The sequence below is a fragment of the Schistocerca americana genome, chromosome 10 (assembly GCF_021461395.2).
Source record: "Schistocerca americana isolate TAMUIC-IGC-003095 chromosome 10, iqSchAmer2.1, whole genome shotgun sequence".
NCBI lineage: Eukaryota > Metazoa > Arthropoda > Insecta > Orthoptera > Acrididae > Schistocerca > Schistocerca americana.
In genome coordinates, this window is record NC_060128.1 from 91522959 (window position 1) to 91595047 (window position 72089).

General features: G+C 41.3%; 1 protein-coding gene across 5 annotated transcripts; it reads left to right on the plus strand.

Moving 5' to 3' along the window:
• Window positions 1-4667: 4667 nt before the first annotated feature.
• LOC124552586 (1,5-anhydro-D-fructose reductase-like) lies at window positions 4668-56226 on the plus strand. 5 transcript variants are annotated; one of them, XM_047126907.1, is made up of 8 exons: window positions 4668-4792; window positions 9338-9512; window positions 13166-13333; window positions 31594-31794; window positions 38021-38277; window positions 48861-49020; window positions 50078-50175; window positions 56004-56226. In XM_047126907.1, exons 1-8 carry the CDS (start codon window positions 4716-4718, stop codon window positions 56044-56046), a joined length of 1179 nt encoding a protein of 392 aa, XP_046982863.1. In that variant the 5' UTR covers window positions 4668-4715; the 3' UTR covers window positions 56047-56226. The 5 variants fall into 5 exon arrangements, with proteins under 5 accessions (XP_046982863.1, XP_046982864.1, XP_046982867.1 ...); XM_047126908.1 differs by lacking the exon at window positions 4668-4792 and adding an exon at window positions 4926-5039; XM_047126911.1 differs by lacking the exon at window positions 4668-4792 and adding an exon at window positions 5186-5201.
• Window positions 56227-72089: the final 15863 nt, after the last annotated feature.

Below are 72089 nucleotides of genomic sequence, written 5' to 3' on the forward strand. Positions count from 1 at the left end.
TGGTGTTGGCCCACCCTTAGACTTGATGACAGCTTCCACTCTCGCAGGCATACAGTGAATCAGGTGCTGGAAGGTTGCTTGGATCATGGCAGCTCATTCTTCACGGAGTGCTGCACTGAGGAGAGGTATCGATGTCGCTCGGTGAGGCCTAGCACAAAGTCCAAACCATTCCGAATTGCTCTTCGATAGTGGGAAATCCCGAATTGCTCTTCAACAGTGGGAAATCCCGAATTGCTCTTCAACAGTGGGAAGCAAGAAAGTGCTTAAAACATCAACGCAGGCCTGTGTTGTGATAGTGCCATGCAAAACAACAAGGGGTGCAAGCCCCCTCGATGAAGAACACGACCACACCTTAACACTACAGCCTACCAGTTATTCTGTTGGCACTACACATGCTGGCAGATAACGTTCACCAGGCATTCGCCATACCCACACCCTGCCATCGGATCGCCACATTGTGTATCCTGATTCGTCACTCCACACAAGGCTTTTCCACTGTTCAATCGTCCAATGTTTACCCTCCTTACATCAAGCGAGGCGTCGTTTGGCATTTACCGGCGTGATGTGTGACTTATGAGCAGCCGCTCGATCATCAAATCCAAGTTTTCTCACCTCCCATCTAACTGTCATAGTACTTGCAGTGGATCCTGATGCAGTTTGGAATTCCTGTATGACGGTGCAGATAGATGTCTGCCTATTACACATTACGACCCGCTTCAACTGTCGGCGGTCTCTGTCAATCAACAGACGAGGTCGGCCTGTACAATTTTGTGTTGTACGTGTCTCTTCACGTTTCTACTTCACTATCACACAAACAGTGGACCTAGGAATGTTTAGGAATGTGGAAATTTCATGTACAGACGTATGGCACAAGTGATACCCAATAACCTGTGTTCCACAGAGCGCCCCATTCTGCTCTCTCGCGATGTCTAATGACTACCGAGGTCGCTGATATGGAGTACCTGGCAGTAGCTGGCAGCATAATGCACCTAATATGAAAAACATATTTTTTGAAGAGGTCCGGATACTTTTTATCACATAGTGTACATACCAGACATTTTCAAGCAAAGCAGGTGTCCACCTTTTGTTTATGAATATTTCAATATGAATACTGCCAGTCCCATGTCAAAAATAACTTCTTTGCCAGCTGTCTGTTCACATTGTGGAATCGTAAACTTTTCGAATGTAGCTAAATGCCGTTTAGTTGATGAAATATGATGTGTCGGCCAGAGTATGAAATACAAGAATCTGCACTATCAAAATTGACATGAAGACGACAAGTTAGTGGCTATAAATATATTTGGTTTGCAGCTCACTTTTAAACTGGAATTATTGTTGTTAGCTGTCGCTTTTACTTCTTGTGTGGCCATGCGCTTTCGGCAATTTGCGATAGTATGCCCAGCTTTCTTGCAAGACAGACACGTACGACTTCCTTTCTTCTTTGACTTACTCCCCTCTGTTGTATATTTCTTCTATTTTTTATGTTGTTCATCCGATTTTGATTTTGCATAGAAAGCACCAGCTGCCTGTGAAGTTAGCAAATTCTCAATCGAACGGAAATTCTCAATAAGAGGCTTTGTCGTCTGCTCAGCTTCAGGAACACGATACCAGGTCGACCTGAAAAACTGATATTCGGGTCCTAATGTTTTGAAAATACGATGGTGGAGCAGCGAAAGGGGCAAAGTTGCATTTGTATTAATTTTGTTCAGTTGACTACACAATCATGGAAAATGTTCGCAAGTAGCGACGTGTGTTTTGTTATAGACGTGATGTCGTCTTTTGGCGTTTCAAAGAAGCAATCGAATAACGTATACAGGGTGGTTCATTGATCGTGACCGGGCCAAATATCTCACGAAATAAGCTTCAAACGAAAAAATTACAAAGAACGAAACTTGTCTAGCTTGAGGGGAGAAACGAGATGTCGCTATGGTTGTCCCACTAGATGGCGCTGCCATAGGTCAAACGGATATCAACTGCGTTTTTTTTTTTTTTTTTAATAGGAACCCCCCATTTTTCATTATATTCGTGTAGTACGTAAAGAAATATGAATGTTTTAGTTGGACCACTTTTTTCGCATTGATGCATGCCTGTATTCGTCATGGCATACTATCCGCAAGTTCATCAAGGCACTGTCGGTCCAGATTGTCCCACTCCTCAACGGCGATTCGGCATTGATCCTTCAGAGTGGTTGGTGGGTCACGTCATCCATAAACAGCCCTTTCCAATCTATCCCAGGCGTGTTCGATAGGGTTCATGTCTGGAGAACATGCTGGCCACTCTAGTCGAACGATGTCGTTATCCTGAAGGAAGTCATTCACAAGATGTGCACAATGGGGGCGCGAATTGTCGTCCACAAAGACAAATGTCTTGCCAATATGTTGCCTATATGGTCGCACTATCGGTCGGAGGATGGCATTCACGTATCGTACAGCCGTTACGGCGCCTCCCATGACCACCAGCGCCATATGCTGGCCCCACATAATGCCACCTCAAAACAGCAGGGAACCTCCACCTTGCTGCACTCGCTGGACAGTGTATCTAAGGCGTACAGACTGACCGGGTTGCATCCAAACACGTGTCCAACGATTGTCTAGTTGAAGGCATATGTGACACTCATTGGTGAAGAGAACGTGATGCCAATTCTGAGTGGTCCATTCGGTATGTTGTTGGGCCCATCTGTAACGCACTGCATGGTGTCATGGTCGCAAAGATGGTCCCCGCCATTGATGTCTGGAGTGAAGTTGCGCATCATGCAGCCTATTCCGCTCATTTGAGTCGGGACGTCTCGTGGCGGCATGAAAAGCATTATTCAATATGGTGGCGTTGCTGACAGGGTTCTTCTGAGCACAATCTGTAGATAGCGGTCCCACTGCAATAGTAGTCCTTGGGCGGCCTGAGCAAGGCATATAATCGACAGTTCCTATCTAACTGTATCTCCTCCATGTCCGAACAACATCGCTTTGGTTCACTCTGACATGCCTGAACACTTCCCTTGTTGAGAGCCCTTCCTGGGGCAAAGTAACAATGCGAACGCGATAGAACCGCGGTATTGACCGTCTAGGCATGTTTGAACTACAGGCAACACAAGCTGTGTATCTCTTTCCTGGTGGAATGACTGGAACTGATCGGTTGCCGGACTAATAGGCGCTGCTCAAGCATGGTTGTTTACATATCTGGGTGGGTGTAGTAACATCTCTCAACAGTCAAAGGGACTGTGTTTGTGATACAATATCCACAGTCAACTTTTATCTTCAGGAGTTCTTGGAACCGGGATGATGCAAAACTTTTTTTGATGTGTGTAATTTTGTAGCAAGAACACAAAACTTTTAGTAACAATGATTTTTTTCCCTTTAATATCTAAAAGATTACTCACAGTAACAACAAAAGTCTTCATAGAATAAAAGCACGGAGATTAAAAGATACTCTTAGGAGCAAAGATATTCACACAACATGAAACCAAGCACCACCGTAGGAGAGAGGAAACACACAGTTCTATTTACTTTAACAGTCGAAAGTTCTGGAAACTATAGGGAGTGAAGGGGGAATATTTCACAAACCTCAAGTTCCGCATTTTCTCAACCGAAATTGACTGAGAAGGAAAATGTTTTGTATTACTTATTGAGCGCCCCTCGTAGTACCATGGCCTACGTGACAACCGATACCCTACGTATATTTTTTATATTAAATTAGTTGTATATTACCGTATGTAAATTATTTTTCACACAACTACTTAATAAAATCATGAGTTCTCCGATTGTAGGCCTTCAGATATAAGGGCTACCTAAAATAAAGCAGCTATTAAAACGCTAAACAGACAAGAGCGAAGCGTTCTACAAGTAAGTAAACTTTTCAACACTTCTGGGGAAATGGTTTTGTTTTCAGTGAGAGGCTCAGACACATTTGTTTGGCCGGAGAGTTGTAACCTGTCTTGATGGTAAGGTAACAAACCCTCGACTGATGAACAACATTTAAACCCAACGACATGTCGTACAGTGCGAAGACCATGGTGAATTTTGAAGTTTGAGCATTTGGAAGACTACAGAGGACGATTGATGACTAATATCTCGTAAAAATCAAGGAGCCGGGATTGTGCTCTAGTTACAATATGTTCGTCTCTCTCTATGTAGCCCAACTGAGTCCATACGAAGGGTAAGATAGAAAATTACAATGGACAACTCGCTCAAGAGGCGTACAATCAATCACATTGTCAACTGCAACCGTTAATATGCAAACGAGAAACTTTAATAAGTTTTACAAAGTAAGTTCCATCGACTATGCGTTTTAGGTGACATGCGGAGTAAGATTTACGCATGTGAACTGCCAAATTCGAAAGGTTTTCCGACGCGCCTCGGAACTTTGAAATCGAACTTTGACTGTAGAAGATGAAATGACCACAGCAGTCTGAAGATCTGATGAAAATTCCGTATACTGTTTAAATCCGCTGAACACTGCAATGCATTATCAATCTGCACAGCCCCCTACGTTGAATAACTTTTCGTTGCCAAGTCATCGTTTTAAATAGTAAATTTCGAATGTGACACAGTCATTTTGTTTTTCGTGTGGATATTTCACTGCTTGTTAATTATCTAAGGTGTATTACATGAATCTTCAGTGTAGGCAATGTTACAACATATTTCGCAATTGCGGTCGACTACTTCACAGTTGAAGTATGGTACAGTAGGCGATTGTCTTTACAGTGGAAGTAACCTATAGAGATGGTGGTCTTGCATTTGAAGAACTCAGTTGCTAAGCTCGTTCATATTACTGGCTGGACTACTTGCGGAGTGCGAAGGTGTGATAATCTTTAACATTTTCTACTGTAAACTCACTTCAGTAATTGTAAGAGAGCAGCAAAATTTCGTTGCCCCGTCTTGAATCAGATTCGTTACGTTGGCAGCTAATTGCTGCCCAACACCGCGAATAAACAAAAGAGTGACTGACATAATAATTTGAAAGTGTTTGACGGTGCAGTGGTAATCAGCGCTTCTGAAAAGTGGGAAGGAGGAGGTGCTGTGCTTTCGTAGAAGTGAAAATATTTGGTGCGTTTCCTTTAGAGTGCGTTTTGGTTTACCTGCAGCGACTAGTTTTCTCAAATTGCTATTTTTTCCCCCAATTCGAAACGAATTTTGCAGTGTGATATTTAGTCTAGTTTGTACTACTTCGAGAGTAGGCCAGATAATTCGAATGTGGCCTACGTAAATGTAAGCAAATTTCAGACAGCCTGAATGAATTCTTTGCCAAGTGTGCATCATCCGCACCCGGGCGAGGAGTCACGTGAAACCGTTTTCTCTCTCTCTCTCTCTCTCTCTCTCTCTCTCTCTCTCTTCTTTTCCTCCCTTCTACTTTTTCTTCTGCTGCTGGAGAATACGTTCTGTTTGGCACAAGACTGTTCTGATGTTATGTAATTGCTGATAAGCAGTTTGAAACGAAATCAGAAAAAAATCATCGTCACATATTTATTATCTTTACCAAGATTTCAGCAGTTCTACAAAAGGGTAATATCCCTTCGAAATAATAGGGTCTACAATTTTTAATTTAACTTCACGCAGTTTGTCACTTTTTTGTACATCAGTTTAAAATGATTTTGTTGGACAGTGAGTGCGGCGGCTAGTTTTCATAGGCAGAAAGTAAATTTTCTGTGGGTAGTAAAGGTAATATTAATACTGAGAAAGAATTTTTTGCGAGAAGTAGTAGTATAGTATGAATAATGGTCGTTCTCAAAAAATCTATACATACTGGACACTCACATGAGTGGGATCCAAAGCTTCCGTTTATGGATCACCTAGAATTTGTAAAGTGCATTGATAATCAGAGTCTAATGTCGTTTCCCCTATAATCAGTAGACATGTTTGTGACAGAATATAATCCTTCATATCAACAAATAATTTTCGGATTAGTCTTAATTTCTACATCCATAGCCAGCTTGTGTAATATATTTTAATGCATTTCATAAATATTACAAGCCTGGAGACAGGAACCAGGTTAAATCTGAATGTGTACCCAAAGAACTCTGCCAAGCTATATATTAAAGTAGTTTACATCAAGATGATTGTTGAAGTGTTTTTACTGTGTTATTTAGACAACTGTCATTTTTGTCACCTGTAAAAATTACCCAAACATATAGACAATGATAAATAAAATGAAGACAGAAAAGTAATATGTGTAACCAAACAAAAGTGATGTAGCCTACATATGGGTTGTAGGTTGTATACTCATTAATGTATTAGATCCACAGTTATAAAAAAGGGTTTCCCAGTAGGCCTTCAACAGTCCAACTTTAATTTATTCCATCATTCTCAAAATTAATGTGGAAGCTGGTATGATAGCCTTTAAAATGATATTGAGAGTTGCTTGGGCCAACTCAACCTACTGGTACCTGATGTTGGTTTTGTACTGTAGTGTCACGATAATCTGACATGTAACATCATATGTACCCAAAAAGGATAAGGATAGAACACTGGCACTAACTTTCTTGTGTAATAAATATTACATTTTGCAATGTAGGTTTTGACAGATTGGTCTGTAGCATAGACCAAGGCCTTGATTAGGCTGGAAGCTGACCGTTCGTTTGGGAGTTGGCGAAACCAGTGACACTGACTACAAAATGTTAGATGTGATGTCATGCTGATTAGTAGTGTAGCCTGATGTCTAGGTTAGATTAAAAGATGGCAGTTTGGTTGATGAAACAGTATCGAAGACTTCTGTCAATCCACTTTTTTACCGTGTCCTTTCACATGCAAAACTGGTGCCTCATCTGTAATAGCTTCACTTTTGATGGAACATAAAGTTTCTTCTTTTCCTCAATTATTGTTTCCCACCGGAGAAACAACTTTTGTGAATAAACAGTATTCCTGTTCTGTGGCAAAGGGGTGAGGCCTGAAGTATACACTGAGCTGTCACATAGATTTTCATATGCTACCCAAGATTAGAGGTGTGTACATTCAAATAGCCACCCAACTGTCTAATTATGGAAGCAAGGTAAAAAATTAACCCTATGTATGTGATGGTGTTCAGGTTTTCATGGATTTGTTTGGTTACATAGTGAGTACTTAGGATATCAAGAGTACATCTGCTGCTGTGTTGTCCCACGTCAAAAAGACTATTTGGTGCTGGTGGTGGCGGTGGTCTTCAGTCCAAAGACTGATTTGGTGTAGCTCCATTGTAGTCTATGCTGAGGAAGAAACTTCACCTATGCATAACCACTGCTACAAACTACACTTCAAAACTACTGTTCTGTTTGTGTCTGTGCTTTTTGTTAATCACATTTCACTTCTATACAACTCCTGCCAAATACTTGATAACACTGAAATTTATATTTGATGCTAACAGATATCTAGTTTTCATAAATACTTTGGGATAATGGAAGCATCCAATTCCTCACTTCTGCTTTGACCAGTGACGTCGTCAATATGGCGGAAACTACCATTCACAACAACTCCCATACCGCTCCTATGACGTCATCATGTAAACATGACAACAAACACGAAAATAGATCGAAAAACCACCAAACAGATATTCCTCCAATAATATAATGAAACTAACGGGACAAGCGGGGGAAATTGGGGGTTTTTGGGTCGGGACAAACTAAATATAAACACACGCCACTACACTAAACGACAAAAAACACTAAAATAAGAAGACATCACAACCTTCCCAAATTCCAATACACACACAATCCACTGGAATCGATCACTTCCTTTTACCTATATAGGTTAACAGAAACAAGCGATACCACACTATAAATCTCAAAACTTTCACCACCAACACAGTTAACCCTAACACAAAAACACCTAGAAAATCAAAACTGTAATCTAACACTTCCCTTGACCTGTTATCCTTAAGACATCTTCACATATAGCTCTCCCTGGTCCGAGATGCTGGAACTTTAGTAAGCCTCATTTCTTCACAACACATTGAACTTTTCACGACTTCAGCCAACAGGCCAAATAGCTGAAGAAATTTTGTTAGAGACAACACACTGTCCCCCTTCTTTGCCGACACCCGAAAACTATTGACCTTGTCAGTCATATCCACACCTACCAAAGACATAAACAAAGCAATTTACCAAAATTCACATGTGACGAACAGGAAAAAAACTACAATAATGTCGACATAACAAAACTAAACTCGTTAACTCACTGAACAATATTCCGCTGAAAGCACAGTCACCACCGATACCACATACGCGCAATGCTACCGCGCAAATGAGCCCCATAAGCCACATAACATGCTACCCATAAACACACCACCTGAGAGAACCACCGACCACAAAAATATGCCACTTATAAACACACCACACACGTAAACAAAAAACATCACACTAACACACCACCAGAGAGCACCACTGATCACATCAAAACGACACCTACAAACACGCCACTCTCACAAACTAAACTCCGTACCATCATGACGTCACGCACCACAACAGCCTTACGTCACGAGTCAAAGCTGATTGGTGGAATCAGACCCTTCCATTGACCCAATACTTTGCTATTTCAGTCTGAATTCTGTATCTACTATTTTAGTGACAAATTTTCTAATTGTAGTTCCCTCACATCACCCGATTTAAAATGACTACATTTCATTACTGATCGTTTACATTTTTTTATGTTCATCTTATAACCAACAAGGCACTATCTATTCTGTCCGACTGCTCTTACAAGTCCTTTGCCATCTCTGGCAGAATTAAAATGTCCAAGACAAATCATAAAATTTCTCCCTGGATATTAATTTCCTTAAGATTTTTCTTCTAGAATAAGTGATTACTGCAGGTTGTTAGCAGTGGTAAACACCAACTTCTCTGCAGAGTTGGTAAAGGATGCTAAACATATGTTCATCAAATTATTTCAGTCACCAAAGTTTGAAAAATTGCCATGGCTATTTTTTCCCAAACTTGGAGCATGAAAATGGTGAACAGTGTAGTCTTGCAATTTCAACTGTGTGTTGGTAACAAAAAGTTGTGCATATAATCCAGGTATCCACCATAGGTGACCATTAGTTTGTTTTAATCTGTTCTAAAGTTGGGTGAAAATATCATACAGCTTGCATGAAATTATGCAACCTGCCTATCACTTGTAAAACCACAACTTTTTTTTCCCTAAGACTCAAATTTTTCATAGGTTGATTTCATGTTTCAGTGAACATTTGTGCAAAATTTCATTCAAACTGGAGGTAGGGATGATTCCTAAAATGTATCCACTTGATGGTCAATGACTCTAGTGTTAAATCTGTGCAGTAACTCAAGTTACTCCCGCAGTAAACATGATAAGATTGTCAAGCATCTGCATCCTGTGGATTAGTAGATGAGTGGATTATGTAACATACTGTTATCTTGCAGTGGGCTAAATTCAGCAGCTGCTCACAAGTTCCAGCAGTGCAGTTGCTGGTGGGGTAGATGTTCCAGCGTTGCTTGGAGTAGCACATTTGTCACAAAAAAGATGGCGCCAAAGCTGGAAGATGTGACATTCTTCAATGGGCATAAAATGCCTATTGTTGGCCTAGGAACATGGCAGGTGAGATGACTGAAGTTTATTCTGAAACTTATTGCTGCAAGAGACAAATTGCAGAAAAATATAAGCTATTTTTAAAAAAGCCAAAATTTGTCAGTTTTATTTGTTTATTTTCCATAGAAAATTACAAGATTTATTTTCAGTTGTGAATGTATGATAGAAATTGTAGGAAACAATTGCGAAACTACAGTGTATCTCACTTACATATAAATAAATGGTACAGCTGAGTAGATAATCTACTCCTCATGTCTGTAATGCTATAAAAACAAGGATAATTCCATTTTTATAAGTAAACAAAGTTATGTGAAATGGGTCCAGTGTGTAATAATTATTTTAGTTTTTACATTTAATTTTGGATGTAACTGTTCTTGGTTATTTTTCAGGTAAGTGATAGTAAGATTAAATTTCTAGTGTATTGATGCAGTTGTGCAGTTGATATGATGCCGTTTTCCATAGTTGTTGACTGAATGCAACTGTAGTGAAATTGCCAGTGGAGAAGAAGCTAAAAGTTATAATGATGCCTTGCAGAATATTGAGATACTCATTTACATGCAGTAGTTTTGTGTGTGTGTGTGTGTGTGTGTGTGTGTGTGTGTGTGTGTGTGTAGTCTCTTGCCGTCTTTTGGTGTTACCTTTAGCAAACATTACCCTAATTTCTTCACTTTGATACTGAAATAATGAGTGAAACAGCTACTAGCTACTACAGGGTGTGGTGTAAACAGTGACCCATTATATTCAAGCACAGCCTCATTGTAGATTTATTCAGTCACATGTGAAATTTATCAAAAATTCATTGCAGTTTGAGAATAAAAATAGTGTCTGCAGTCTTTTGTTATAAATACAACTTGACTACCAGCAACATGTTTGGTAGGAAGTTCAAAGAACCACTTTCAGACAGTTTGTAGACCGTTCCACTCTTTAATAGCATGTGGGAAAAATGTACTCTTAATTTTCTTCAAGTGAGCTCCGATTTCTCTTATTTTATCATGATGTCCATTTCTCTATATGTAGGGGAGAGACAACGAAATATTATGTCTTTTGGAGGAGGCTGTTGGTGACTGAAATTTCGTGGAAAGAACTCGGTGCAACAATAAGTGGCTTTGTTTAAATGCCTAACACTCCAACTCGCTTAACATATCATGACTCCCTCCTTCTGCTTTGCAATACTACAAAATAAGCTGCCCTGTTTAAAGTTTTTCAGTGGTCCCCAAACCTATCTGGCTAGGCTCCCATGCCACGTAACACTCCAGGAGAGGATTAACCATGCTAGTGTAGGCTGTCTTTTTATGGTATTGTGAATGTATAGTGTTTGAAAGGATATTTACAAACTTTGTTTGGTCACATCTTCCTATTGAGCCAGTTTACATAGTGTTGTTTGTGAAGGCACCAATGTTGGCCCTGCTTGACGTTTAAATTTGTACTGCTACCCATTTGTATCCTCCCATCCAGCAGTTGTGCTGAAGTCCAGATATGGGAATGTGTCCTCTAACATATCTTCTCTTCCTGCCACCCTTCTGAATTCAGCATACTTAACTAATCCACTGTTCTTCTTTTCAACCATTGTTGCTTGCTTGTGTTGAAATTGTTAATTCCTCTCCATATTTTTCTACATATATGTTTTTCCTCTTTAGCCACATTACTTTTACTATGTTTCATTCCCTTCACACAGGACAATACTCAATACGTAAGTACATTCCTTGATTACTCACTCAAAGCTGGTTCTTGAAACTTTGCCGTTAGGCTTCCATGGCATAATTTACTTCTGTCTTTAGGTGCCCACCCGGTCAGATTTCTACCAACTCAGCTATCAGAGTACGACCTGTGACCCACCCTCACAGCATTACTTCCACAGTACCTTATCTACCTTCCAAACTTCACAATAGTTCTGCACGTGTTGAAGAACTAAAACACATGGAACAAACAATTCCAGGGTTAAATTTCACTATGGGCCATGCATCTGCTGCTCTTGTTCGTGGTATAGTTTAAATGTTGGCAATACCTGTGCATGTGCGATTGGTGGCAGCCAATTGGAGACACGTTTGTAGAGCAAATGACAAACTGTTAGCCAGAAGATACAAATAACTGTTGTTATTTCTGCACATGTGTTTTTGGCTGGATATTGACATTTGTGATGTAAACAAACATTAGGTTATGTAATTTTGCTTGTGGTGAAGGACACACATGAATTACTGGCATTATGTAGGCAGCCCTTTCATCAGTTCTTAATATTGCATTTCTAGGCTTACACAAATGTGGCAAGAATAAATAAAAACTACTTATTTATTCCTAAAAACTAACTACCACAACAAAATAAAATGAATTTAAATTCCAGAATTAAGAGAAGCCCTTGCTTCTGTTGGAGTCTTTTAAACAGGGCAAAGCTACTCAGAGGTTTGACATAGCAATATCTAAAGGCTCAAATAAACAAACACTGGAGGAGAGACGTTCCTACAAGATATTGTTAGGACAATGTTCATATAGGCAAAATATGTACACATGAAAAGGGGGAGGGGACTCGAGACAAAGATGGACTCACTTGGTGGTGAAGCGTTGAGAAAAAGAAAAACTCATTTCTGAGTGTGCTTGGCAGTAGAGAGATAACAGAAAGGTCAGGTAAGAAATGGTAATATGAGTTGTCTGGTACTTCCGGCACTCACTAGACTTCACTGCATTGATAAACATTTCACTGCACTTGGTAATCGAGGGGCTGATACTGGGGGAACGGACCTGTGTCTGTCAGATTTTGAAAGAACTGCAAGTAAATCCTCAAGGAAACGAAGCTCGAAGGGGTATGGGAGGCATGGTATAATCCCTCTCATCCACCAGACTGACAGGAAACACGGAAACTGAATACAGGCATGAAACTCTGCTGTTAATGCAAACTCCAGTAAGGCATGGCTGCTATGACATGAGCCTCTTGGTTATGTTTGAGGGGCTGTTTCTCCCAGAAAATGTGGCGGTCGAAGACCTGCCTGCAGTGGAAGTGACCAGCATAGGCGTTGGAGAACATGGTGATACATTGCCCATAAGAAGTTTCATTAATTTTGGCCTGTGCCGCACATAATCTGCTGCTGTTAGTGGAGGCAAATTAAGGGAGTCAGCACAGTGATATACAGATTCAGTCATTATGATGTCTTTGTCTTATATCAATGTATATTTTGATTCCTTTCATATACCTAAAGATTATCATTCTTGACAGGATCTGTAGAATGGATTGATGGATGGATTGATGGATGGATGGATTGATGGATGGATGGATTGATGGATGGATGGATTGATGGATGGATGGATTGATGGATGGATGGATGGATGGATTGATGGATGGATGGATGGATGGATTGATGGATGGATGGATTGATGGATTGATGGATGGATGGATGGATGGATGGATGGATGGATGGATGGATGGATTGATGGATGGATTGATGGATGGATGGATGGATGGATGGATGATTGACTGAAGGAATGGATGAATAAATAAAAATGGGACTTAATGTATGTCAAATTATATATTGTACTAATGAAATTTTAGAGTCATATTTGTTGAACTTTTGTAGGTATATAATCTGGTGTGCATGCGTGCATACGTACTAGTTGTATTTTTAATATTTAAAAACTGGAACTACTTTTCATTGTAATCATTATGCTTTTTACAGTCTTCCAAGGGTGAAGTTGGGCAAGCTGTTGACGTCGCCTTGGAAACCGGCTACAGGCACATCGATACAGCTTACGTATATGGAAATGAAGCAGAAATAGGACAAGCTTTAAAGAAATGGTTTGACTCGGGGAAACTGAAACGTGAAGACCTTTTTATTGTAACTAAGGTGAGTAAGTCAGCATTGCAGTTTCGTGTACTTGGTCAACTTGTGAGATGTGCTCTTTTTAACAGTTGGTGCATAGTGTGCTATTTTCTCTCGATGCCTTGGTGCCCCCACATGACCTACAGTTGCAACAACATGTTCAAACTCCTTCTATCATCCACAATAAATTTGCCAAATATTTTACTGGCATTGACGACACCATTATGTGTGCTACCGTTTCACTTGCTTTGTCTCTATTGGAGGTTACTAGCTTATGATCACTTGGTAATTCATCCAGTGGCTGATGCATTTCACTGATCAGATCAGCAATGTGCATATTCCGTGATCCCGTCACTGAGAAGAGACAGTGGATTGACCCCTGCATACCAGTGTTTACATACTGAAACCATGCATGTGTACCTTTCTAGTATGAAAGTTGATGTCAATTTTCAAGACACATCAACCCTTACCATCAACATAAACTGAAGTTCTTTGAACTGTATAGACATCAAACAAGTAATGACTTGTAGACAGAGGTGCACATAAGAAGCTTGAGCTGCAAAACTCTGACCAAACAGGCTTCGGTAGGTACAATGGTACTGACTGTGGTCAGCACACTGATCTCCCGGCCAGTGTCAGTTTTTGTGACCAGAGCTGCTGTTTCGCAGTTGAGTAACTCCTCAATTTGCCTCACAAGGGCTGAGTGCACTCCACATGACAACAGTTCTTGGCAGACCCAGACGACGGTCACCCATCCGAGTGCTAGCCGAGCCTGACAGTGTTCAATTTCAGTGATATGATGGGAACCTATGTGACCACTGTGGCAAGACCATGGGCTTGAGCTATAGTAGTAATCTGAAATGTAGAGAAGGTGGGAAATGTATAGTGTTCTACAACAGAATACTCGAGGTGAGCACTAGAGGTCAGCAGCTACCAATAATACTGACAGTTCTGCTATCACAACACTGGTTATCTAGGCAGTTGACATAAAAAAACTTTGGTTTTGCATGGTAGTCACTCATCAACAAAATTAATGTAAATGTGGTCTTCTCACTGCCTTGTGAACCAAGACACATTTTACTGTTGCTAAAAACATTGTTATACTTTATATATTTGTATAATATATAGACTTTCACGGCTGTGCATATGAAGATGGAATACAAAGTACACGACTAATAAGCTGTTACGTTTAACACTGCAGCTAATGCATTTCCTTTATGGAGACTTGCCAGTGTGCCCGGCGATGGCACGCATTGTGCGGTCTTGCCTCAACAGATCCTGGTGTTGTCATAACTAGCTGAAGTCTCACAGTTCAGCAGCAGTGCCTAGTTGGGGGGGACCTCTCGATGAGGTCAGAGAAGCTGAGCCGTGCATTTGACAGATAACTAGTATGGAGATTCCACTGGTTGAATGTACAACACCGAAGGGACGCTGCCACTAGTTGAGCTGGAAACACGTGAAGTGCCACGTCTTGTTTAGGCAAATGACATTTCACACTCCTTGTGTGGTACAAGGTACCTAGATAAAAATTTAAATTGGAATAAACATGTTGGCTACCTGTTAAACAAATTATGTGGCTTTGCATTTGCTATGCAAATATTAGCTGGTGCAACAGACGTGCATACAAGGAAAATTGCACACCGCAGCTACTTTCAATCAGTTGTAAGGTATGGTATCTTTTTAGGGAAAGTCAAGCAATATATTGCGCATACTAAAGTTACAGGAAAGAATAATAAGGAACATGTGTACTGCCCATCCAAGGACATCATGTCGCCCACTGTTTGAAAAACAACAGTTATTAACAGTTCCCTCCTTATACATCTATGATACTATCATCTTTCTACACAGCAATTTAGAGTTATTCAAGAAAAACTGTTTCAATCACATTTATAACACGAGAAACAAAGACAATTTTATGCTTCCCACTCATCGCTTAAACCTGTATGTGCAGTCTCTCAGTATACGGCAATGAAAATTCTTAACAAGCCAAAAGGAAAGAATGTTCTGAGTATGAACCGAGAGACACTGAAAAGAAAGCTATATGATATACTTGTCAAACACTGCTACTACACTGCTGAGGAGCTCATGAAGGATGTACAGAACATTTGAGCAGGATAAATTAACATATAGTCTTGTGTGTAAATGTAGCTGTCCTTCACAAAAGGGAGGAAAGAAAAATAAAAGTTATATTAATGTTAAAATTCCTTGTACCAATTAGGTCTAAGTTTTGTTATCCATTTTTTTGACGTTTCCTGTACACTAATCATATGATTAGAAATTGTATGTTATGAGACAAATAAAACACTATTCACTATGTGCAGGCATTAAACGGAAGGTGTGGAATATGAGAAAATGGCAAAGTGTGATGACAAACAGCTTCACCAGCTGTAGACTGATGGGGCATTTTAAGTTTCGGTGTCGCGGCTTGGTGGTGGCTTGACTATCAAGAAACAGCCACATTGTCCAAGAATGAAAACAAAAGACTAGATGATTTTTTGACAAATAAAGTATATTGTAATCTTGAATGTCATGTTGAGCCTTCAAGGCACATGTAGTATTAAAAGTTGTCTTCTACTCTAATTCACGAGTCACTCTAATGATCTGTACACCCATTCAAGGAAACATACATTTGTAAAAGGAAAGTAGAAAGTAGTGGATGTGCTTTTTTGTGATATGAGTAGAAGTTATCTTCTTTTGTTCCAATAACAGCTGCAGAATGTGAATAAATCAAGCTTTTCCTTGGCTGCACATGGGATTTCAGAGGCACTGATAAGTGGGACCTCTACTTCAAGAGGTTCAACTATGGCGACCAGATTAAAAAAAAAGTAAAAGGTTAATACGTCAGATGACAGATCTTGTGAAGTATTCTGCCTCAGTTTTAGCTACAAGGAGAGAGCCAGCAGCTACATAAAACCCTAAACCAACAAGAAAAATCACTTCACTCTCATACTCTGGTCAAGTGCGCTGCAACAATAGTAGACTCCTGTCGGGTAGTCAGCTGTGGAAACAATGTGTTGAGCTGCACTGTGTAGTGTAATAAGATGCTAGCTAGTTGGCAAATATTTATGAATTTAGTTTAAAAAATTTTATTCCAAGGCTCCAGCCAACTCTTTGCAAGTTTTCTCCCAGTGTAACTTCTGCTGTGCATATGTGATCCAGGCTGTTTATCTTTGAAAACTGAGGCTGCTGACATGAGATGACTTCAACCGTCTGCTGAATATTGCCGGTGAGTTAATGCCATTGGTTTAGCAATAGCGAATGTGGAGGTGGGGTGACATCCGTGGTCATTGGAGGGTCCTGAAGAGCAGAACACAATCGCTTCTCTCTCTCTCTCTCTCTCTCTCTCTCTCTCTCTCTCTCTCTCTCTGTCTGTCTGTGTGTGTGTGTGTGTGTGTGTGTGTCTCATAATCCATACTTAACCCAGAGCACATGCCTCTTTAAGTTTCCAGACTCAAGAGCAGATGATCTAGTGCTATCCACCTTTGTCAGTGCTCACCAGGACTGGCCACTAGCTGCATAGACAGGAACTGCCATCTTGCCCACTTCTTATTCCTATAGTTAGGCCCAAATCCATGGCAGGCATCCTGTAACTTCTGCTCCCTAGACCGAGCCCTCATGCTCATCATCATTGAGAAAATAGATCCCGAGCTCAGTGAATTATTTCTCCATTTTGTTTCAAACAGCCATTCCTTCAGCCCCTCCCCTTTTCCTTCTTAACACAGTCATCCACTGATGCCAGAATCTACATCTACATTTATACTCCGCAAGCTACCCAGCGGTGTGTGGCGGAGGGCACGTTATGTGCCACTGTCATTGCCTCCCTTTCCTGTTCCACTGTAAGGTGTTGCGCCAGCACTATTGCAACAGCCAGTTGTGGATTTATGTCAGGGCTGTCCTGTATATCATTTGGCTGGTTGCAAAGTCCTAGGTCCCAAAGGCATGTTAAAGGAGAAGAAAACTCTAAATAAGAATGAATTGAAGTTGGCACTTGATCCCTTGCCGGCCACAACAAAAAGAAAAGACAAGCAAAACATGTTTGTGATTCCTTAGCTGCTGGTGTGTTTGTTGGCAGAAGAGTCCACATGTGTATTGCTTGCTCTTAGAGCCCAGCGAGCGCAGTACGTCAAATTGTCAGATGCACTGACAGCTGATGTCCTAGGGGCGCGTTAGTGTCACCCACTTCGGAGATCGTGGTGGGGGCTGTTTGTGTGTGAAGGTGCACTCCAGCTGTGGTAGTATAAACGAGAAAAGTTATCCTAACCAAATTTTAATACCATTGGAACTTTTGTGCACAGGGCCTGTAGACTAAAAGAGTCTTTCCTCAATACATTTAGATTGAATCATATAGACTTATCAACCTTTTGACATCATGCTCTTTTATGATCTTAGGATGTATATGGTCAGATTCTAACTGTCATGTAGACTACGTGATCAAAAGTATCTAGACACCCCCAAAAACATAAGTTTTTCATATTAGGTACATTGTGCTGCCACCTACTGCCAGGTACTCCAAATCAGCAATCTCAGTAGTCATTAGACGTTGTGAAAGAGCAGAATGGAGCTCTCTATGGAACTCACGTACTACGAACATGGTTAGATCATTGGATGTCACTTGTGTCATGTCTGTACGTGAGATTTCCACACTCCTAAACATCCCTAAGTCCATTGTTTCTGATGTGATAGTGAAGTAGAAACATGAAGGAACATGTACAGCACAAAAGTGTACAGGTGGACCTCGTCTGTTGACTGACAGAGACTGCAGATAGTTGAAGTGGATCGTAATGTGTAATAGGCAGACATCTATGCAGACCATCACACAGGAATTCCAAAGTGCATCAGGATCCACTGCAAGTACTATGACAGTTAGGTGGGAGGTGAGAAAACTTGGATTTCATGGTCGAGCGGCTGCTCATAAGCAATAGATCATGCTGGGAAATGCCAAACGACGCCTCACTTGGTGTAAGGGGTGTAAACATTGGACAATTGAACAGTGGAAAAATGTTCTGTGGACTGACGAACCATTGTACACAATGTGGTGATCCGATGGTAGGGTGTGGGCATGGTGAATGCCCGGTGAATGTCATCTGCCATCATGTGTAGTGCCAACAGTAAAATTCGGAGGCGGCGGTGTTATGGTACGGTCGTGTTCTTCATCGAGGGGGATTGCACCCCTTGTTGTTTTGCATGGCACCTTCACAGCACAGGCTTACATGGATGTTTTAAGCACGTTCTTGCTTCCCACTGTTGAAGAACAATCCGGGGATGTCTTTCAACATGATTGAGCACCTGCTCATAATGCACAGCCTGTGGCAGAGTGGTTACATGACAATAACATCCCTGTAATGGACTGGCTTGCACAGAGTCCTGACCTGAATCCTATAGAACACCTTTAGGATGTTTTGGAATGCCAACTTCGTGCCAGGCTTCACTGACAGACATCAATACCTCTCCTCAGTGCAGCACTCCGTGAAAAATGGGCTGCCATTTGCCAAGAAACCTTCCAGCACCTGTTTGAACGTATGCTTGCTAGAGTGGAAACTGTCATCAAGGCTAAGTGTGAGCCAACCCCATATTGAATTCCAGCATTACCGATGGAGGGCACCACGAACTTTCACATCATTTTCAGCGAGGTGTCCGGATACTTTTGATCACGTAGTCATATAACAACATGTTGTCAAAAGCTTGATGAGCGTATATGACTTGATTCAAATACATTGAAGCGAACTATTCAACACCTGAAATTTACATTGCAGTAAAAAAATACATAGTGTATTTGTGGCTAATTGCTAAATTCCTTTGTCTTTTGAAACAATTATTGTATTGCTATAGTCTGTGACTTTTCCAAAGCCTCTTATCATGTGGATCATGAAATTCTACTTTGCGGACTAAAATGTTATGGATGGGATCTTACCTTTGTAATAGAAAACAGTGTCTCATTAACAGACTGTATCTCATCTCAGGCATGAAAATAACCTCACAATGGGGGGACATAATATATGGAGTGTCAAAAGTATGGGTACTGTGTCTACTCCTGTTTGCAACCTGTGTCAATGATCGTCCAGCAACTTTAAAGGGTGGCTAAAAAAATGTAATGTTGGTTGATATCACACGCAGACCAACCAGGGGTTCAAACTGCGCCTTACCAGACAGAGCTCAGCTGACAGCTGAAGATTTCTATAAGTGGATCAAAGCTTACAATTTGTCTCAGTCATATTACGTAATTTCAGATCAGCACTAAAAACTTGTTAGTACTGGGAGCAGACATTAATGGTCATATGGTAAATGAAACATGCTATATAAAATTTCTCAGTGCCCAGCTAGATAACAACATCAAATGAAGTCAACACACAAATAAACTAATTGAGGTAAAGTGTCTTACTTGTTGGTTTAGGGTTTTATGCAACTGCTGGCTTGCCTTTGTGTTTGAAGGTGAGTCAGAACACTTGATGAGATCTGTCTCCTGACGTAAAATCTGATGTATTTATCTTTTTTCTTTTAATCTGGTTGCTGTAGTTGATTCTCTTGAAATAGCGGTCCTGCTAATCATTGCGTCTGAAATACCATGTGTAGGCAAGGAAAGGCTTGATTCTTCATGCTCTGCAGCTGCTATTCCAGCAAAAGAAGATAACTTCTACTCATATCACAAAAAAAGCACGTCCACTACTTTCCTTTTCATACATATATTTTGTACAGATCAATAGAGTAACTTGTGGATTAGAGTAGAACACAACTTTTCATATGACCTATGCCTCAAAGGCTCAAAATAATGTTCAAGGTTGCAATATACGAGGGTTGGAGCTTAAATAGTGGCAACTATTTATTCGCAACTGTTACAAAAAAGTTATATGTTTGCCCCTGTTACTGTCCTTGAAAGTAGTCACCGGCGGTGTGTATAACCTGTTGCCAGCAATGTGGAAGACGTAGTATACCGTTGGCTGAGCCTGTTCTGTTGATGATGCGAATGGAGCAGTCTGTCTGTCGAATCTGTGGAACAGTTCAGAAGCGAATGCCACAAAGTGGTTCCTTCATCTTTGGAATCAAATCAAAGTCGCAAGGATTTAAGTCTGGGGAGTATGGTGGATGGTACAGTACTTCCCAGTCCCATCGTCTGAACAGAGCAGCCACAGGTTTTGCTGTATGCACCCGTGCATTGTAGTGCAAAATGATGGTTGGGTTGCACAGAAAGTGTTGTCACCTCTTTCACAAAGCTGGTCGCAGGTGATGCTCCAAAAATGAATAGTAATACTGTGCATTGAATGTCTGCAGTGGAGGAATGTAATGCGTTACGATAACACCACCACAGTCTTATACAAGAATCACCATAACTTCAGACCGCTCCATTCGCACGATCAACAGAACAGGCTCTGCTAACAGTATATTATGGCTTCCACATCACTGGCAATGGGTTCGGCGCAACACTGGTGACTACTTTGAAGGACAGTAACAGCTGCAAACATGTAACTCCTTTGTATTGGTTGTGAATAAATAGTTGCCACTATTTAAGTTCCAACCCTTGTATTTTATTTGTCACGAAACCATCTTGTATTTTTCAGTTTTGGAGAGTGTGGTTGCTCCTTGGTGATCAAGCCACTGCCGAGCCGCGACACCAAAACGTAAAAGACACTGCCCACAGTAGGTGAAGCAGTTTACTTGTTGCCACACCTTGCCATTTTCTCATATTCTACACCTCCCATTTAATGTCTGCACACACGAAAACAAACATGCCCACTCTCTGGTTGATCCCGCCAGTAGTCATATGCTTGTCTCAAAGATTAAGCCATGCATGTCTTAGTGCAAGCTGCATTAAGGTGAAACAGCGAATGGCTTATTAAATCAGTTATGGTTCCTTAGGTCGTCTTTGACATCTACTCAAGCGACTATTTCCTGTGTGCTCTCAGTTTGCTGACTCCTACCCCGTCCGCATGCATGCCCAAATGGCAGCTTACAAAGGCTGACTGGCAGCTTTACACCTCCCTGGCGACCTTCGCAGAACAAGATTTCCCCAATTGTGATGACCAGGTGAACTATCTCACCAACATTATCCCTTCTGCTGCAGAACATTCAATTTCTTGCACTTCCTCTTTACCACATCATGTTCCAGTCCCTTGGTGGACTGAGGCATGCCACGATGCAATTCGTGCACGGAAATGTGCTCTCCACATTTTTAACTGTCATCCTGCGATGGCAAACTGCATTAATTATAAACAGATGAACACAAAGTGTTGTCATGTGTCTCGGGATAACGAGCGAGCTAGCTGACTTTCATTCACTAGTTATCTGAACAGTTCCACCCCTTCCTCTGTCGTGTGGACCAACTCGCGACGGCTCTCTGGGACCAAGATCCATTCCCAAATTTCCGGCCTGACAGTAGCAGATGATGTTATTGTGTACCCTATTGCTATCTCCAACACCCGGGGCCACCATTTCGCAGAAGTTTCGAGCTCTTTGCACTATCGCCCTGCCTTCCTGCATCGGAAACAAGTGGAGGCGGCTTGGGCAATACCCTTCTCTTCTCCGAATCGCAAGTGCTACAGTGCCGCCTTTACTACGAGGGAGCTCGATCATGCTGTCAGTTCATCCCGATCCTCCGCCCCAGAGCCAGACGCTATCCGCATTCAGGTGTTGCAGCACCTTTCTCTTCCGGCAAGCACTTTTTGATTAACACGTACAACCGCATCTGGGCAGAGGGCACATTTCCCGGATGCTGGTGTGAAGCCACCGTACCCATACTTAAGCCATGCAAGGACAAAAACCTTCCTTCTAGCTACTACCCGATCTCTCTTACCAGTTGTCTTTGCAAGGTGATGGAACATACGATTCATGCCCAGCTGGTATGGTGGCTCGAGTCTCGCTATTTACTGACGAATGCACAGTGTGGATTTTGAGTACGGCATTCTGCAGTTGACCATCTTGTACTTTGTCCACCCGTGTCATGAATGGCTTTCTGCAGAAATCCCAGACTGTGGCCATGTTCTTCGATTTGGAGAAGGCCTACGACACCTGCTGGAAAACTGGTATCCTCTGTACTCTTTACACGTGGGAGCTTCTGTGGCCGCCTGCCTTATTTCTTCCAGTCATTTTTAAAAGATCGAGTTTTCAAGGTGCATGCGCGTTCTGCCTTGTCAGACACCTTTTTCCAGGAAAACGGTGTGCCTCAGGGTTCTGTCCCGAGTGTCGTCCTCTTTGCTATCACCATTAACCCTATCATGACCTATCTCCCTTTTTGTTGATGGTTTTGCCATCTGTTGCAGCTATCCATGGACCTGTCTCACTGAGCGACATCTTCAGCGCTGTCTTGATCATCTTTACTCCTGGAGCATCGTCAATGGCTTTCGCTTTTCCCCTGACAAAACCGTTTGTACGAATTTCTGGCAGCGCAAATGGTTTCTCCCACCATCTCTACATCTTGGGCCTCTTGCCTTTCCGTTCGTTGAAACTACTAAATTCCTGGGGCTCATGCTCAATAGGAAACACTCTTGGTCCTCCCATGTCTCTTACCTGGCAGCCCGCTGTACGCAGTCCCTCAGTGTCCTATGTGTCCTCAATGATACTTCCTGGGGTGCTGATCAAATCACCCTCCTCCATTTGTACAGGTCCCTTGTCTGTTCGAAACTTGACTATGGGATGCTTTGTTTATGCGTTTGCACACCCATCCCTCTTATGCCGTCTCAACACTATCCACCATCGTGGCATCCGTTTGGCCATGGGCTCGTTTTACATCAGCCTGGTTGAGAGTATGCTGAAGCTGCTGAACTACCACTATCCTACCGCCGTGACTTCCTCCTCAGCAGGTACATGTGCCGTTTGTCTGCCATGCGTGGCCACCCCTTCTATGCCTCCTCCTTTGATCATTCCTTTGACCGTCAGTGTGGGGCTCGTCCCTCTTCTCTTTTACCTCCTGGAGTCCGCTTTTGCCACTGGATATGGAGGCTTAACTTCACGCTACCTTTAACTTTCCCAGTGGGTGTGAACCTTTTACCACCTTGGTTTCAGTAAGTGGCCCATGTTAACCTTGGCCTTCATTCACTTCCTAAGGACACTACTCCAGCCTCGGTCTATCGCCTCCAGTTTCACGACATTCGCATGGAACTTGGCGATAGTACCTTTGTCTACACTGAGGGCTCTTGGACTGACCATGGGGTCGGGTGTGCGTTCGCCATTGGCACCTGTGTCTTTCGATATCACCTTCCGGCACACTCCTTAGTATTTACAGCCGAGCTCTTTGCCTTGTATCAGGCCACGGAATACACCTGGCGATACAGCCTTTCCAGTTGTGTCCTCTGCTCAGACTCATTCAGTGACCTCCAAAGTGTGTGCGCTGTACACTGCCATCCCTTAGTGCAGTGGGTCAAGGAAAATTGTCACTTGCTCACATTTTTGTGGGTTCCTGGTCATGTTGGTCTGCCAGGAAACAAGGCTGCTGGCGCTGCTGCCAAGGCTGCAGTCCTCGTACCTCAGCCCGCAAGATCTTATATTCCCTCTGATGATCTCTGCATTGCCGTCTGTCAGGAGGTGGTGTCACTTTGGCATCGCCAATGGTCCTCCCTTCATGGGAATAAGCTTCGGCTTATTAAGTCTCTCCCTGTGCCTTTGATGACCTTCTCTCGGCCCTCCCGACAGGATGAGATTATTTTAACTTGGCTGCGTTGGGCACTGCCTTTTTAGCCACCGTCATTTGCTAAGTGGTGCTACCCCACCATTTTGTACACATTGTGCCCAAATTTTAAATGTCCACCACTTCCTACTGGAATGCCTTTTTTTTAACCATTTATGTTCTATCTTGAGTTTGCCGTCTGATTTATCAGCCGTTTTAGCAAATGAAACGCGGGCTGTCGACTGCATTTTACTTTTTATCTGCCGAAGCAATCTGGCGAAGGCCATTTAATTTTTAGTTTTGGGCCTCTATTTCTGTATGATGATTTTTAGCCTGTTTTCTACATGCCTGTTAAGCAAAAGAAAGCAAACAAACAAACATGCCCGTAGAGTATATGTTCCACGACTTACTCCCTACTTAATATTATTCTCTTACAATCATTGTTCCTTGTACTTCCCATGAAGTGTGAAATGTTCTTTGCCCAAATAGCATGTAACACTTCAGAGGCCAGTCAAGCATGTTATGCCCTCAGAAGCATCTCTCATTGTGTTGACTAAAGGTGCGAGTGTTGGCAAATTTAGCATGTTGCTCCTCCCTGTTGTATCATGGAAAGGGTCTTCTGGGTCAGAGCTACATGGAAATAAGTAGAGTTGATTGTCAAGTTGCGTGACAAGTAGAAATGTCCTGTAAACAGGAATCCTTTCTTTGAAAATTACTGTTGTAATAAAGTAATGTTAGCATGTGGATAGCTGCTATATAGTATGACTGAGGTGGCCACAGCTTCCTTACTAATTTACTCATTTTCTTAACGAATGCGTAGACTCATTCCATATCTGTGCTTGTAATCCTTCTTGATGGGAACTACCAAACATGGTGAATGAATGATTGAATGTAGATCTAGCACATCCAATCAGCTACAGTGCTGAGTCTTCTTGAAGTGAGTGAGTAATAATGTAGAGAGGGAATGTTCAATAACTGCATTCATCTGGTAATGTTTTCCTTGACTTGTTCCATTTCCATGAAGATATTATTTAATGATGTGATCAGTACAGCATTATTTTTGCATGAATGGCTTGAATAAAGTTGCACCTAATATTTGTTTCTATGCACATGTGTTACTTTAGCATGTTTTGTTACATTGTTTTGTAATTAAATGTACTTCTGCCATGATACTTTCCTTTTCGAATATAATCATGGTTACATATGCATGAATAATCTAATTGCCTGGAATTCTTTATTTATTTATTTACAGCCATTAAGTCTGACTTTCCTTACTCATAGTAAACACATAATCAACACAGTCATTTATATGAACTAAAAATCCTTTAGGTAAACCATTTCAAATATATTATCCATTAGTCTTTCCTCCTGATCCAAACATGAGCTGCCTTTATATCTCTGATCCATCACCCTTCCATATTCTAACATTTTTATTGCTGATAGCCACCAGGGAATTTGGTGCTCTTCCATGCCTGAATACTAGAGCCCACAGAGCTTCTGTAGTGGCACCACAGTGAGCAATATTCTTTTGGTTTACCCTCTTGGTAGGCAGGGTGTATGCTGATTGTGGAAGAAGCACATTGTCCTTAAGTATCCCACAAGATACGTAAAAAATAAAAAAGCACATGCTTGGCAGAATTAACCCACAGTTCATTCCCCTCACAAAATTTGCGTTGATTTCACTATTTCTTGATCGGATCCACTTTCACCATTGTTCAACAGTGAGGACTCGAAAGAGATGCATGCATTACACTTTAGTATTATTACATTTTAGTATCATTATTTACTTTTCCGTGTACAGCATTTCAAGTTTTCGGTCCACAACTTGTGCCTCATTATATGTAAATTTGCCATAGAATATGTATTATGCATGGTAAAGAATGGTAGAGAAATACTTAACAGAAACACACAAACTGCTGATAAATAAAAGACAAAACACCAAATGGCTGGTACATTAAATTGAGATAAATTTTGGTGTATGACAAATCTTGAAGTAACAAGGCATCAAACGATCACTGAAAGAAATATAAAATGGAATATAAGTACAACAGAAAAAAATCCATAAACTAAACACTTATGTAAATTGTTAGGGCTATATCCATATAACTAAGATTTCTGTTCAGTCATACTATAGAAAGAGGTTTTAAGCAAAACCAGCTTTTACATATGGTTTCTTCCATCTTAGATATTTTTTGTGTAGGATTATCGTAACAGTTTTATAGCACTGTATTTTTCTCATTTCTGTGACAAATGTCCGCTAAGGGGGCATGATGATTTGAAAGAAAGAAATTAAAAAAAAGGGCGATAGCACCAGAAATTGACATGAATAGGATACACTGTACACACAAAGAGCTTAACACTGAGTTGACAAGAGTCATCAGATGCCTCCTAATATAGTGTCGACCTCCTTTCGCCGGGCATAGCGTAGCAACTTGATGTGATGTGGATTCAACAAGTCTTTGTAAGTCCCCTGCAGAAATATTGAGCCATGGTGTCTCTATAGCCATCCAAAATTGCTAAGATGTTGTGAGTGCAGGATTTTGTGCACAGGCTGGCTCTCAATTATGTCCCAAAGATGTCTGATGGATTCATGTCAAGAAATGTGGCTGGCCAGGTCATTCTCCCACATCATCTAGAATGTTTTTCAAAACAGTCATGAACAGTCATGGCCTGGTGACGTGGCACATTGCCGTGCCTGAAAATTCCATCGTTATTTGGGAACATCGTGTCCGTGAATGGCTGCAAATGGTCTCCAAGTAACTGAACACATCCAGGATGCAGTCCACTCCACACCATTATATAGCCACCATTAGCTTGCACAGTGCCTTGTTGGCAACTTGGCTCCTCGACTTTGTGGGTCTGAGCCACACTCGAACCCTAGCATCAGCTCTTACCAGCCTGGAATCGGGACTCGTCTGACCAGGTCACGGTTTCCAGTTGTCTGGGGTCCAACCGATATAGACACAAGGCAAGGAGAGGCACTGCAGGTGCTGATGCCCTGGGGCAACTAAGAAAACTGGTAAAAACCCGGGAATTTTTTCATCCGAGAGAAAACCGGGAAAAATCCGGGAATTTTTTAGAATTTCGGGAATTTTTTAGAATTTCGGGAATTTTTCATTGTTTTAGTTTTCAGTTAAATTTTTGTAATTTTGACTGGTAAGAACTGACACTGTGACAAAGAATTTTACTGTATGCTGCGACTGCAGAACAATACTGCTGCCATAAAGCATAAACGAGACAAAAAAATTAAAATAAAACCTAAGTTACAAAGGAAATGTGCCCTTTACAGCAACGAAACACTGCACACACAAGCGTCTGCCAACAGTGAAATGTGCCAAAGGCTGTAGGACGAAGACTATGCAAATCTTCATAACAACAAACTGCTTCTGATGACCGTGACTTCACAACTGTTCACATCAGGTTCGTTTGAAGAGTTGCTAGCGGGCTCTTGCGCGTGCGCTGTTGAGTTGCATGTGAGCAGTACCTTCTACCGCTTGTGCCTACTTGAAGTGTGACTGGAGGAGTGTTAGCTGTATCAGCAGTACCAACAAGCTGCCAGATGCTACCGGGAAAAATTTTTCTAGCGAACGCAAGCTACTAAATTCACACGTGCGCAGAGCAGTCAGAGTTTTAGTGGGGTGGGGCAATAGTCTCCACTTTTAGTGATTTTGCTATTTACTCTTTATTTACAGCTCTCATGTTAAATGAAAACAAAATATAATTCTGTGGCCGGGAGCTATCAAGTGAACTAAAATAATTCACATAATACAGAAGGCTAAAATATGTTATTAGTTTCAGTTTTCCAATTTTATTTTATTTCCACGTTTTTGGCAGTTAAGCATTAATTGCCTTGCTGAACAGTGAAGTTATTTTTGTCAATCTGCTAAAGAAATTTGTCTGTTATTAGTCTTTTTCGAAGAGGCAGTAAATTTATTTGAAACAAAGTGTTTCATTCCACACCATTGGCTAGTTTCAACTATTTGCAAAATTTCATCTTCTGGCACATATAGCATTACGCCATAATAAAGAACCAAACATGAGATAATACAGTACTGGTACTCCAAGAAAATTTGCATCCCGAAAACTTTATATCAGGTTGGGGCCTACATCTTTGTGAATCTGGACACTCTTTAAGCCGAATTACGTATTTTAGTATTATTTACGAAATTCCAATGTTTTTGGAGTATCATGTGATGTCCTGTTTCGTTTATGATGAAATTTAAGATCTCTTAATGCTATGCAAGATCTGTAAAGGAACATACGGGCTTCCTACATCATCGTAGTTGCGCATGGGCTGTAACACCTGTTTTCTGGTGTTGTCTGATAGTTGGTGAAATGAATTCTAACAGGTCACAGGAAAATATTGCGAATGGTGGTTTGAAAAGTGTTATTTTCAAAATAAATATAATTTTATGCGAAATGAATTATGTTACGTACAACAATGTCCTTTGAGTTTCTTAAATCACAGAGCGTTTGACTCTCATTTAAAGCTTAACACTTTGAAGGCCAAACATTTACGTCATTATTTAAAATTTTACTGGCACATTTGCGTGATGTATCTTAAAGTGTAACACACATGAAGAAGACAAATACTATACGTGAAAGCTTAGCGTTTCTTGTAGCTACACTGTGTACATTAATTTAAACCATTAACTTTTCCTATTTGTGTGTTAACACTGATGTTGCTATTGGCTGAATACATGACGTGCCCTGTCCTCTGAAGATCTGCTGTCATCAGCTGCCGAGATCATGTGATACGAGCTATGACTGACTTACAAAAGCATCGCAATCTCGATTTCACTAAACTGCTTTGATTGGTGGAACTCAAATATACACTTTCGTGATACGAAAATAGGCAGTGTACATGTTGCTGCACGTAGAAGCTTGTCCCAAAACGCGCAGTTTTTTTTCACCTCAGTGTGTGTTCGTTTTCTAAAAGTGCCAGGAAGTTCTACGCCGGTCTGTAAAACCTAAACCATTCAAAGATTGATAAATTTTACAGTTCTGAGGGAAAGTTTACTGCCACTTAAACAGAGAAAATGTGTGTTTTCACTTGGGAGAAAGTGTACTTTTAACCGGGAAATCTGGGAATTTTTTTCCTTGTCCCCGTATACACCCTGTGATGTGCGGTTGGCAAAGGCAATCACATCAGTTGTCTTTCTGTCATAGCCTGCTAATGCCAAATTTTGTCGCACTGGCCTAACAGATACATTTGTCGTACATCCCACATTGATTTCTGTGGTTATTTCATGTAGTGTTGCTTGTCTGTTAGCACTGACATTTCTACACGAGGGCTGCTACTCTCGGATGTTAAGTGAAGGCCGTTGGCCACTGCGTTGTCCGTGGTGAGAGGTAATGCCTGTAATGTTGTATTTTTGGCACACTCTTGACACTGCGGGTCTCTGAGTATTGAATTCCCTAGTGATTTCTGTAATGGAATATCCCGTGCGTCTAGCTCCAACTGCTATTGTGTGTCCAGACTCTGTTAATGCCCATCGTGCAGCCATAATAAAATCGGAAACCTTTTAACATGGATCACCTGAGTGCAAATGACGGCTTTGCTAATGCACTGCCCTTTTATACCTTGTGTACGCGATACTACTGCCATCTGCATATCTGCATATCGCTATCTCATGACTTTTGTCACTTCAGTGTACTTGTGTTATGTTACGGTCAGCAACTATGCTCCAAACAAGGTACTGAGCCACTACCAATTTTATTTTTCTCATAAATAGTAAATAGAGCAATTCAAGTGGCAGTTTAGAACAGATGTCGAACTGTAATCCTTCGGGGAGGCAGGGGAATTCTGCCACTTAAATTAGAAGAACAAAAACAATGAATTTTTGACAATATAATGCAATTGTATTGATAAAAAACCTACTCACAAAGCGGTGGCGGGACACACACATAAAAGAAGGTGGTGCATTTAGCTTTTCACTTTTATTAGATCATACACTGTGTTTTAGCAGTAATCTTGCATATTACCCTGTCTTCCACCTTCAAGCTCTCAGGTTTTTAAATCTCGTCCAGTGCACTCCCCAACAATCAGTGTTTCCTTCTCATCCCGTCCGGTAAGCCTCCCCTGACCCACACTTCTGACTGACTTTTCCAAAATCTACTCCTTTTCCTAGACCTCTTCAGTCCTTTTCCTTCATCCGTCCTCCATCCCCTTCAACCCTTCTGCCTGAAGAAGGAACCAGTGGCTCCAAAAGCTTGTCTAATTATAACCTTTTATATGTGTGTTCTGCCACCACTTGGTGAGTAGATTTCTTACCTATCCAATTGCATTATGTAATTAAATTAGAAGGTTAGATATGAGAAAAAAAGGATACAATATTGGTGTGGCTTTAATGATCACTTTTTCACATAATGCCTATAGACTTTTGTTTCAGTATCTTCAGCCAACATATGCTTACTGATGTTTGTGACCTTTCATCAGCACAAGTTGCAGGAATGCACCCTCTGTTGGTGGTGATGAACAGGGCTTGAGCCAAAAGCCAGTAGTTATATTTCATATCTGCGAGGGGAGGGAAAGGCCTGGGCATTTTCCTGTTAATTACTGCTGTAGCTCTTCTGTTGCTACTTACAATGCTCATTCATTGAAACTTAGAAATTTGATATGTTTGCACTGATGCCTTCCTCTTTCTTTTTGGAACTGTGATCATGTTCATAGATTTTACTGGCTTCAGAAAACCGTATGATTCATACACTAGTATGTGTGCAAGGTGAACATGTGAACTGCAATATCTCATATCTCAGATGCAATACCTGGACCAATTAGCACTCAAGCAATTACATGGAAAGTGTCAAGTTTTAACACCAGGTTATGTCAGAAGCACTAAGGTCTTTATGCCATACATCCCCAGGGTGACAGACAGAATTTCCTTTATATTGTTCACACAAAGCACAAAGCTATAAATTAACTGAGTGATGATCAGGGAGTTTCTCAGATTGGCAAAGGACAAAAGAGAATCACAGTGTCAGGAGTACAATGTATACAGTGCACATATGGAAAAGTCCTATGTTGGAATGACTGGACAATCTGTCATTACCGGGACGATGAAAAACAAATACAAATGGTATTAAGGACTGGAATATGTGAAGAAATGGGCCACAGCAGAGCACATGCTGTGAGAGATGGACCACTTCATAAAATTTGCAAGTTAAGAAGCAAACGCAACAGTAGTTTTATCAACAACCAAGAAAGTCTCAAACCAAATATATCCTAGAAAGTCTCAAACTAAATGCATCCCAGATTCCCCTGCTGCATCAAATTACGATTGCATGTAGGAAGGGGAGAAACACTGTGGTAATGATGAGGAAAAGACAAGGGGAGCACCACAGTGGTAATGACATGGGGAAGGCCTTCGGACACTTATGCGACAAGAGCATACAATCTCTGAGTTAGGGCTCAACTCCAGTCATCACAAGTGACAGAGAATGTGTCTCTAAGTGCCAGCCACTGTTGGTGAAATGTCAGAAAAATTATTAAACAAAAATTTTGGCCAAAGATCCCAAGAAGAAAGCGAACAGGTAATGCGTGAAAAAGAACGGATGTATCATGAACACTATTCCCTACTTATTTTTCTATGGATTCCTGCAAGGAAATCTGCCTTGCACTGATTTTGTTCCTTATCAAAGAAGTTAAGCACAGTGAGAAATTGACCTTACAATTCTTGTTGTCTTTCAGCTTCCACCTGTCGGAAATCGTGCGGAGTCTGTAGAAAAGTATCTAAAGAAATCACTGGAGAATCTGCAGTTGAGTTACGTCGACTTGTACCTGATACACCACCCGGTGGGCTTCCAGGATGTGGGTGGCGATACTTTCCCTAGAGACAAGGATGGGAAAGTTCTGTTGGATATGAAAACTGACCTCATCAGCCTATGGAAGGTAAGGTTCATTACTGCTGCTGCTGCTGCTACACGTTGTTGTTGTTGTGGTCTTCAGTCCTGAGACTGGTTTGATGCAGCTCTCCATGCTACTCTATCCTGTGCAAGCTTCTTCATCTCCCTGTACCTACTGCAGCCTACATCCTTCTGAATCTGCTTAGTGTATTCATCTCTTGGTCTCCCTCTACAATTTTTACCCTCCACGTTGCCCTCCAATGCTAAATTTGTGATCCCTTGATGCCTCAGAACATGTCCTACCAACCGATCCCTTCTTCTAGTCAAGTTTTGCCACAAACACCTCTTCTCCCCAATCCTATTCAACACCTCCTCATTAGTTATATGATCTACCCCTCTAATCTTCAGCATTCTTCTGTAGCACCACATTTCGAAAGCTTCTATTCTCTTCTTGTCCAAAGTATTTATCATCCATGTTTCACTTCCATACATGGCTACTGTTAAACAGTTATTGCAAATTCTGTTCTATTGTGGGTGTTGAAAGCATGAATTTTCTGTCAAATTACCACTTCATCACACAAACTAATTACTTTAATATATGAATTTCTTCAACAAGGAGATTTTTGTAGCAAATATGCTAATACACAGGCCAGTCACTTTAATGAACCACCACCTTTATTCAGCATCAGCATGCAATAGCCACTAACAAACAGCAGGTGGCAGCACTACCAGCTGAAGGTGTATAAAGTGTGTCAGTAGGACACGGAAAACATTGCAGTCAGTGTTGTAATGCGGAAACGGAGCGATTTGTGTGACGTCCAAAAGGGCCTGATCACGGTTTTTCGGGCCAAGGATGGAAGCATTTCTGGTACGGGTAAGTTTGTAAATTGTTCACACGGTGCCGCGATCGAAGCATACCGTGTGTGGCAAAATAGCGCGATCCAAAAGCAGCACTGGGGCAACTGTGGTGTACTGCGGGCCGTAGATGAAAGCGGTGAACGATGGCTGTGGAGCTTGTAGTAACCAAAACCAACCGCGGGAACGCCTTGGGCTGTGGATTGGAGCCGCCAGGCGTGGAAGCCGCCGGCGGTGGAGCACGCACCACCGGGTAAACACAAGGACGAGTCGGATGACAGACCAATGACAACTGACAATGACCATGACCGACACAAGAAGAAAGAGGTAAACAACGGGGGCTTGTAGAAACCACAACACCAAACACCAACAGTAAATCCACTCGGAACCAGAGCCAGGCAAATGTCAACAACGAGCAACGACGAGAACGCAGTACCGCCGAGATAGAGACGCAATCTAGAGCGAGTACCAGACTGACTGGACTAGGGCAGAGCGGGTCCCTATATACGAAACCGGAGGGAGCGGCTATTGGCTGTGGTCTGCACGTAGTGTAGCAGTGGTCCCCTCGCTGGGCGAGAGCCGCTGCGCGGAAGAGCCGCCACGGACGCGGAGCCCTCTATGAGCTGGCCACATCCATGTGTTCTGGCGTGTATTCGACTTCCGCAGCGGGAGGTACTAGAGAGATGTGTACAAGTTAATAGGTGTGCTACTGTTGAGCAACTAACCACCCAGGTGAACTGAGGGTCTACCAAACAATATCTTCTCAAAGATCATTCAGCAAACATTGCTGTGCATGGGCCTCTGTAGCAGGCACCTGGTTCATGCAGTTATGCTGCCTGCTGTTCATCGGCAATGAAGGCTGCAACTGGACGTCAACTGAGTGGCAAAAGCTGGCCTTTTCAGAAGAATCATGTATTATGCTCCATTGAACAGGTGCCATTGGTGTGTAAGGTGTGAAATGTCTGAAAGCTAACACCTTGCAACAATTACAGTCTGAAGAATGTTTTTGTGACATTTACTGGGTAATCTTGTCATTATGGAAGGTATAATGGATTGAGAAAAGTATGCATCTACTGTTGGGGACTATGCCCCTTCCTCCTCCCCCCCCCCCCCCCCCCCCTGCCCCCCACCGTCCTCTTATGCTGTTTGTTTTCCCTGAGCACTGGCATCTACAGAACGCTTATAAAACACTAATACGACCTATTCTTGAGTACTGCTCGAGCGTTTGGGATCCCTATCAGGTCGGATTGGGGGAGGACATAGAAGCAATTTGTTACTGGTAGGTTTGATCATCACACAAGTGTTATGGAAATGCTTCAGGAACTCTGGTGGAAGTCTCTGGACGGCAGGAGGCGTTCTTTTTGTGAATTGCTACTGAGGAAATTTAGAGAACCAGCACTTGATGCTGACTGCAGTACAGTTTTACTGCCACCAACTTACATTTCGTGGAAAGACCACAAAGATAAGATAAGGGAGATTTGGGCTCGTACAGAGGCATATAGGCAGTCATTTTTCCCTCATTCTGTTTGAGAGTGGAACAGGGAGAGAAGATGCTAGTTGTGGTACGAGGTACCCTCCACCACGCACCGTATGGTGGATTGTGGAGTATGTATGTAGATGTACCAACAGGGCACTGGAGTATGTCACACAGCTTGCAGTGCGTGTGCATGGATTTAAGAGCAGCAGGATGAGTTTACTGTACTCCTGTGGCCACCAAATTCCTTGGATTTAAACTCAGTTGAGGATTTGTGGAACCCCCTCGATTGGGCTGTTTGCACCCCGTATCCTCAACTTGGTACAGTTGCCACAGCACTGGAATTGGCATGACTCCACATCCCTGTCAGTACCATCCAGAACCGCATGAACTCTGCAAAAGCTGGTTATTCAGGCTTTTGACAGGTGGGCACAGTCTAATATCTGGACAATATTAGAAATAGTGGCTAGAGTACTTATTTGATTTCTGTGATTGATCAGTTGGTACCAGTTCTAAAACAGGAATAATGTTCACACAGTCTGGTACAATTTTCTGATTATTGTAGCAGGTAAAAAGTATCCAACCCACATTACAATCCAAAACATTTTAAGGAACAGTCAGTTTGACTTTGTAGCAAAATCAGCAATGGGAAAAATAATGAAAAGTGAAAATTAAGCATACAAAACCAAAAGACAGTGTAAATACTGAAGAGACAAATTAGGAACATGAAATATTCCCGTGTATCAGGTTGCACATTAATTTCATGTATTGTGTTCTGCGATATTGCTGGACATTTCAGTGTCAGATTTTCCAAGTTCTGTTGAAAGACGTAATGTTCCTTTAGAGGGTATTAAATTGTAAGATGAGGATTTTTGTGAAGAAAAGAAAGTTTATTCCCTGTTCGGAGTACACGAATTGGCACACAGATTATTTTACGAGGCAAATCAGTCTTCACAAGGCCAAGAGATGCCATGTTTGAGAAGTAAGTTCATTGTTATGGAACTAAAGAGTGCAAAGGAAGGAACCACATCATGGCTAGCTGGGAGTTAGTGCTAGAGAGAGCTTGTGGCCTGCAGCTGATGATCTCCAGTGTCATTTTATATGAAGCAGGAAGTAAAATTAAACCTCTTTGCAAATGATACAAGTATTGATGTGGCGCCAAATAAACAACCATGAACAGAGAAAATAGTAAATGATGTCCTTGCGAAAGTTACCCTTTGCCACACACTTCAGTGGTTTGCAAACGTCTCCTATTAACACAGTATACCAATAAGAAACAATAAATGAGGTAGAAAGTTCAAGTTTTTAGAGATGCGTATTGAGAAAAACGTAACTTGGAGAAAACAGACACCAGACTTGCTAAAAGTTTAGGTTCAGCTACTTCTGGCGTAAGAATAGCCACCACATTTGGGGATGTAAAAGTTAATAAGCAAGCATATTTTGCATATTTTCATTCACTGATATCTTACAGGATGATGATCTGTGGTTACTAGTCAGTTAAGCAAAAAGTGGGTTACTAGTAAGTTAAGCAAAAAGTGTTATTTTGAAAAAGAAATAATCAGAAGTACGTGTGTGGTGTACACATGTATATTTTTCAGGCATCTCTAAGCAGCTTGGGTTATTAACCTTAGTCTGTCAGTACATTCTTTCACAAATGGAATTTGGAATTTGTTGTCTACAGTCCATCTGGGTTTGGGAGTGACAGATATCCACAAGCACTACACTCAAATGAAACATGATCTGAATTACACTTCAGTGAATCTAACTGTGAAGCAGAACGTGTGAACATGTAGCTATGAAACTCTTTGATTATATACCCAGGGATATAGTGTCTGGCAGATAGCGGAAATGTTTTCAAATGTAATTTAAAGATATTCCTCTGTGGAAACTTATCCCATACCATAGACAAATTCTTGAATAGGAGTAATTAATCATTTACTCAGGAGAAAACTTTTAAATGGTCAGCTTGTAGCCACATAAACATTTTTTTCATTTTTTTTGTGTGTTCTATGTTTGTTGAGATGACATGTTTCACATCAAATATTCACCATGAGCATACACGCAAGAGCCGCCCCCCCCCCCCCCCCCCAGATACACACACACACACACACACACACACACACACACACACACACACACACACAAAATTAAAATTTAGAAGAAGATTAGGATGTGACAATAACATGGAATTGAAATGGACATCCATTGACAAAAGTGTTTGCATTGGCTCTTAGAATATGTATGTGTATATGTAGACAGATTTTCTAGATTTTGTGATGATTCTTTGTGTTCTCTTTCTGTGTATTATAACGGTGATGGGATGGCTTGGTATGGGTGAGGGGTGGCTTGGTGTGGGAGAGTGGTTCTCTACCAGAGATGGATGCAGCTGCAGTAGAAGTAAGCAGTCCATAGATTCAAGTGCCCTTTATTGGTTATTACTCACAAATGTTCAGTCTTCTTGGCCACAGTTGTCGATCTCTGTGGAATTTAGTGAGTGTGGCAAATATGCTTTCACATTGACCTCACAGTGCCACCATTGTTAGTGCAGTGTGTGCCTGCCGGTGCTGTGTCGGGCTGGGCTATGTCTCGAATAACCAACTCGTATTCAGACCTAGTTGCAGTGACTGCTGTCATTACAAAGAAGGCAGCAAGGTGTGCCAATAACCCATACTCCATACCTGCAGGTTGACAGCTGTGGCTGACTGTCCCAGGCACTAGCAATGCAGGGATGGATGCTTCTAGACTCGAGTATCAAAATACGCGAAATTGGCTTGACTACTGCAAGTAGACCAACAGTGGTGGCAGAGTACAGTGCTTCTGAGAGCCTCGGCAGTCGGGCAGCAGTCAGTGGTTTGAGGCCCAGTGACGGTGTTGACAGCTGCATCGCAGGTACCTCGCCATCTTCACAGTTGTGTCCAACAAGGGCTACACTTCATTACTTAGCTCTGCTGTGATAAGTCTGGCCCTGGAGCTGATTATGCCACATTCCCCCATTCTGTCGAAGTTCTTGAAGGGTAGTCAGTGTCCTTGGTTTTTGTCATTGCTTTGCGGAAGTGGGTCGAAGCACTGAAGTGGTCCATGACAGTGGGTGCTGGTCTGAAGATAATCACTGAAATGGAATGTGCATAAGGCATTGTCGGTCGGGAGACATTATCTGGGGTGCAAATCCTTTTATTTGATGCCACGTTGGTAAGTTGCGTGTCGATGGTGATGGGGGTAACGTAATCTCCGACCTGGCCGGAAATTGAAATTGGGACCCTGGATCTAGAGGCAGCAACACTAACCACTAGACTAACTGCCTGGTTGAAATTGATTATGGCATTGTAAAATACTCATTTGAGTGTGTTTTGTAATTATATAATATAAAAGAACATAATCAATCAATCTATCATTCAATCATTCATGAAATCTCAGTATACATTGTTTGTTCCCAGTACTTCTTTGTTGTTGAATAAAAACGAATGTTGCATTCAGCAGATATAATAAAATGTTGGTGTTTCTTATTGAGATAGAACTTTAAATACATTCTGTTACAGTTGCACATTCTGTCATAGCCTTCTCACTAGCCAAAATTATTTTATTGTGTGCTGAGAGTCTGCTAGCAAACCTACAGCAGGTACTCAGCTGCCTGTTTAGGAGTGCTTGACTGTAAACAGCCTGCTCTAGAGAGTTCTTGTAGTAATAATATGTGACTGTTTACACTGGATGTGGGTGAAATGAACTGGATTTGAGATGCAGCTTTATGCAGTTTATTTAATTACTTTCTTCATTCAGCAGAAATCGAAATAATTTGGTGAAGAGAGTCCGAAGCCCATTATTACTGCACTAAATTTGACAAATGCGTAGTTCTGTGGGAACACTGAGTAATGTACATGAGGGTGAAAGACATCACTTCAGCATTCTGTGTGTCACTAATTCTTGTACGATTTTTGTCATTTCCCAGGCAATGGAGGCTCAAGTAGACGCTGGTCGAACCCGTTCGATCGGGCTGTCAAATTTCAGCTCTAGTCAGATAAAGCGCATCTGGCAGGCCGCCCGCATCAAGCCTGCCAACCTTCAGGTGGAGCTGCACGTCTACTTCCAGCAGCGGGAGCTGGCAGCCTTTTGCAAAGCACTCGACGTGACAGTCTGTGCGTACGCTCCCTTGGGCTCTCCGCAGATGGCCAACTTAGTCCGTGCGAGAGGAGGTGATGTTAGCAAGTAAGCTTAAACAGTACTTTATTGCACACTTTGCCAGTGTTACATTCAGGAGTAGTATTAGAATTCATTGTCAAAGAATGTCAATGATGAGATTTGCTGATGACATTGCTATCATTAGTGAAAGTGATGAAGAATTGCAGGCTGTTTTAAATGGAATAAATTGTCTAATGAGCATGCACTATGGCTTAGGAGACAAACGAACGTGGGGACTACCATGAAATAGGTGAAACGAAGGATTTCTCATACCTGGGAAGCAAAGTAACTCGGGTGTTGTAAACTGACATACAGCTGGGAGAGCGGTATGCTGCCCCTTCATATCCAAATCAGTGGCACTTTTGGACTGAGGATGACACGGCGGCTGGTCAGTACCGTTGGCCCTTCATGGCCTGTTCAGGTGGATTTAAGTTTGTTTTTAGGGAGCAAAGTAACACATGAAAGGCAAAGCAAGGAAGACGTGAAAAGTGGATTAGAACAGGCAAACAGAGCATTCGTGGCCAAGAGAAGCCTGCTGGCATCTGACTTATAGTCAAGAAGGTACATCTGAGAATGTTCATTTTCCTGGGACACACCTGACGTTACTTCTACTGCTGTCATTGACACACTATCCAAGACAAGTGCTGTGTCTTGTCTACCGAGAACCCAGCCACAAATATTGTTTGATACCCCCACATAATTTCACTCTTATTCCATAGACATTGTATGGAAATGGATTGGGAACAGTGGGAAAAATGGAAAAAAAGAGAATCAAAGTGTTTGACATATGGTGCTGTAGAAGGGCGTTGAAAATTAGGTCGACTGATAAGGTAAGGAATGAGGAGTATCCCTGCAGAACCAGTGAGGAGGGGAACGTGTAAACCATTGACAAGAAGAAGGGACAGAATGTTAGGACATGTTGAGCCATCAATGACTAACTTCCATGGTACTAGTGAGAGCTGTAGAGGGCGGAAACTGTAGGAAAAGACAGTTAGAAATATACCCAACAAATAATGTAGGCCACAAACGACACTGTTCAGGGCATCCACCACTATGATAGTACATTTTATAGCAAAACCTCTGCAGACAATGTATTGTGAACCAATATTATAAAGGCACTACTGGTTCTGTGCCTTTTAGCCAGATCATCAGGTGCATATAAATGTTAAAAACACTGTAAACAGTATAGAATGTCCAACCGTCATAGCTAAAACCATAATGTCAGTAGGGCTGGTAGCCAGGGAAAAAAATGTTGAACGATGAAAGACATCCTGTGCCATGTAACAAGAACATGCCAGCAACTCAGCACAACACAGAGCCACTGGGTGAGCCACAACCAGTAGTGGCCGCACTGCACATGCCGAGCTAGGCGGTGAAGCACAGTATACAGCGCATGAGTTGCGAGCGCGAACAGAGCCACCGTGATGTGGAATGGGAGAAGCCAAAAAGACCCGTATACTTATTTATTATGATAGTCGGGGATTCATTATGTAACTTTTGACAAACTAAAGGTTAACAAAACAACAGATACCATGTATGGAAAGTCTGTCCTCTAAACGTTCCTAGTTACATTCAAAAGATTTGTTGGATGTCAGCCTGCATTGAAAAATACACACAATTTTGATTGTATAGCGTGTCTTATAAAACGAATTAGCTCATTCCTTTTAGATATTAATACTATGTGCCATATTTTTCAAATGTATTATAGATAACTTTATTTTACACCTTAGTTATACTTATTATTTGAGCTTTTTGTATGTGTTCTTTGCTGCTGACACAACAGTTTGACATGTATACACACGTGGTTTGGATGCTGTAAATTATCAATCTGTGCTTACAATAATCACATACAGAATGTACTGTTTTGGACAGGTCATAGTGTTACATTTCTGTGAAGAAGATATTGCCATTTGCTAAACCAATAAGAATTTAGTTTCTATAATGCAGTACTCATACGTTACATAAATGTATGGCCAAGGACTAATGATTTGTAATAGCCCTAATTTTGTAGGCTTCTGAAGACAACGTTGCTGTGGTCTTCAGTCCAAAGACTGGTTTGATGCAGCTCTATGCTACTCTATCGTGTGCAAGCCTCTTCATCTCCGAGTAACTACTGCAACCTACAGCCTTCTGAATCTGCTTTCTGTAATCATCTCTTGGTTCCCTCCCACTATACCCTTCAATACTAAGTTGGTGATCCCTTGATATCTCAGTATGTGTACTATCAACCGATTCATTTTTGTAGTCAAGTCGTGCCACAAATTTCTTGCCTCGCCAATTCTGTTCAGTGTCTCCTCATTAACTAAGTGGTATACCCAGCTAATCTTCAGCATAGCCAGCCGCTGTGGCAGAGCGGTTCTTGGCGTTCAGTCTGGAAATGCGCTGCTGCTATGGTCACAGGTTTGAATCCTGCCTCAGGCATGGATGTGTGTGATGTCCTTAGGATAGTTGGGTTTAAGTAGTTCTAAGTCTAGGGGACTTGATGACCTCAGATGTTAAGTCTCATCGGGCTTGGAGCCATTTGAACCATTTTTCTTCAGCATTCGTTTTAACATCACCTTTCAAAAGCTCTATTCGCTTTCTTGTTTAAACTGTTTATCATCCATGTTTCACTTCCACACATGGCTACACTCCATACAAATACTTTCAGAGAAGACACCGTGACACTTAAACCTATATTCAGTGTTTACAAATTTCTCTTCTTCAGAAACTCTTTTCTTCACATTGCCAGTCTACATTTTGCATCCTCTCCACTTCAGTCATCATCATTTATTTTGCTGCTCAAATAACAAAACCTATCTGCTACTTTAAGTGTCTCTTTTCTTAATCTGATTCCCTCAGCATCACCTGATTTAATTTGACTATATTCCATTATCCTTGTTTTGCTTTTGTTTATGTTCATCTTATATCCTCCTTTCAAGAGACTGTCCATTTTGTTCAACTGCTCCTCCAAGCCCTTTGCTTTCTCTGAGGCTATTACAATGTCAGTGGCAAAACTCAAGGTTTTTATTTCTTCTCACTGCACTTGAATTCCTACTCCAAATTTTTCTTTGGTTTACTTTACTGCTTACTCAGTGTACAGACAACCCTGTTCCACTCACTTCTCAATTACTGCTTGTCTTTCGTATTGCTCGTCTTTCATAACTGCCCTCAGGATTTCTATATAAGTTGTAAATAGCCTTCTGCTATCTGTAGTTTACCCCCGCTACTTTCAGAATTTCAAGGAGAGTATTCCAGTTAACATTGTCAAAAGCTTTCTCCAAGCCTACAAATGCTATAAATGTAGGTTTGCCTTTCCTTCACCTAGGGTCAGTATTGCCATGCATGTTGCTACATTTCCCTGAAATCCAAACTGATCTATACCAAGATTTGCTTCTACCAGTTTTTCCATTATTTTTTTGTAAATAATTTATGTCAGTATTTTGCAAACATGACTCATTAAACTAGTAGTTATCACAACTGTCAGCAACTGCTTCGTTTGGAATTGGAATTATTACATTCCTCTTGAAGTCTGAGGATATTTCGCCTATCTCATACATCTTGCACACAGATGGAAGAGTTTTGTCATGGCTGGCTCTCCCAAGGCTATCAGTAGTTCTGACAGAATGTTGTCTATTCCAGGGGTCCCTGTCAAATTTTTCTGACAGTATCATAACTGTGGTCTCATCTTCATCTATGTCCTCTTCCATTTCCATAATATTGTCTTCAAGTTAATCTTCCTACGACATTGTATGTATTTGTTCCACATTCAGCTTTCCCTTCTATGCTTGCTTAGTATTGGTTTTCCATCTGAGCTCTTGATATTCATACAGTTGCCTCTCTTTTCTCCAAAAGTCACTTCAATTTTCTTATGTTGTTGTTGTTGTGGTCTTCAGTCCTGAGACTGGTTTGATGCAGCTCTCCATGCTACTCTATACTGTGCAAGCTTCTTCATCTCCCAGTACCTACTGCAGCCTACATCCTTCTGAATCTGCTTAGTGTATTCATCTCTTGGTCTCCCTCTACGATTTTTACCCTCCACGCTGCCCTCGAACACTAAATTGGCACCGAGCGAGGTGGCCCAGTGGTTAGACACTGGACTCGCATTCGGAAGGACGACGGTTCAATCCCGCGTCCGGCCATCCTGATTTAGGTTTTCCGTGATTTCCCTAAATCACTCCAGGCAAATTCCGGGATGGTTCCTCTGAAAGGGCACGGCCAACTTCCTTCCCCATCCTTCCCTAATCCGATGAGAGCGATGACCACGCTGTCTGGTCACCTACCCCAAACCAACCAACCAACCACTAAATTGGCGATCCCTCGATGCCTCAGAACATGTCCTACCAACCCGATCCCTTCTTCTAGTCAAGTTGTGCCACAAACTCCTCTTCTCCCCAATCCTATTCAATACCTCCTCATTAGTAATGTGATCTACCCACCTTATCTTCAGAATTCTTCTGTAGCACCACATTTCGAAAGCTTCTATTCTCTTCTTGTCCAAACTATTTATCGTCCATGTTTCACTTCCATACAAGGCCACACTCCATACAAAAACTTTCAGAAACGACTTCCTGACACTTAAATCTATGCTCGATGTTAACAAATTTCTCTTCTTCAGAAACGCTTTCTTTGCCATTGCCAGTCTACATTTTATATCCTCTCTACTTCGACCATCATCAGTTATGTTGCTCCCCAAATAGGAAAACTCCTTTACTACTTTAAGTGTCTCATTTCCTAATCTAATACCCTCAGCATCACCCGACTTAATTTGACTACATTCCATTATCCTCGTTTTGCTTTTGTTGATGTCCATCTTATATCCTCCTTTCAAGACACTGTCCATTCCGTTCAACTGCTCTTCCAAGTCCTTTGCTGTCTCCGACAGAATTACAGTGTCATCGGCGAACCTTAAAGTTTTTATTTTTTCTCCATGGATTTTAATACCTACTCCAAATTTTTCTTTTGTTTCCTTTACTGTTTGTTCAATATACAGATTGAACAACATCGGGGAGAGGCTACAACCCTGTCTCACTCCCTTCCCAACCACTGCTTCCCTCTCATGTCCCTCGACCCTTATAACTGCCATCTGGTTTCTGTACAAATTGTAAATAGCCTTTCGCTCCCTGTATTTTACCCCTGCCACCTTCAGAATATGAAAGAGAGTATTCCAGTCAACATTGACAAAAGCTTTCTCTAAGTCTACAAATGCTAGAAACGTAGGTTTGCCTTTTCTTAATCTACCTTCTAAGATAAGTCGTAGAGTCTGTATTGCCTCATGTGTTCCCATATTTCTATGGAATCCAAACTGATCTTCCCCGAGGTCAGCTTCTACCAGTTTTTCCATTCGTCTGTAAAAAATTCGCGTTAGTATTTTGCAGCCGTGACTTATTAAACTGATAGTTCGGTAATTTTCACATCTGTCAACGCCTGCTTTCGTTGGGATTGGAATTATTATATTCTTCTTGCAGTCTGAGGGTATTTCACCTGTCTCAAATGTCTTGCTCACCAGATGGTAGAGTTTTGTCAGAACTGACTCTCCCAAGGCTTTCAGTAGTTCTAATGGAATGTTGTCTACTCCCGGGGCCTTGTTTTGACTTAGGTCTTTCAGTGCTCTATCAAACTCTTCACGCAGTATCGTATCTCCCATTTCATCTACAACCTCTTCCGTTTCCATAATATTGTCCTCAAGTACATCGCCCTTGTATAGACCCTCTATATACTCCTACCACCTTTCTGCTTTCCCTTCTTTGCTTGGAACTGGGTTTCCGTGTGAGTGCTTGATATTCATGCAAGTGGCTCCCTTTTCTTCAAAGGTCTCTTTAATTTTCCTGTAGGCAGTATCTATCTTACCCCTAGTGAGATAAGCCTCTACATCCTTACATTTGTCCTCTAGCCATCCCTGCTTAGCCATTTTGCACTTCCTGTCGATCTCATTTTTGAGACGTTTGTATTCCTTTTTGCCTGCTTCATTTACTGCATTTTTATATTTTCTCCTTTCATCAGTTAAATTCAATATTTCTTCTGTCACCCTAGGATTTCTACTAGCCCTCGTCTTTTTACCTACTTGATCCTCTGCTGCCTTCACTACTTCATCCCTCAAAGCTACCCATTCTTCTTCTACAGTATTTCTTTCCCCCATTCCTGCCATTTGTTCCCTTACAATTTAAAACCTGGTTCCTAAATCTCTGTCTTACCATTATTAGTCTATCTGAAACCTGTCAGTATCTCCAGAGTTCTTCCATGCATACAACCTTCTTTCATGATTCTTAAACCAAGTGTTAGATATGATTAAGTTATTCTCTGTGCAAAATTCTACCAGGCGGCTTCCTCTTTCATTTCTTAGCCCCAATCCATATTCACCTACTATGTTTCTTTCTCTCTCTTTTCCTACTCTTGAATTCCAGTCACCTATGACTATTAAATTTTCATCTCCCTTCACTACCTCAATAATTTCTTTTATCTCATCATACATTTCATCAATTTCTTCATCATCTGCAGAGCTAGTTGGCATATAAACTTGTACTACTGTAGTAGGCATGGGCTTTGTGTCTATCTTGGCCACAATAATGCGTTCACTATGCTGTTGGTAGTAGCTTACCCGTACTGCTATTTTTTTTATTCATTATTAAACCTACTCCTGCATTACCCCTATTTGATTTTGTATTTATAACCCTGTAGTCACCTGACCAAAAGTCTTGTTCCTTCTGCCACCAAACTTCACTAATTCCCACTATATCCAACTTTAACCTATCCATTTCCCTTTTTAAATTTTCTAACCTACCTGCCCGATTAAGAGATCTGACATTCCACCCTCCAGTCCGTAGAACGCCAGTTTTCTTTCTTCTGATAACGACGTCCTCCTGAGTAGTCCCCGCCCGTAGATCCGAATGGGGGACTATTTTACCTCCGGAATATTTTACCCAAGAGGACGCCATCATCATTTATCCATACAGTAGAGCTGCATGCCCTCGGGAAAAATTATGGCTGTAGTTTCCCCCTTGCTTTCAGCCGTTCGTAGTACCAGCACAGCAAGGCCGTTTTGGTTAGTGTTACAAGGCCAGATCAGTCAATCATTCAGACTGTTGCCCTTGCAACTACTGAAAAGGCTGCTGCCCCTCTTCAGAAACCATACATTTGTCTGGCCTCTCAACAGATACCCCTCCGTTGTGGTTGCACGTACGGTACGGCTATCTGTATCGCTGAGGCACGCAAGCCTCCCCACCAACGGCAAGGTCTATGGTTCATGGGCGGAAATTTTCCTATAGGCAGTGTCAATTTTTCCACTTGTAAAATATGATGCTAAAGTCTTACACAAGTTATTAAACTGATAGTTGTCTAGCCATCTTTTCTGCTCAACATTTGTGCATTTTCTATCAGTCTCATTTCTTAGATGTTTGTATTCCGTTTTGCATGCTTAATTGACTGCCTTTTTTATATTTTATCCTTTCCTCAATTAGATTCAATGTGTGTTTTGTTATCCAAGGATTTCTACTAGGCCTTGTCTTTTTACTTATTAGATCCTCTGGTGCCTTTACTATTTGATCTCGTAACACTACCTATTCATCTTCTACTGTATTCTTTTCCCCTGTTCTAGTAAACTGTTGCCTAATGCTCCCTCTGAAATCCTCAACAACCTCTTGTATTTACCAAGGTCCTATCTTCTTAATTTGCTACGTGTGTGCAATTTCTTTAGTTTTAATCTATAGTTCATAATTAAAAAATTGTGGTCATAGTCCACATGTTCCCCTCGAAAGGCCTTACAATTTAAAATCTTGTTGTGCAATTTCTGTCTTACTATTATATAATCAATCTGAGATCTTCTGTTGTCTCTAGGTCTCCTCTACATACACAGCCTTCTCTCATCGTTCTTAAACCAGGTGTTAGCAGTGATTAAATTGTGCTCTGTGTAAAATTCTGTCAGGCGGTTTCTTCTTTCATTCCTTTCCCGAGTCCATATTCATCTACTTTTTTTTCCTTCTCTACCTTTTCCTGCCATCTAATTCCAATCCTCCATCACAATTAAATTTTTGTCTGCCGTAACTCTCTGAATAATTTTGTTTATTTCATCATACTTTTCTTCAATCTCTTCATCATCTGCGGAGGTAGTTGGCATTTAAATTTGTACTGCTGCGGTACATGGCTACAATAGTATTTTCACTATGCTGTTCATAGTAACTTACCCACATCTATTTTCTTATTCATTATTAAACCTGCTCCTGCGGTACTTCTATCTGTTTTTGTATTGATAACCCTGTATTCACCTGGCCAGAAGTCCTTTACCCCATGCCACTGAACTTCACTAATTCCCACTAAATCTAACTCCAACCTATCCATTTCCCTTTTTAAATTTTCTGATCTACCTGGCTGATTAAGGGATCTGACATTCCACACTCGAGTCTTTAGAAAAGCAGCTTTGTTTCTCCTGATGATGACTCTCCTAAGTAGTCTCTGCTTGGAGATTTAAATGGAGGACTGTTTTTTATGACTTCATTGACATGCTCTGTGATTCTTTAGTGGATACAGGAGTGAGGAACAGATGCTGCTCATGAACAGAGAATTCAGATGTTAATTTATTTTACATTTAATATCAAATAGCAAAAATAATACATAACTTTGCTGCAGCTCAGTTGCTAATAGTAGATTTGAATGTAGAAATATTTATAGGCACACAAGATTTATAAGCTTGTCACTCTTCAGTACAATGTCTATTCTGAAGGTGTTGAGTCCAGGCCACCATGAAAGTCTGTAAATGTTACTCAACTAGCAAACACACGAATGAGGTCAGTGCATGAACGTTTGAACTTCAGTTGACCCGTTGCTGGAGCTCCGGAAAGGGGATGCCTGCATCTATCTCATTGGCAGCGACTTAATTGTTCGTGGCAGTGCCCTCATGTCGTGGTGGTCGCTGTAGGAAATCCAGCAGCATAACTGGTGGTGTGCGTATTTGAAAGTGCGGCCGACCGAACTACAGTAATTTCACTACCGGAATATTTTACCCAAGAGGATGTCGAATTTTAACCATACAGTAGAGCTCCATAACCTCGGGGAAAATTATGGCTGTAGTTTCCCCTTTCTTTCAGCCATTTGCAATACCAGCACAGCAAGGCTGTTTTGGTTGTGGTAAAAGGTGCAAGGCCAGGTCAGTCAGTCATCCAGACTGTTGCCCCTGCGACAACTGAAAAGTTAACTGCCGCTCTTCACGAACCACTCTTTCGTCTGGCGTCTCAACAGACACCCCTCCGTTGTGGTTGTCTCTACGGTACAGATACCTGTATTGCGAAGGTATGCAAGCCAGCACACAGTCGGCAAGGTCCAAGATTCATGGGGGTGGTTTCTGGAGATAATAGACTTGTTGAAATCAGTAAAGCAAAATAACAGTATCTATGCAACTGACAACTGAATTTTATTGTGAAACTGATACTACAGTTGCTGAGAAAACAATAGCTAAAATAAAATAATTATTATGATTGACTGATTGGGGAATAATAACCAAGAAATGGATTGGAGATAAAGAGTAATCTAGCACCTGAGTGTGTTCTGGGTGGCAAAATTGTAAAACATTCTTGATCTAGGTTTAGTTACAGTATACAGGTATTACTTAATTATTCTTCCACTTATATACTTGAAATAACTTTCGTCTGGTTCATATAACCATGAACATTTACAATCTGAGGCCATCCGAAGCAGTCGGTGCGGTGTCAGAAGCTCCGTACCATACTTGCTGCGATGTAAAGGTGACTGCTGGCTAACTGCAACCACCGCATGCCGCCCAAAGAGTCCGCCAAACGAATAGTATAACACAAAACAAATATTTGTATTACGATATGATATATGTATGAAACTGCATGCCTCCTTACCACATAAAAGGCATAACCATTAATGTAAAATTAACTATAGATAGATTTACTCATTGATAGGTGACAAAGGTACAGTAAACTCCACACATCTGACTCTTAATGGAATAGTTGTGAATTTAATTCTGCAGAAATTCTGTACTCTCACACACTATCTCTAATATTGTTTGTAGATAAATTTTATTTTTGTGCTTTCTTCTACTTAGTAGTATTGCATGGAATATAAGGTTCAAATAAAGTGTTGATATTATGGGATAAAGCCACGCGGGGTAGCCGTGTGGTCTGAAGCGTCTTGTCACAGTTCGCGAGGCTCAATCCCTTTGGAGGTTGAAGTCCTCCCTTGGGCGTGTGTGTGTGTGTGTGTGTGTGTGTGTGTGTGTGTGTGTGTGTGTGTGTGTGTGTGTTTTGTCCTTAGCATAAGTTAGTGCGTAAGCCTAGGGACCGATGACCTCTGCAGTTTGGTCTCATAGCTCATAGTCCTTACCACAAATTTCCACATTTTATGGGATAAAAACTGAAAGAGAAAAACTTTTGCAGCTTTGGTTTGGTCAGGACAGGTGGTTAGAGAGAACGAGTGAGTAACTGAAACATTGGTATTATCTGTGCTTACAGTTATCTGTACCTGTATAGTGAACCCTCAACTTCCACCTCCACACCCCTTGATAATGCTTTAGTGGCATTGTTATACTAGCTTTTCTGTAAGAAAGCAAAATATTTTTGAGTCGAAACCTGAACGAGATTAATGAGTGGATGTCCTTCCTTTGCTTTCCTTTTCAGGATAGTAAGCTTGAGTCCCATGAGTGATCCGGTAGTGTCACGTATTGCAGAGAAGTACAAGAAGACGACTGCCCAAGTGTTGCTACGACACATCATGCAGCGAGGAATTGTGGTCATCCCGAAAAGTGTCAACCCTGACCGCATCAAGCAGAACTTTGATGTAAGTGATCATACCATGTGTACTGGTTGGAGTAGAAACTGGCACACAGGCTGCGTTGCTCAAAGGAGGGGGGGGGGGGGGGGGCTGCTGTAAATTATTGCCATTGCAAAATCAGTGGTTGTTATGTGTGGGTCTTGGGGGACCTGGCGATAGTTAATCGCATTGACTTCTTCAGTGTCGTCAGCTTTGTACCGAACCTGTGTATAATTGGGAATGACTGTAGTGCAGTTGCTGAGAGACAATTCCTGACAGCTGGCAACACAATTGTCAGCATTTCAACTGCAAAATGCGAGTAGGTGCAGGCAAAAACAATACTTGTCTACAGAGCTATGACTACACTGAGGCATTCCCAGAAAAATGTATACACAATCCCATTACGTGATGGGTTGATGTGTGAAGCGGCCATACTAAGCCCACTGCAACTGTCAGGGATCGTCTCTCACCTAGTCTGCAGTAGGCACACTAACTCTATATGGCTGAGAAAATCTTCCACATGGTTGTTGTTAGTCCAAAGACGGTTTCGATGCGGTTCTCCACACTAGGCTGTTGTGGTGTGGTGTACCAGTTGCTTCAAATGTGGGGTAATCTTATATAATAGCAGTTTGTATCTCCCACACTGGTATTTTCAACTCCTTCACTAAGGCTGTAATATTTGAAAATGCAAAAATATAATCTCTTGTACTCCACATTCTGTGAATAAACTTTCCACACCAGTTGTGACTTAACATGCAACACTTGAAATACATTGACGTCTCATGCTGATCGAACATTTTAATGCTTGCATTTACAAGATCAGTATTCAACCTCAAAAGCTCTAAATAAGCACAATATTCCCCACTCCATACACAATTGTGCTTTTACTGCTGCCCATTCTATCATACCTGCACTATAGCATAGTTTTCACTCTTCCCCCCCCCCCCCCCCCCCCCCCCCACCCTCCGAACTGCTGTACACACGTTTATGCTGTTTCTGAGGTCATCTTCTGACTCAAATAATCAGTTAAATGAAAACATGTTTGATTATGACAGTATAACATTATCACTTGTGAAATTTTCAGGTTTTTGACTTTGAACTGACGCAAGAAGAGATGGATGAACTAGATGCTCTTGACAAAGGGCCAAAGGGCCGAATGTTTAATGATGTTATCGCACCAGAGTAAGTATTCACCTATTACTGCTGTATTTGTTGCTAAGTATATTGTTGTGCCTGTAGCAGCGTGATATGTAGTTTCATACCTTTATACAATAAGACAAGGCATATTCAAAAAGTGAGTGCCGTACAGTCATAAAGAGAAAACAAAATCCCCACTAGAAAAAGCTTTTATTAATGGGTTTTGATTTTCAACAAACATCCTTTACTGCTCTAGATAATTGCTTTTGACTTAGAAGCACTTTTTGTGATACAGCACTAAATTTTTCAACCTTTCTCATTCCAGAAAATGGCAGCCATGATTTTGGTGCTCGTGTCTTTTCTTTTTTTCCGCAAGGTTAAATATTAACACACATCAGAACCTTAATTGCCTGTAATGAGTTTAGGAAAATGAATCCTCTCCATATTGTGAATAGCAATCGAAAAATACTCATCTGCCGGATGCTCTTTGCCGTTTGTTGTAACAGGCAGGTTCCACAGTCTGTTGTCGGGAGGCAGGAGAGAGTTGCCTCAGTCTGTCAGGATGGCATAGCCACTCCCCACCCAAGCATTGTGGATTTGATTTGCAGGCAAGAGAATCGGCACTGTCAGACATGAGGGTGACTGCATCAAGACCAGTGGGTCTTAGTAAACCTGTTTATATTATGTAATTGAAGGTGCAGGGGGGAGAAAGGAAAAGCAACGGAGGGATCTAATGGTATCAGGTGCATCTTGACTTTATGCAGAATCAGTGATAAGTGCAAATGTGTGCTGGACCAGGACTCGAACCTGGAATAGCTTACTTACTAGATAGTTAAGCACTGCGTCACAAGGGCACAGTGCTTATCGCAGATGCGTAGAATCTCTCGGTACACTCCCCAGCTGTTTCCCACTACCACCTTAGAGTACCCTATCCGTAGGTCCCATCCATTTTCTCTGTGCTCGCTAATTTTAAGTTCCCACTGGAAGTCAAACACAAATGTGCATCCACACTGGAGGTTGTGATTCATTACCCATTGACGCGAATCAGTTACGTGAATGCGTTCAACCTCTAGCAGGAATTTACAGTTAATGAACATGGAGGACTGTGGATAAGTGGCAATACATGGGAATGTGGGTCATCCGGAGAGTGTGCCAAGATAGTCAACACATTTTCAATAAACACTGTGTCAGAGTGGCTCAGTGGTTACAGCAGGGGCGGGCAGGAATTCTGCACGTGTGCGGTGCACATGCACGTGTGCAATTAACAGATGTTCTGCGCGCACACAGGGGCAAGCTGGCCACCCGCTTCCGTCCCCTCCCCGCCATGCTGTCTCACCGCTTCTTCCTTTGTAATGCGTCTTGTTTCCTGGCCTGCTTTATTGAATGAAGGAATAAGGTTAGTAGGAGTGCTTGAAAGTAATCGTGGTTTGAAAGAGTACCTATTACCTACGATACGTTTTATTTAATTATCACAGGTGGAGTTTACAATACGTTTTGTGTCTGCAACAAAATTTCTACATGCAGACAAATGCAAACAGTTATGTAAATTTTCATTACTGATGTTTGCTCTTAACCGAGACTTTCATAACAGAAAAAAATCTCTCACAAACGTATGTCGAGCGAAACATTGACATTATCTTCATGGCTTCACAATGGAAACGAGGAAACTCTTTCTGTGGAAAGTCGTGATAAAAATCTATTACACGTCTTGCCAAAAGGAACTTGTTTCTCAGACGAGAATTACACTGTAGATCTATTAATTCCATATGCAAACTGGGATGAATATCATCTACAGAAACAGCAGATTGTCTCGAGAACTATTCAAAACCTTGGGATAAGAAAGATATATCCCGAAATCGCTTGAGAAATTTCTCTTTTATTGCACCAAGAACGGCAACATACTGAAATTTATTATAATGGCGTTCAATATTAAACTTCCGCTGACCAGCGAGAATACTGTCACATATTATACATTTCCAATTTTCACGTTTTTGCACAGAGAAAAAAATGATTCTCCCATTCCTTTTTAAAAGATAGCAAATCTCCAATTCTCCGTTTCCTTGATTCACTCTGCATTTTCCGGTTATTGAAATACAACGTGCACTACGTAGTGGTCACTTCGCTTCAACGTCCGCTCTTAGCCTGGAACTACACTGCCGCAACCTGCTGGCTGTCGCCACAGCCCCTGTCGACGCCTGCACGCGAGCAGCACACGTGCAGCGCTGTGCGCTCATGAGCCGCGTGCAACGTTTCCCCGCCCCTGGGTTATAGTAATCAGGAGATCATGAGTTAGACTCCTAGTCCAGTACAAGTTTTACTCATTGCTACTGAGTCTGCGTAATGTCTCAACACAGCTGATATCATTAGTTCCTACCCCTTTGTTTTCTTTCTTCCCCCTCCACATTCAGTTACATGATATATATCACAGGTGTGGATTCTGTACAGTGTCTGTTCTTTCGGACAGATCTGAAGGGACAGGCACCATGTATACATATATTGAAGAGCCAAAGAAACTGGTACACTTGCCTAATATCGTGTAGGGCCCCCGCGAGCGCAAAGAAGTGCTGCAACACGATGTGGCAGGCGAGGCGTAAAGCTTTGTGTCGTGCAGTCATCGACGGTACACGAGTGGGCCTTTGGTTTCGAACTCGATATCAATGATGTTACATTCAACGGTTTGCACATTGATACTTGTTGATGGCCCAGCATTTAAATCTGCAGCAATTTGCGGAAGTGTTGCACTTCTGTCACGTTGAATGATTCTTTTCAGTCGTCATTCGTTCCGTTCGGGCACAATCTTTTTCTGGCTGTAGCGATGTCAGAGATTTGATGTTTTACCAGATTCCTGATATTGAAAGTACACTTGTGAAATGGTCGTACAGGAAAATTCCCACTTCATCCCTACTTCGGAGATGCTGTGTGCCATAGCTCATGCGCCAACTATAACACCATGTTCAAACTCACTTAACCCTTTGCCTTACGATTTAAGTTCGGTTAGCGTGAGCCGTAAGTGACTGCAAGGTACGGATGTGCCTTACGATTCCCAGCGCTTACACATGCTAAGTCTGCGGTGCACTACGTCTGGTGGCGTCCGAAGTCGTGCAGACGCCCTCGGGATTTGTAGGTACCTGTGTGAGATACCAGTAACGTGACACTTCTACAGGTATCATAAATAATGATGATTAGTTGCCCATTGGAAATGAAACATTCATTGTCTCAAACGCAACGGTATATTCACAAACGTTTTATTTCTGGCACACGTAATGCAACCCTTCACTTTTTGCATTCCCACGTTGTTTCGCTGCGTCGTTTATGCTTTCTGCACACTACACAAGCTCTCGCAGGATTTACTTTTGATGGCGTTGGATCAATATGTTTGGGAAAATGTGCCTGATGCTGTGCGTGCAGTCTTTGTGGTATATCGCCGGATGCTAATCGTCCCTTCCGATTATATTCCGGTAAACGTGTAGTTTTCAACAATGATTCTACAATGTGAATCCTATATTCTGCGTGGCTCTGTTGTTTGCCGCAATGTATTTTGTAATACTAAATTTACGTGTTAAATAAAGCAACATCAAATAGGTAAAAGAATATCTTGTGGTATCCTTTCATACATTTTCGCATCACAGGGAAGCATGCGAGCATATGATCTTGGCGTTCAATTCCAATCATGCCTCTATTGTATTTGACAACACATTTCGGTTTCCACGACGCATTGTGGAGAGGTGTGTCTGTGGCAATCATTTCTGCTGTTTAATGTTTTGTGGAAAGCATGTAAACGTCTTGTTTATCTTTCCATTTTAGTGCCATAGCAACTCCTCGCTGTATATTCTCCCTTCTTTTATTTTGCCTTCAGGAAGTCTGTGGGCATATTTTTTTCTGTTTGAGCGCACTGTTCCAATCACATTAGTTTTATTGGTGAGGAGAGTTTTGAAAAGTTTCAGTGAAGAAAACCAGTTATCTAAATGTAGAGTATGCCCTTTGTGTAATACCAACTGTGATAGTTCTAGAACTACACTTTCAGAGGCACCACCACTAGCATCACGTTTGTCACTACCTTTTTATATGTTAAATTAATAGCAGTATCCTGAACTTGACTCGCACAATTTATAAATTTTAATACCAGACCTCGCTCTTTCTGATGGGTTAAATTGTTTGTAGGATGAGCGCCCCTTAAATTTCGTTAATGATTCATCAATGGCAATATTCTCTTGCATTGTGTTTTATTTGATTTAATACCTCTTCTTTAGTTGTTCAGTCTACCCTTCTAATTTTCAGCATTCTTCTGTAGCACACACTTTAAAAGTTTCTATTCTCTTCTTATCTCAACTGTTTATCATCCTCATAAGAAACATATGCAGTGCCACACTTAAGACTTCTTTAGAAAAGACTTCATAGCATCTAATATTATATTTAATGTTAACAAATTTCTTGTTTTCAGAAAAGATTTTCTTGCTATGGCCAGTCTGCATTTTATATGTTCTTTTCTTTTGCCAACATCAGATATTTTGCTGATGAAATATCAAAACCCCTCTACTATTTTTAGTGCCTAGTTACTGAATCTAATTCTCTCGGAATCACCTGATTTTTATTCAGTAGCACTCCATTACCTTTACACTCTGTTGAAGTTCATCTTACAACCTCTTGTCGAGACACTGTCCACTCTGTTCAGCTGCTCTATCAAATCCTTAGTTGTCTGACAGAATTACGCTGCTATGAGTCAATCGTAAACTTTTTGTTTCTTTCACCTGAACTTTAATTCCTTCTCCAAATTTCTCCTTGGTTTGCTTCACAGCTTGCTCAGTGTACAGATTGAATAACGTCAGGGATAGTCTACAATCCTATTTCACTCCCTTTTTTTCCACTGCTTCCCTTCCTGTCCTTTGAATCTTATAATGGTAACTCAATTTCTGTAAAAAATGCAAATAACCTTTCACTCCCTGTATTTTATCACTACTACCTTCAAAATTTCAGAATGTACTTGTATTCTAGTAACCTTTGTCAAAAGCTATCACTTAATCTAAGTGCTGTAAGTTTGGTTTTTCTTTCTTCAGTGTATTCAATATAAGTCAGGATCAATACTGCTGTGTTATTCTTGACACTGTTAGTGGGGAAGTGTGCGATCTGTTGATTTAAAACGTGGATAAAAGTCCTACATCAGGATTACAAATTTTCTTTATTGATCACTGGTTTCCATTCAAGGATGAGCCACCTTCAGATCAATCTAAAATGTTGTTCAGTGTGTGACAATTGTTACACATTGTCATATTCTTAGAACTAAGTCGCCCTTGAGCAGTTTTCTATGAATCTCTTCATTGACAATGTCAAAGAATAACACAAAAATTTCTAGTCAGGTGAAGGGAGATTATAGAAAACCGCTCAAGGGCAACTTGGCTATAAGAATATGGTGATGAGTAAAGATTGTCATTCAGTGAACAACATTTTAGACTGATCTGAAGATGGCTCATCCATGAGCGAAACTGGTAATCCATAAAGAAAATTTGCAATCTTGCCATAGGATTTTTATCCACGTGTTTTAAATCAGTATTGCCTTGCATGTCCCTACGTCAGTGGAAAGCTAATTCAAAATGATTTCTGTGGCTCTGTAAGTAAGCAGTAGATGGCACTACAGTACTGCAACATTGTTCTGAGTTGCACACATTTAAATTTCAGCAAATATTACACTTATTACAATACTTGGGACTATTATGCTATGGTCAAATGAATAGCAAAGACTGTATGATTTTTCTGGCCTTAAAAGTTTATATTTTACTATTAGTGAAAGGCCTTTAATTTTCTAATATGCCTTGTAGTTTCATTTAGTATGTGTAAGTAATATAGATTACCTTCTCACTCTTTCTTTTTTTTTCCAGACGAGCCAAGCATCCAGAGTATCCTTACCATGAAAGATACTGATCCTTCAGTACTCGCTAAAGGTACTGTCAGAAGGCTTTAACAGGGAAATCTGGAGAAATGCCTGGTAGCATGTGTGTGGGTCTCCATTTTTTGTGATTGTTGTCTTCCCTGCAAAAATTTGTAACAGTGATATAAATATGTATATATTCTTTCAGAAAAAATTACAAATATATGTTTCTAGCAAGTTGTTTTCATTCTGTGACATTACCTGTTATTTCCTGCTGTTTTCTTTGTTATTTGAGATACATATAACATTTTCACATTTGACAGTGTGATGTGTAAGGGGTGATCAAATAATTTTCTTTCAAAGGCTGTACAGTCCAGAATAGGTATGCTAATTGGGCAAAATCACTGTGAGCATTGAGGCTGTCATCCCATAGATGCACCGGGTGTCCTGCTGTGTGGAGAAGTCTGTAACTGCCTGCTGCACATTCTGATCAAACAGGAATCTTCGGCCCTTAAGACTTTTTAAAGGTCTGAAGGCATGGCAGTTACATCGGGAGAGATCAGGACTAATCAACTGCCTATTAATTGCCTGTAATGGATCAGGCTGGCCTCCCAGGCCAACTGCCACCTTCTGTCAAACTGTGACCAGCACGGAACTTGGCACACCATTCCACAGGAATGATCTTCAGCAGACACGTTGCCCCTTACACATTCTTATCTACCATTGTTGGTCCTAGAATGCATTTTGTTGTAACCGTGACTGTTCCGGTGACTGTGGCCGAGAAAGCGCATCGGGACCAAACGGAGAGCAGCCGGTGAACAAACAAACGGAAAGAACGGACACGAAACAATGACAAACGATCGAGAAAGACCTTACGACGACAACATGCAAGAAGCAACGGAGTGACAGAGACAACCAAACGAATCCAAGGTGTCCATTAGTAATGAAAACAAAGAACAGTAAACACTCTGTCTGTTGTTGAGGTGATATGTCAAGATGCAAACAACAATTACACTCGCTGGCTGAGTGAGAGGCAGGCGCTTAAATACATGATCAGGGGTACCGCTTTTGGCTGCTGGGACCACGTGTTCCACTGTGGTTCCATCACACTAAATGTGGGCCAGGAGGCGTGTGCCGCCACAGGTTACAGCGTGATGATGTTTGACGTCTGGCGCGGATTCAAATTCCGTGGCACACGGTACCAGACATTTGGTAATAACATCATCGTAGTTCACTTTTCCGAATTTACTGCATGCACGTCAGAAATGCACAAATGCCGCAATAATCCGTTGGCTACATGTTGGCACTTATACACCTGCATCGGAGCTGCGCTTCGCATATATGGAGTGGCAATGCCCTCAAACAGAAACTATTTGATCGCCGCTCGTTCACTGTTATTCAGATAACATAGTGGCAAAGTTTACAGCAACAAACATGGAAGTTTCTAGCTGTTAAAAAGTCAGTATCAAGTTTAGTACCTCTAATTAAAATGTGTAAATAATGAGAGACAAGTATCTTGAGGAAATGGAATATCATAATATTAGTACTGCTTATATACTTAGATGAAAGCAAAAGTGATGACGCAGTCCTAGCTTTTGGAGCTATTCCTTTCTCAGTCAGGGAGAGTGATATATTGGGGAAGGTTTAAAGGGAAGAGCAGTTAGTCATACCCCAGATGAGAACAACTCGTGTTTTCTGAGGATGAGGGAAAGCGAAAGCTGAAAGGCTGTGTGTGGATGGGGACAGACGCCATAGAAGTGGTCAAAGAAGTATATCAGTTAGCATTGTATCAGCTTCAGTCCAGATGTGATGAGGAAAAAATGTATTAACACTTTTACTGCTGCAGACATAATATCTGTATTCCGTGCGGAGTGTGGCTTTGTTGTCACTGTATAACTTGGCTAATGCTAGTACCTGTTCTGAGTGATGGTATTCTGGCTGCTGTGGAATACTTATTTTAAGAAAACTGTGGTGGAAAAAAATTGATTTTTGCTCATCTTACCATCCAATGTATTCACTTGATAAAGACTGAATTTCTTTTTGTTGTTTGTCATAGTTATTGTGTTGCATCAAATTGAGTAAAAGCATTGCATGAAATTTCAAAGAGTGTGCAAAGATAAAAATGCAATGGTGGGTAGACTTTTTATAAAGTTGATTGTACTTGATTTACTTGCAGAGTAAGGCCTTATGGTTTTATACTTTCTAGACTTCAAAGTTTGGATATTTTAACACAAAAATTCTGTTGTATCTACTTTATCCAATTTTACAAATTACTCCTTTACCTTCTTTTACTGTTTTACACATCCAGTGGTCTATACTTGTAGTTCTTTAACAGAAAATTTTTTACAAAATTGTCTCCCTGCAAGGTGAGTATAAGACGAAACTTCCTGGCAGATTAAAACTGTGTGCCGGACCGAGACTCGAACTCGGGACCTTTGCCTTTCGCTGGCAAGTGCTCTACCAACTGAGCTACCCAAGCACGACTCACGCTCCGTCCTCACAGCTTTACTTCTGCCAGTACCTCGTCTCCTACATTCCAAACTTTACAGAAGCTCTCCTGCGAACCAGGAGAGCTTCTGTAAAGTTCGGAATGTAGGAGACGAGGTACTGGCAGAAGTAAAGCTGTGAGGACGGGGCGTGAGTCGTGCTTGGGTAGCTCAGTTGGTAGACCACTTGCCCGCGAAAGGCAAAGGTCCCGAGTTCAAGTCTCGGTCTGCCAGGAGGTTTCACATCAGCGCACACTCCGCTACAGAGTGAAAATCTCATTCTGAGTATAAGATGTTCTCTTGTTAAACTCATAGCATCCCTGCCACTGCCATCCTTTCTCCCTCCCTTCAGGCAATCCCCCTCAATTCATTTTATAATATTACTATTTTATGCTGCTTACAGTTTACACACACATTCTTCTGCACAAACTTAATGAGAATGTTTACATAATTATGCTTTCCATGATTTTAGCAAGACCCCCTCTTGTTAAACTTGTTGCATTCCCTCCTCCCTGCTTGATTTCCTCTGCCCCAATCACCCTCACTCTATTTTCCCTTCCCCAATTCTCTCCTGCACCCAATGGATACCTATTTAAAACATTGACCACATTTGCAATACATAGTACTCTGATACAAGGTTATGATTAGGTGAGAGCAGTTGATAACACAACCACTTAGATAAATTTTACATTTATGTACAATTATTTTCTACTTACTGTGAGATATTAGGCAATACATATTTAGTTCTACTTTGTTTTAGATCTGAAGATTATCCAGTGTGGTAGAAACATGTCAGAAAATTAAAAATGTGAGCCTGAGACTGAAAACTAAACAAGAATTATTTTAAATGTCTACAGAAATAGTTGTCCATCTGACATTATAAACATTATCAGGACAGCTTAGAAGATTGTCTGGTACAGACCTCTTATAAAAATGCCTGTACATCAGGACATGAGTTACAACTTTTAATTAAGCTCTCAAGTACTTCAATGTTTAGAGATTGTACAGGGCAGGTTTAAACATTGCTTACAAAATAGTTGAAAGGATCTAATAAACTGTAGCAGGAAGGCCTTAGGAAGCTATAAAACTTTGAACTGCAACAAGAAGACTACAGTTGGCAAATAAGAACTTAAAGGTGAGTAACTTGATCTGCACGTGGCTAGAATGGGAGGACTCTAGGAATATGCTACAGTCCTGTACACAATATCACTATAGGGACAGTGAAGATAACACTAGACTAATTACATTACACAAAGAGGCATTTACTATCTTAATCTGTCATTCTTACTGCATTCAATATTCAAATTGTGTGGGGCAGAGACATAATGTTTGGCTTTTATTCATTGTTGTTGTTATTTAAAGACTTTCCCAATATAAAAAACTGTTTTCTCGGTATCTATACAACATATGCAATAAAACTTTGAAATCTTCCCTGGTTGTGTTTTTGTGAAAAATTCAAATGTTCAGATTATGATTGGTGTTACTTTAAATTCTGAACTTCTGTATCTTCAAATAATGTACATACCAACAATGCAGTTTGCATTAATGTGGACTTTTCCACAATTGCAGCTCCATGTCGAAATATTAACTTTCTACTAAATAATAAAAAGCACTTCTTGTGAATTCAGTTATATTTTTACTTTTGTTACAGGAAGACAACACTTCATTTAACAGTCGTGTTCATATATTTGCTATGACATTACATTCACTCTGCAAGACGTTAATGAATGACAATTCTATATGAAATTGACAGCTAACTAAACTTTGTCTTCTATGACACCAGCACCACTGCCACAGCACATCTTGTCTTCATGGCACACCCCGCAACTCCAAGCTGGAACACTGCAGCACAGAATACTGCCAAGCCAGCAGTTACTGTAAAGTGTAGCAAAGCAGCTATTTCTGTCCCACGTTGAAGATTTGCAGCATCCATCCAAACCAGTTTATACCCACAAACAATAACAAAACTACAGTTTGCAATTTTAAACTGCTTAACTAGTAAGAATATTTTTAACTGCCATGATCAGTTGTCAGTTAGGCAGACATTAGGAAACACATCACTTTACCAAAGAGACATGTTACACCACAATTTTTACAACATATATATTAGTTACATCAAAAGTTACTGACTTGGTATTTTGGAGTATTCAAGTTACCAGTTTAACACAGTATGGTAAGATAACTCGAGAATCACATCAAAACTATACACATTCTCAAAGAAAAACGCAAGTTTTTGAAACTAAGAAAATACTTTTTAAAATTATAAGATATGGTGAGAATGGTTAGCCTACACTTGCATGCATTTTTGTACTCATGAAATCACATTCAAACTCACCTTATGCAGATCTGTAACATCAATTGTTTTGTGATTTGACGTATGTTTTCCTTCAGTTGGCCTATTGTTTCAGGGTTGTTTTCATACACTTTCCCTTTTAAATATCTCCATAGTTTAAAAATTCGTAAGCAGACATGTCCAATGAACAAGGTAGCCACAAAACTTTACTTATTGTGTTTTTTTCTGTGATGGGTTCATGAGTACGAGGCAGCAATTGACAAGATGTGTAGCATGTAGCTCCATTTGTTTCAGAAAAAGCAATGCTGCGTGTCATTAATTGTCAGTAGAATTTTTTAAGAAATCCAAGATAAAAACATGTTTTGACAGTGGCTTCAAGAAACATTGCGACTTTAAGTGCAACATGTCCATGAATGTTATTTGCAGTTATGGGAGTATTGTAATAGACTGCATCCCCAAAGAAAAATGTTTAGAGAAATTTAAGTCGGGAGACCAAACAAGCTTATGCACTGTTCCTCCACAACCAGTCCATCTGTCAGGATACCTTCGGGTCAGACCACCACGTGCACAACCCGAGTCATATACTGGACATCCACTGTGTTGGTGGTACGACACAAGCATTCTAGTTCTTAGCGGCAATTAAGCCAGAAGATGAGGAAGAAAGTTTGTGAGAAAATTGCCAAATGCCTTGCTGTTTAGGTTACCACTGACGAAATGAGGACCGATAATTTTAGTATCTTGCATCATGCACCAGACATTACATCTCCGTTGACACTGATGTTCCCTCTAAGCCAATGTGACATTCACAGGGCCAATAATGCTTGTGTTTTGTATTTACCTGTCCTTTGTTTGAAAAGGGACATTAATTGGTAAAAAGGATCTTAGAAAGGTAGTTTTGGTCGGTGAGGATTTGCTTCTGTGGCCACTGACAGGACGGTACACAGTTCGTGAAAATCATCCTCGTGCAATTCTTGGTGTATGAGAGCACGATATGGCTGGAACTGGTGATGTGTTAGATATGATATACAGTGGTTTCGGAAATGGCAGTCTCCTGTTCAAGCTGATGATGAAGTTATCCACAGTGACACTCTTGTATAAAATATTCGCAGACTCCTTGCCGCATCATTTCTGAATAAAACCTCGAGCTTTCGACAACTACTTCTGTCATCTTTGTCAGGAGCAAATGACTGTCATGGCTGCAGCTGAGGCAGCCTTATATAGACCTCAGATGGGTTCTGACCGGTCAGCATTATTCACACTGCTACACTGCTGTACATAGTGTCAGTGTTTGAAATGGTGGTACCACAGCTGATGTAGTAGAGTAAAAAAACTTTTATTTCTTGAAACAGTATTTTGTGTTTATTGGTGAGGCTGTGCTCAGAAATTGCTGATTTCTCAAATTTCCAACTTTTAATGGGCTGTTGATATCGTGTGTAGCAGTTGAAAGTGGTATGAATGGACTGAGGTACTTGCTTCTACACTCGGAGGGGGTGTTATAAATCCTAGAGACCCTCAGGCTGAGGCTGTCGACTCCCTCAGCTTCTTTGGTGGTTGGAAAGTAGGTCTTATTCCCCGTCTTCCCTGGAATGCCTGTTATGCTAGATGTAGCACTGCAGAAAGGAACTCAGCTGGTGGCTCATCACAAGGTTATTCAGTATTTTCTTTTTTCTATTTGTAGCGGGACTTTGAATTTCGCCGCGCAACACTCGTTCCCTCGGATAAAAAATATCCCGTCGCAGCGGTATGAGCGCTCAACGGCAGAGAAACTACTAAAATTGTAACTCTTTTTTTTTTATTTCTATTCGTTTCTTAATTGTCTCTTGATAGCCGAAGCTGAAGGCAGACGTGATCTGATGAAGACGTAAAAAAAACTTATTAGCTAGTCTTGATCTGATTTTAATGTGTAGACATATTGTGGAAGTTGTTAAGAAATTCGGAGGATGGAAGTAGCAAAGTAAATTAAATTGCATACAGTATCAAGATGATTTTAATTGGTATAAATTAGTGATTCCTGGACGATTGCAAGATTTCGGAGCAGACTTTTCGCGCAGAAATGCGGTAGGAGATTTTTGAAGACCTGGACGCCGCATGAAAGAAGACAAGTTAACCTGGTAAAGGATGATTTATCTACGCCACTTTCCCCTGTCAGTTACATTTTGTTATTCTCTGTTTCTTTTCAGTAAGTTTTGTAGTGGAAATTGGTTTAACTTTTGCTCAAAAACGCCACAAGGACCACCCCAACAGTAGCTTTTCTGTAATACGAAGTCCGATTTGCTTTTCATTCTTTCCCTTTTTTTCACAGTCATTTACGATATTAAAACCCATTTTTTATTCACCATTTTTTCCCACATTTTCAACCTTTTTCTTTTTCTTTTCTTCTCTATTTTTCTTTTTTATTAACCACTACAACTGGCGACCGTGACGGGACCAATTCCACAATGTCTACACATTACAATCAGATCAAGACTAGCTAATAAGTTTTTTTTTTTTTTTTTTTTTTTTTTTTTTTTTTTTTTTTTTTTTTTTTTTTTTTTTTTTTTTTTTTTTTTTTTACGTCTTCATCAGATCTCATCTGCCTTCAGCTTCAGCTATCAAGAGACAATTAAGAAACGAGAAACGAATAGAAAACAAAAAAAAGAGTTACAATTTCAGTAGTTTCTCTGCCATCAAGCGCTCATACCGCTGCGACGGGATATTTTTTATCTGAGGGAAAGAGTGTAGTGCGGCGAAATTCAAAGTCCCGCTACATATTTTATGAAGAGTGCATGCACAGAATTCATTCTTTCGGAACACGTGCTTCAGATAATTAACCTTGGAACCCAACTGGCCCTTGTCTGAAACAATCATAGCTCTGTATATAAATGTATTTAAAGGGCTCACTTCTGTACCTTGCAGTACACAGACTGGGCGAGGTGCTCATCCAACTTTTGTTCTACCAAAACATGTAGAAATAGCAACTTTCCTTCTGTCAACATAACAATAAAATGAAGACCGACTCGTCTTTGAGAAGAGAGAGAAGGAAAGTTGCAATTTTTAGATGTTTTGGTACAACGAAAGTCAGAAATGTGGCTCTGTGTACAGCAAGCCAACGCACACCAATTTATATCTCAGGGTGTTGAGTTCCCACTTCTGGGACCAGAAGAGGGCTGCATTAAATACACTGCTATACAGATCTCCAGCTGTTCCTGAGGAGGACCACCTGGATTATGAAATTAATCATCTGAAGTTCATGTTCTGAAAGAATGGCTACAGTGCCTGTCATATAAGGTCCGCACTCTACAAGAAATGAAAGTGTTGAATAATCATGTGATGAACCTTCAATTTTGCTCCTTCCTCCCTCAATTGTGGTCTTTCCTTTCTGTTGTGCTTCGTACAGCAAAATAGCCAGAGTCCTGGGAAAATGAGGAATAAGACCGAGTTTCAACCACCTCAGAAGGTAAAGGAGATGCTGCATCCAGGTCCTTTTTATCCAACTTGTAAGGCTGGACAAGTCAAACAAGAATGTTGGCCTATTATCAAACATTTAGTGAATGTGTCATACAAAAAACGAAAATATGAAAACACTGAGCAAACTCAGGATCAGAGTCTTACTTAAGGTGCCTCCCTGCTCGAATACCACGTAAATTAATAGTGTGGGATTTTGGACGAAAAGGTGATCAAAATTGAGCAAACTAAATTCTGGCTGAAACTGTGGAGAATTTGGGGTAAACTTAAATGTCTCGAAAAGAAACTCAATGAAACCACTAATGAGTTGTTTTATAATAACAGATATCACAACGCTTTGTCACATATAACTGAAACAGCAGAGCAAGATCGATCACATGCAAAATCTTGCTTTCTTCTCGTACAAATGGCAGATTTCAAGAAATCCTTTCCCAGATGGACAGAAGATACTAGAAAACAGTGTTGTGTGGGAATCAGTATCACATACAGCATACAAGTATGCTAGAAAAAATATCTTGCAGTTGCCTTCTATGAGCACACTGTCCCGCCATTCGGATGCACTTCATGCGAAAAGCTATGAACCTTGTAAAAAAAAAAAAAAGATTAATCTTAGAAGCTAAGTAAGGCTGAAAGATTTTATTCCTTGATAGTGAATGAAATTGCAATGAAACAACAATTCCAATATGATAGAAAGCTGAATACTTTCTTTGTTCGTAAAAGGACACCTTATAACAAAGGCTACCTGAATACTCGCGATAATGCGTCCGAGGTTAAGAACGACACAAATATGAGCAAATACCAGAATTTAATTCTACAACATTAAACAGGGGGACACTGTGACATTGCTAATAAACTTTGGTACTGCAAATTTTATTGTTTATGCACTAGTTAATTACAGTGTCTCCAGTGGTATGTTATATATAAAATGAGTACAAAATATCCTGTTTTACACACTATAATGACAACTGCACTGCTCATAATATTGGCAGGAACCACGAATTGATATTCACTGCAGTCATAAAGTCTAGAAGGGTTTAGTAATATGGGGTTAAACCGCTGGGAGTGAGCAGTGACTTTCATATTCTTTGTTACTACAAATACTTGACTGCTGTTCTACGAATAGTTCATGTTTTCCAGGATTCTGGTTAAGCTGTTTTCGACTGTATTTTCTGAATATCTCATTATTTCCTATGGTATCGTTAGCCAGGGACATAAGAGCACAGCATGAATTGTCAGAAAAAAATCTAGTTGTGGTGACAGATTGATCTGTCGTGTAGCCAGAGATCAAGGTTAGGTTGGAATACAACAGTTTGGTTGTGAGTTGGTGAAGTGAAATCTGGGAAGATTTGGTGAAGACTGCCAGTCTCACTAGCGGGATGAAAGCAGAGCTCACCATCTGCAGCATCGTCGACAGGACTGACTGCGGACCTTTGGTACAGAGCCGAGTGGAGGGTCTGAATCAGAGGCTGAGACGGTTCTGCGACCGTGTGGGCTGCAGATTCCTCGACTTGCGCCATTGGGTGGTGGGGTTTCGGGTTCCGCTGGATAGGTCAGGAGTCCACTACACGCAGCAAGCGGCTACACGGGTAGCAGGGGTTGTGTGGCGTGGACTGGGCGGTTTTTTAGGTTAGATGGCCTCGGGCAAGTACAGAAAGGGCAGCAGCCTCAAAGGGTGCGGGGCAAAGTCAGGACATGCGGGGGCCAAGCAGCAATCGGTATTGTAATTGTAAACTGTCGAGGCTGCATTGGTAAAGTAGCGGAACTTCAAGCGCTGATAGAAAGCACCGAAGCTGAAATCGTTATAGGTACAGAAAGCTGGCTGAAGCCAGAGATAAATTCTGCCGAAATATTTACAAAGGCACAGACGGTGTTTAGAAAGGATAGATTGCATGCAACCGGTGGTGGCGTGTTTGTCGCTGTTAGTAGTAGTTTATCCTGTAGTGAAGTAGAAGTGGATAGTTCCTGTGAATTATTATGGGTGGAGGTTACACTCAACAACCGAGCTAGGTTAATAGTTGGCTCCTTTTACCGACCTCCCGACTCAGCAGCATTAGTGGCAGAACAACTGAGAGAAAATTTGGAATACATTTCACATAAATTTTCTCAGCATGTTATAGTCTTCGATGGAGATTTCATTTTACCAGATATAGACTGGGACACTCAGATGTTTAGGACGGGTGGTAGGGACAGAGCATCGAGTGACATTATACTGAGTGCACTATCCGAAAATTACCTCGAGCAATTAAACAGAGAACCGACTCATGGAGATAACATCTTGGACCTACTGATAACAAACAGACCCGAACCTTTCGACTCTGTAGGTGCAGAACAGGGAATCAGTGATCATAAGGCCGTTGCAGCATCCCTGAATATGGAAGTTAATAGGAATATAAAAAAAGGGAGGAAGGTTTATCTGTTTAGCAAGAGTAATAGAAAGCACATTTCAGACTGCCTAACAGATCAAAACGAAAATTTCTGTTCCGACACTGACAATGTTGAGTGTTTATGGAAAAAGTTCAAGGCAATCGTAAAATGTGTTTTAGACAGGTACGTGCCGAGTAAAACTGTGAGGGACGGGAAAAACCCACCGTGGTTCAACAACAAAGTTAGGAAACTGCTGCGAAAGCAAAGAGAGCTTCACTCCAAGTGTAAATGCAGCCAAAACCTCTCAGACAAACAGAAGCTAAACGATGTCAAAGTTAGTGTAAGGAGGGCTATGCGTGAAGCGTTCAGTGAATTCGAAAGTAAAATTCTATGTACCGACTTGACAGAAAATCCTAGGAAGTTCTGGTCTTACGTTAAATCAGTAAGTGGCTCGAAGCAGCATATCCAGACACTCTGGGATGTTGATGGCAATGGAACAGAGGATGACACGCGTAAAGCTGAAATACTAAACACCTTTTTCCAAAGCTATCTCACAGAGGAAGACCGCACTGCAGTTCCTTCTCTAAATCCTCACACAAACGAAAAAATGGCTGACATCGAAATAAGTGTGCAAGGAATAGAAAAGCAACTGGAATCACTCAACAGAGGAAAGTCCACTGGACCTGACGGGATACCAATTCGATTCTACACAGAGTACGCGAAAGAACTTGCCACCCTTCTAACAGCCGTGTACCACAAGTCCCTAGAGGAACGGAAAGATCCAAATGATTGGAAAAGAGCACAGGTAGTCCCAGTGTTCAAGAAGGGTCGTCAAGCAGATGCGCAAAACTATAGACCTATATCTCTGACGTCGATCTGTTGTAGAATTTTAGCACATGTTTATTGCTCGAGTATCATGTCGTTTTTGGAAACCCAGAATCTACTCTGTAGGAATCAACATGGATTCCGGAAACAGCGATCGTGTGAGACCCAATTCACTTTATTTGTTCATGAGACCCAGAAAATATTAGATACAGGGTCCCAGGTAGATGCTATTTTCCTTGACTTCCGGAAGCCGTTCGATACAGTTCCGCACTGTCACCTGATAAACAAAGTAAGAGCCTACGGAATATCAGCCCAGCTGTGTGGCTGGATTGAAGAGTTTTTAGCAAACAGAACACAGCATGTTGTTATCAATGGAGAGACGTCTACAGACGTTAAAGTAACCCCTGGCATGCCACAGGGGAGTGTTATGGGACCATTGCTTTTCACAATATATATAAATGACCTAGCAGATGGTGTCGGAAGTTCCATGCGGCTTTTCGCAGATGATGCTGTAGTATAAAGAGAAGTTGCAGCATTAGAAAATTGCAGCGAAATGCAGGAAGATCTGCAGCGGATAGGCACTTGGTGCAGGGAGTGACAACTGACCCTTAACATAGACAAATGTAATGTATTGCGAATAGATAGAAAGAAGGATCCTTTATTGTATGATTATATGATAGCGGAACAAACAATGGTAGCAGTTACTTCTGTAAAATATCTGGGAGTACGCGTGAGGAACGATTTGAATTGGAATGATCATATAAAATTAATTGTTGGTAAGGTGGGTACCAGGTTGAGATTCATTGGGAGAGTCCTTAGAAAATGTAGTCCATCAACAAAGGAGGTGGCTTACAAAACACTCGTTCGACCTATACTTGAGCATTGCTCATCAGTGTGGGATCCGTACCAGATCGGGTTGACGGAGGAGATCCAAAGAAGAGTGGCACATTTTCTCACAGGGTTATTTGGTAACCGTGATAGCGTTACGAAGATGTTTAGCAAACTCAAGTGGCAGACTCTGCAACAGAGGTGCTCTGCATCGTGGTATAGCTTGCTCGCCAGGTTTCGAGAGGGTGCGTTTCTGGATGAGGTATCGAATATATTGCTTCCCCCTACTTATACCTCCCGAGGAGATCACGAATGTAAAATTAGAGAGATTCGAGCGCGCACGGAGGCTTTCCGGCAGTCGTTCTTCCCGCGAACCATACGCGACTGGAACAGGAAAGGGAGGTAATGACAGTGGCACGTAAAGTGCCCTCCACCATACACCGTTGGGTGGCTTGCGGAGTATAAATGTAGATGTAGATATAGAAAAGGAAACACAACAAAGGCAGCGAAATCTTAGGAAATAATGTGTTCTGCGGAAATCAGCAAGGGCCGAATAAATGTTTCCTTGAGCCCCCCACTGAATTTCGAACGAAGGAAGTGTTATTCAGAACAATGAAAGAAAAGATCCCCCCTGGGATGACGATTGTTAGTAACTGCTTTAGCTGATACAACACCCCCTGAAGGTTTTCAGTGAATGAGGTTTTGCTGTGAAGTAAATCGGAAGAGGAACTATTACGAATCGTGCTGTAGCCTAATGGACGTGATATACTACAAACCATGGATGAAGGGCAGATTCCATATTTCTAGATTTCCGGAAAGTATTTGACGTGGTGCCCCATCGCAGACTGTTAACGAAGGTACGAGCATACGGAATAAGTTCACAGATATGTGAGTGTCTTGATGACTTGTTAAATAATAGAATCCATTATGTTATTCTAGATGGCAAGTGTTCATCAAAGACAAGGATGTCATCAGGAGTATCCCAGGGAAGTGTGATAGGACTGCTGTTCTCTAAATACGTAAATGATTAGGCGGTCAGGGTGGGCAACAATCTGGAGTTGTATGCTGATGATACCATGATATATGGTAAGATGTCGAAATTGAGAGAGTATAGGAAGCTACAAGACGACTTAGGCAAAATTTCCAGTTGTTGTGATGAATGGCAGCTATCCCTAAATGTGGGAAAATGTAAGTTAATGCGGATGAATTGGAAGAGCAAACCTGTGATGTTCGGATATAGCACTATTAGTGTCCTGCTTGACACAGTCAAGTCATTTAAATATCTGGGTGTGACGTTGAAAAGCATTATCAGATGGAATGAGCATGTGAGAACTGTGGTAGGGAAGGTGAAAGGTCTACTCTAGTTTATTGGGAGAATTTTAGGAAAGAGCAGTTCATATGTAAAGGAGACTGCATATAGGACGCTGGCGCGACCTATTCTTGAGTACTGATCGAGTGTTTAGGATCTGCATCAGGTAGGATTGAAGGAAGTCATGAAAGAAATTCAGAGGCTGGCTGCTAGATTTGTTACCGTTTAATTTGAACAACATGTAAGTGTTACGGGGTGCTTCAGGAACTCAAATCAGAACCCCTGGAAGCCTCGTGCCATCTGTTAACTGAAGATCTTACTACGCTTTCGCGTCGACTCATCTGAGATCTGGCTACGGTGGAGAGGGATACACCATCTGGAAGGTGTTCTATACGCCATGGGAATAACTGTGAGGATGCACACCATCTGTTGGTACAACTGTGTATTATTTCGTGCGCTCTCACTACTTCCAGCACAAACATTTAAATAAAGTTAATGTCAGAGCCATGGCTGATAGGAGCGATCATCAAGGCATTGCACATATACGGTCGTTCCCTTGAGTCACCGCTTTGTGTGTCAATTTAGTTTGGGCAGGTTGAGCCGTGCATGGCTCGTGTTCGTACAACCTCTTACTTAACACCTGTTTTTATCGTACTGCCGCCTTGTTCTTCGTGGTTGTCGTGTGTCGTCCAACGAGTTGGAACGCGCCAGCAGTGCAGTTCGGACCGGGCAATGAAGTCAGTTGGAATGCGTCAGCAGTGGAGTTCTGACCTGGCAGTGGGACAGTTGGGACGTGGCAGTAGTCTGGTCGGGTTGGAGCGGCAGTGAGGTTCCGATAGCCATGACTCGCCCGACCATTGCCGGCACACATGGATTGAGTGGGGACGGTCTTGGTTGATCGTCGGTTGGTCGTCTTACCGGACAACGTGTATTTGCTGGCCGATCGCTTGTGGGTCGGCGGTGTGTGTCTCAACACGTGGTTCATCCTTGTGATTGCAGTCACTGCTTTTAACATTGGTCGTGTTCTTCGTCCAAGTATTTGTGAAATTGTGTGTACCGTGTGATGTCGACTCCCAGTTATTTTAGTGCTGTCTCCGTGCTGGTATGTAGCAGATGGTCAGTTGGCGCAGTCGCATCGTAGCACTAGTGGGGCATGCAGCACCAGGGGGCTGCAGTTAGCCTTCACTCTCCGATGATTGCCGACATGTGATTTGAGCGGGGACAACTTTGGTTGATCATCAGTCGGTCGTCTTGTCGGACGACGTGTATTTGGCCAGCAATCACTTATGGGTTGGTTGTGTGTGCCAACTCCTGATTCGTCCTCGTTATTGCTCAGTCACTGCCTTTAGCATCATCTAGTTCATCGTGCAAATGTTCATGAAACTGTGTGTAATTTATGTGATTTTGACTGAGTTGGTTGGCTGGCATGGAGTAGCGAGAAAGGATAGGATATCCATCTCTCGCCCGACGATTGCCAACACACACATTTGAGTGGCAACGAGCTTGCTTCACCGATTGGTCGGTTGTCTGATTAGAAGATGTGTATTTGGGTTGTCCACCGCTGATGGGTTATCTGTGATCCGTTCTTGTTGTTGTTCCACAGTCTCTGCTGTTAGCATCGTTTACGTTTTGGTGCAAGTGTGGAGAGGAACTGATCCTGATCACTGGTCCGTTGACTGCCGGTCGGTTGGGTTGTTGGATCGTGAATGGTTGGCCCGACTGCCTGTCTCACCTAAGGGAGCGTTAGTGTTTGAATTCCAGTCCGACCCTCGAACATCTGAGTGCCCTTGGGTGTACTGCGCAATTTTTTTTTTTTATTTTTCAATTTGTTCTTGTTGTTTGTACCTTTATGGCTTCTAGCCAATTTTTTTAAAAATTAGAGTTGTTTTGCTCTTAAGGCCTTCAGCTGATTTGAATTTAACTTGTTTACTTCAGCCTAACTGAAGAACTGTTTTAAGATAAGGCTTGGCTCTTAAATTTCTCATTATGCTTGCATTTTAAGTTATTGGCCTTCAGCCGTTTTTAAATTAAAGTGGCTTTCAGCCAGTAATTAAGTCCCAAAGATTAAAGCTGTGTGTTTAAAAAAAAATTGGGTTCTTGTAATGTTTGATCAAATAATAAAGTAGTATGTTCGAGTGTAACTGACAGCCCCTTATTTTGGTCCCATTCCACAATTTATACTACCTGTCCTGCCTTGTGGGTTAAGCAGGGAGTCTCACGGGTAGTGCAAATAGTTATCATAAAGAGTTCGAGCGACTATGGAAATGACTGTCAGAGGACGGCATTCTTCTCTGACAGTTGTTGTATTCGCTCATAGTTCTTGTTCTCTTGCAGTTTACAGGCTACCTCAACAGATAATCTGAAAGTTGGTAACTGTGTTCCTGACTCCAGTTAAAGGCCGTAGAACCCCTTGATATTTCCAGAGAGAATAGTTACTGGAGTGAACATAATATTTTCCTGGTGCTACGGAAATAACCGCTGGCCATCGGGGGTTCCAGAGAATTGACAAATAACAGAATTCTATTCTCTCAATTTCTTGTAGTTGTG

Bases quoted from the DNA above. Each gene is read 5' to 3' on its own strand.
- LOC124552586 (XM_047126907.1), top strand. From the start codon at position 4,716: ATGGTGGTCTTGCATTTGAAGAACTCAGTTGCTAAGCTCGTTCATATT. The intron at 4,793-9,337 runs GTGTGATAATCT...GTTATCTTGCAG, and splicing joins ACTACTTGCGGAGTGCGAAG to TGGGCTAAATTCAGCAGCTG. The intron at 49,021-50,077 runs GTAAGTGATCAT...TGAAATTTTCAG, and splicing joins GCATCAAGCAGAACTTTGAT to GTTTTTGACTTTGAACTGAC.